This window comes from Pollicipes pollicipes, unplaced genomic scaffold (assembly GCF_011947565.3).
Source record: "Pollicipes pollicipes isolate AB1234 unplaced genomic scaffold, Ppol_2.1 Scaffold_5724;HRSCAF=6776_pilon_pilon_pilon, whole genome shotgun sequence".
Classification (NCBI taxonomy): Eukaryota; Metazoa; Arthropoda; class Thecostraca; order Pollicipedomorpha; family Pollicipedidae; genus Pollicipes; species Pollicipes pollicipes.
In genome coordinates this window covers 6,149,919-6,207,176 of record NW_023596746.1, presented here as the reverse complement: position 1 = coordinate 6,207,176, position 57,258 = coordinate 6,149,919, and the positions used below count along the sequence as shown (strand labels likewise).

Here is a 57,258-nt window from a genome sequence, read left to right as displayed (position 1 = left end):
GACGGCACGTCACGCACCAATAAGGGGTATGTGTAGCGCCCGGGCAGCGCAATGTTGGCCTGCGGATCCGCCTCTCGCTCCTCCTGCTCCTTCGCAGCTCGCTGGAGCCGCAGCTGCTCGGCGCGGCTCCGCCTCTCGCTCCTCCTGCTCCTGCGCAGCTCGCTGGGCCGCAGCTGCTCGGCGCGGCTCCGCCTCTTGCTCCTGCTGCTCCTGCGCAGCTCGCTGGGCCGCAGCTGCTCGGCGTTGCCCTGCGGTTCTCGTGCCGCCTTTGCTCCGGTTATGCGGCGCCCTGAAGTCTCCCTGCATGCTGCAGCTGCATCGCTTGGCGCGCCTCAGGCTCTGGGCGTCCACCCTTCCCCAGGCGAGTGGCTTCGGCAGCTCTCACCGCTTCGCGTCCGTGTCGCGCGCGGTGCTAGGTCGCATCGCCCTTCAACTCTCGTTTTGCTTTCTCGCCTCCATCAGGCTCTCTTACTCCGCCATGTAACGGGACGGCGGTGCTGAGCGGCTGTCGCCGCCTGCCGACTCGCCCTTGCTACATTAAAGCGATGCATACTGGTACGCAACTTAAAACGCGCATTCTTCACACGTGATAGCTGCTCGCACAGGGACCGGCGACACCACAGCAGTGGCAGCTGTCCTCCACCACCAAAGAAAGGACTGTACGTCACGTAAAACTGCAGTGGTAGCGGGGCAGCATCCGCTTATACTGATCGGTACGCGGTAAAGGGCTGATGCACTCTTTATATACGCTGATATTTGCCCTGTTGCTAGGCGTCGCGTGCGGCACATTATCTATTCCCAAGCAAGATGCATGCTTTGTGTTGACTGCCCCTTCCAATGTAATAAAGTAATAGAAAACGTGTTTATGGTGTAAGTGCAAGCGGCATTATGAGCTAGGAGCCTTTGTACTGGCGATGATCAAAGTTTAGTATGTCAGAGGGCACCGGTCACATGGTGTTATCAAACAAATATTTGCTATGCTGTAAGAATCGGACATCTCGAGCTGTGGCCGTTCTTGTCTTTTAATTAGCTGTTAAGTGTCTTTTATCAACTTCATGCCAATGATCCCTGCTCATTTCATCGGAACAATCTTAAGTCAAAGACGAAGCCTTCACATTGGTGCAAAGACATTGGTGCATTATTCGGTAGACGTTGCACTCACAAACGGCGCACAGCTGGTCGGATCCGTTCCCAAATCATATTTACGTGCAATCGATCGCGACTACAGAGTAGCTGCCCCGGTGATATTGGACTAATCACTTTCTGAGCAATGCATTCGAAGTGAGATTTACATAGGCAGTTGCGCTTAGCAATTGCGCTTGCTCTCGGGACAATATCTGCCTGCGAGTCTTCACGGGCTTTCATTGCCGGCTCCAGCCATCCAAATCTGTCGGCCCCAGCTAAGATTGCTGACACAGGATCACACGATATGTGAGAGAATTAGTCAATTCATGTATTGCGCTCAGCAGCCCGTAGTTAGCTGCACACGATCAAGGATATAGGTGTCAGCACAGTTAAACGCTCTTGTCTCAGTCTGACTGTTTTGTTCCCGCATTGTCTGGCAATTTTATTATTACGGGCAGGCTGGTGAATGTCCTTCGAACATCTAAACAATCGCTGGACGGATATTTGATGCGCAAGTTACGTAATGGAGTTGACTATTCCAATGATTGCACTCGATGGTGCGTAGACAGCTACACACAAGCGGATATGAGCCCCAGTGCGGCTGCGCGCTATTGTCTCAGCGGAATTGTTTTTGTCCTGTTGAGCTGAACCAGGTTGGCACGCTTCGGTGCCAGTAGCATGACGAAGGCGTCAGCGTTTCTAAACCAGCGCTCACAAATGCTTGCGATGAGTCAGGATGGGAGAACGTTTAATAAGTTCGGCGCTCTAGTGGAGAGGCACCGATCCCCAGCATTGGTCCCCAGTCGGGGCACGTGAGGCAAATGGTTCTGCCTCGTGCACCGCGCTCGAACAGACCCATTCGACTAGAATGTGGGCGAGAACGAGTCAAACGGTAATCACGTGATTCCCGAAGCCCAGCTTGCATAACGGCAGCAAGCGCCGCGACTGGCTCAACGATTTAGATGTAGTTCCTGCGTGGCTTTTAAAGTTACATACTCGCACACAACGTTGTGTAATGCCTAATTTATTAATATCTTTCTAGAGGTAGCTGAGGTAGCTGAGGCAGCTGAGGTAGCTGAGGTAGAGGTAGCTGTAGTCGCTAATAATCAACCTCACGAAAGAAGGGTAATACATCATATTTGGTTCGATTAATTAAGCATACCATTCTTAATGACGGCTGTTGGCTAACTGGCCACTGTATTGATTCGCAGGTAATTACCGTCGAGGAAATCCCCTGTCATAAACCGAGTAATTGGGGCGACTGGAAATGGTGGTGAAAACGCACTCTCACCGATATTATATGAACTTCTTCGAAACAGATGCATTCGTCCTTAAATAGGCAACAAACGTCGCTTTACTGGGATTCCGTAACTAGCATTCGTACACTCCCACTATCTCATGCATGTTTGCCACTGGTCATACCAAAGGGAGGCCTACAGTGTGGCCGCTGCACACAGTCTCCGCAGGTAATGTGCGACTACCATACCCCTCAGTTTTTAGCGGAGCCCTGCAGTCATACACCAATCATACCTCGGAATTCGTCCCCAATAAAAGTAGTCACCTGGTGCAAGGTTCACCGCGACACCACCACGTAGCCCCCACCCTCTCTCGTAACTGAGTAGTGCCGGAATCCCACATCGGCTCATATTTGCGAGCCTCGCCTTCTGGAGTCGCTGCAATGATCTCAACAACAGTACCCCCCGCGACCGAATTCACTGCCGCTGCTCAGAGTCAGTTACTAATGAACAGCTTAGCAAAAGCCTTTCTGTGGCCCCATGTCAATCCACCTGCAGAAAAATCAAACAACCTTTCCGACAGCCCAACATCCCTTTCCGACTTCCACCTTCTGGGAGTCGCAAGAAGGCAGCTGAAAAGCAAGTCTCACGTTCTGTGAGTCGCGAATCCATCAACGGTACCCTACACGTGCTACTACTACTCTCACTAGCGGCCAGCGACGTGCAAAATGCGTCCCATCCCATCTTGGAGTCACGGAGAGATCGACCAACAGTCGACTCCCTAATTTCTGTGGGACCTTCCAACCCACGGCAGACAACTGCCTGTGTACCGCGTAGGACTCCTCCATCGCTCCCCGCGAGGAGTCGCTGCGTAAAGCATTTATGACGTATTTAGCCCGTCGTGACAACAATTTTTCGTCTACAGTCGTGAAAACTCACAGCCGCCCCAACCTTGAGGTAATTAATTTGACACATAAACATGGACTGCGGCGCATCGTGCCCCATGACGCGGAATTCAAGCCGCACACTATTAATTGATCTGCTCTTTTCCAACAGAGTGTTTATTGAAGCGCATAGAGAAATACCAGGCAGGAGTCGGCACGCCATACAACACACATTAGCGACGGATCTGTATACCAGATATGCTAATTGCTGCGACACGACGTAAGCACGAGAAGAGAGCACGATATATAACAGATCAGGCTTAATCTGCGAGCACGTAATCTCAAAAGCCTACAGAACGCGTCCTCTAAACTGTCCAAACAGAAGGGAAAAAAGGACCGGGAAATCTCAGAGAATCGCCGAAGGGTAGGCGGTTCTTCCGCCAGGCTTACATTTTGCCGAGATGGAGGTGCCGAGCGCCCGGTCATTGGCGCGCCAGGCCGACATGGCCTCCCATCAAGCGCGTCCGCTTGAATGTCCCTCCGACAGACGACTTTCGCTGCTACCGTACCGTCTGAACGTGCCCCTGTACTGCTTGAACTTTTTCATACTCTGACGGGGTCAGTGTTTTTAAAGGACCACCCCCTATTGATCGTCCTAGCGCGCATGTCTGGGACGAACACCCGGGCCAAACGTAACGAAAAAAAACCCATATAATACTCGTTCATTGAAAAAACCGCATGTGATGCGCGGTAGATAGGCACCCGTTATTTGAAGCTAACCTTTCCGATCCCGTCCCCGGGTTTACAAAAATACACACATCGTAAGAGTAACCTACTTCCACTAAAAAACAGCATCTCACCAGCAGCGGATGGATACACCGTGCGTCACAAAATTCCGGCTAAAAGGGCGGATAATTTCCATGCTACCAAAAAATTACCGGCCGCATGGCCAGTGTAATGTCAGGATCTGAGGGCATTATCATGGTGTTATGGATGCATGGGTAACCTGGAAATAACCCGCAAGAAAAAGTCTGCACATCTTTGCAGTTGTGTAGCTCAGAAACTAGAGGGTTTAAGATCTTAAGAAGGGCAGGGATGTGAACTGCATTGAATGGTCTTCAAGATGGTTATTTTAGCTCAGAACCCCATACAAATGCGGATCACGCCCGTGATATTTCAGGACACGATTTAAAAGACTGGCATGGTTTGCAACTACACCAGAGCATAGCGTTACGCTGCCTATCTCCCTTCTTTCCCTTTGTAACGCTTCGCTTGCGCTCGAGTGTGATCGAATTCGTTCACCAATCCGTCCGTGCTTATGGGCGGCCACTGAGGTCCTTATCGAAAGGTAGGAAAACCGCACTGACTTGCTTCTTGCCGTGTCCAGCGAAGCACAAGCTTCGCAAAAAGAAATAGAACCAGCACAAACAAAACTGGGCAATGAAATGTTGGGTTTTCGAGGTGTCAAAAAACCAATGACGTCATATTTATACTGATCAATAACTCACAACTTAGCGCTACTGGAAATAGTCCAATGGCTCAAGCCTTGAAACAAACAAGCTGCTATTGGCACTCAGTTGCCGTGAATGAGCTTGGGTGGCCAAGCGTAGTTGGTGCCGATAAGTGCCTATGAACTTAATTTTACGATGCAATCATGGTCATGAGTGAATTTTGTTAAGGCCTGGCGCTGCTTTTTTCTCTTAAGCGCAGAATAATCAAGGCATCATGTTCCGTTGCATGCCCATGTTTAAGGGGTGTAACCGCCAGGTTGAATGTATAGACAAGCGACATTGTTCTCTGTCTTGTGTACCAGATGAGATAATTCGGTATGCGCGAAGCCTAGAAGAGCTACTTCTAGATGCAAACCACATCAGAGATTTGCCAAAGGTGAGCTTGCTGCTGTGCTCCCTAGCCGTCTTGCAGGGATGCCAGAACTGCTGAGTTTGGGTGGATGTTGATTTAAACAGGTTTCATTGTGTTAGTGGTTGATATATAAGCTCAGTGAAATTGGATTTATTGGCCTTATATATGTATATAATGTATATATGCCCCACCCTATAACATCACCTAAGCTTCAAACCTTGTATCATCAATCATTGCTGGGTACTCCCTACCATTGCTGAAGTGTAGTCCATGAATACATGGTGGAAAGTACATGCAATGCAAAACATGAAGATGCCCTGCATATCTCTTGCTGCAGCAATTTCAGTGCACATGCATTGTAAATCTGAATGCAGAGTTTGGCACATGGATACTGTCAATTTTAACTCACAGGGAGCCCATATTTTAAGAAATTGTGATTTTGCAAAGATAATTTCAATCAAGGCTATCCTGAATAATTTTGTCACATAAAATAATGTTAAATTTTGGTGCAACTTGGCCTAGTCTAAGTTTAGCCCACAAATGCAGGAGGTTCAGTGCAACAAAGAAACGGCTGTGTGTAGGCATCAGCAGAGCTGCGCAGGCATCAACAGAATGGAGGAACATTTTGCAGACTGGTAGTCAAGTATCAGGCTTCTGGGAATGAATGTGAAGGGCATTGCTGGTGGGATAACCAGGTACCATGGCCACTGCCTGCCCCACTGATGCCAGTCCACAAAAATGTCTCCACTGGGCCAGACCCTGCAGCACATACTTACTATCAGCTTGGTGCATGTGTGTTCTCATTGTGGCTAGATTGTGCTGAAAATTCAGAGAATTTTGTGCTGAAGCACTTTGGAGATATTTTTAACCTTACCATTAAAATGTTATAATTACTTGGAACAAGAACAACATTGCACTGAAGTTGGCAGCTGAGACTCACTGAGATTCACTGAGATGTTTTGGCTCAAATGGCTGCTGTGATGTTACTGAACACAATATACATATTTGGTTAACTTGCCATTTGTCTGGCTTTGAGATCCTGTATACTCCTGTGGTATGATAATCATACTGTTCCAGTCATTTCTGAGACTACCACTTCCAAATCTTGGTTTGACCATTCCTACCAGCTTTGGTTGAACAGCTCATGTGTACACTCCCAGGAGTGCCCTGTGTCCAAGCGTGCAGGTGACCAATGCCACCATCTATTTCAGAACTTCTTCCAGTTATCTAAGCTGAGAAAACTGGGACTAAGTGACAATGAGATACAAAAACTTCCTGCGGACATCATGCATCTTCAGTGCTTGGCTGAACTTGATGTGTCCAGGAATGGTATGTATGATGTTTAAACTACTTTTGTCTCTATTTTAACTGTGCCTGTATGACTGTGTTGCTGTTCATCCAAGTTCCATAACTGTCATAGTGATGATAACATACCATAAAGCAGATTGTTCACATCCATTGTGGCTGGCTATATATAGGTGTGTCTTTGTATTGTCTTTTTGCACTGTTGACCCTCTACAGGTCTACTGGAAAGCTACCAGAATCTGAAATTTCCTCTGCATTCAGCAGTATGTAGGTATGAGCTGCAGGTGATGATGGTTGAGTGTGGCATCCAGTCAGCTTGTGCCTGATATCAGGAGGGCATGTGTGGCTGCTTAAATCCAGTATGCATAAAGGGAAAACAAATTGTGCACCAGCTAGCATTTCAAATATGGCAATAGCTCAAGGCAGAGCCATTATTGATTTCAGATGCAATTGAGGAAGATGTTGAGATGAGCAGTGGTTCATTAATGCTCATGTTTTTTTTTATTGTGCCATTTGATGCTTTATCTTGCAATTGAACACCAGGATATCATAAGGTACATTGCAATTCATGTAACCTCATGTCTTTGTATAGCATGCAAACTGACTTCTCATTCTTGAAGGTGTGACCATTTCAGATAGGTCAGTTTCTGTTTGCAGGCCCAAGATGATCTAGCTCACTAATATTTGTAGTTACCAAACACATCATCCAAACAAGGAATCCGAGTTAGATTTCGGCGGAAATCTTGGCTGTGGATAACAAGTCCTCATTGTGATGTTGATGTTTATACATTGGTGGTGTTTATATCCCAGATGTATGGCATCATACCACTGTCAGACTGGCTCTGCTTGTTGTCAATCTCAGCTGGTTGCAGTCTTAAGTGGTTGGCACCTGGGTCATGTGAAGGTCGCGCCAGTAGCAGTCACGGGAACTGAGGCAGCCGGGGGTAGTACGCTCGCAGCTTCAAGACTAACGACGCGCGCAAATGGGAACACATGTAGTATGTGCAACTATTGCCGGCTCAGATGGTGGCGATTGTCGTGCGGTAATCGGACGTCATCGCCCCAGTGTTATATTAATTCGCGTGACTCTATTCATCTTGATCCATGCATGAAGCATGCCCTGGGGTTGCCAAGGTGGTGTGGCCTGCACTTGTACCACACTCGTGATTAAGATGTATGGTTTTGCCTACCTTCACGTATCGTTGCGTCCCCGGACGGTCTATGCTCAGTGTAAGGTTCTGTCAGGTGTCTGCGAATGATGCGCGAGATTTACCGTTGATTTTTTGTGTCGCTTCTCGAGCGGTCCGAAAGGTAGCGGAGTACGATCGAGTGCCTCCGTTCTCACATCGCCAGCCTCAGACGGGTGGGCAAGCTCGCAGTTCTGACAGATTAGGCTTCCAGCCGGCAGAGTTGTGCCATGGGGGCGGGGAACACATGGACGGTTAGAGCGATGTACTGTGGATGTGTTACGTCTTCACCACACTGCTTGGATTGGACATAAGGGGTAGACCTAAACGTGCTCCGTGGTGTGGGAATATCTGGCGAAGTGAGATTGTTTGACCAGGCGAGCGTCACGTTTTTGGTGACGTCACGTCACGATTTGGTTGACTCATATGATTACCCAATTCCAGACGTGCCAGACATTCCTGAAGAAATCAAGAACTGCAAGTCTTTGCAAATAGTGGATTTCAGTAGCAATCCCATCACCAGGTACGTTTTCACATCCGCTCACCTTCGACCGACGCGGGTAAAATGCTCCACCATAACGTATAAGAAAATGGTTCAGATGCATGCGTTGCTGCCGCCCTGTGTCGTCACGACTGGGTCCGTCCGGCGTTGTGATAGCCCCCCAAGCCGTCTAGCGATGGGCTGACCGCCATCCGCGACGTTGCATTCACGGGCTGGCCCTTCCACGCGGGGCCTGGCGTTCACCTCGCGTCGCCAGGTCGATGAGACGTGATGAAACACCGGCAGCTGCTGCGATGGTGCGCTGGCAACTGTACCCTTTCCTGGTACCCGGTCGTTCTGTTGACGGCTCTGCCTGCTGATGGTTTGATGTTGCCTTGATGCTGGAATGTTGTGTTGCCGGGGGTCGGATTGCGGCGCTGGTTGGATGAGTGGACGGTCGACGTAACGTTACTGGGACGGTTCGGTGCCGTATGGACGGTGTGCTGTTCTGTCTGGGTGTCCTTCCCCCCCCCCCCCCCGTTTTGTCTGAACCTTCTGACGATGTGTGCGTGTGTTTGCAGGCTGCCGCAGGGCTTCGTCCAGCTGCGCAACCTGACTGTGCTCGGGCTGAACGACATGTCCATCACCTCTCTGCCGGCCGACTTCGGCAGGTAGGTCGGACCCCCGACTCCCGACTCCCGACCCGGCGACTCCCGGCTCCCGACCTCGGACTCCCTACACGCGACTCCCGATCAGGATTCGGGAGTCGTGTGTCGGCGTCGAGTCCCGCTCTGACCTCGAGCCCGGCCTATCGGACAGTCGCTCCGTCCTGGCGCGGTCTCGCTCGGGCTCCGCGCGCGGTGCCGCGACTGACATCCAGGACGAGGCAGCGCTGTGTTTGTACCTGCTCCGTGCCGCACGACGGGCTTGATTCGGCGTTGTGCGGCGCGCGGTTTGCAATTAGTTCTGGGTTCTTCGCCTCACGGAGTGAGTAGTCTTCACCAAATAGCTTACGCGTGTCGGCTTGGTGATTTAATTAGCCTCTTACGGTGGTGCGGGACCGACGAGCGGTTGTAAGATTATGGTGGTTACTACCGTCGACAGCGTCCTGACGTTTATGCCGATTGATCTAACAGCCATAGGTATGACTAGGGAATCGCTTGCATTCATATGTTGACAGGCATTTATCTGATCAGGATTGCCGCATGCTGTAACTTGGCAAATGTTTTCCGCGATTTAAAGTGTCGGGAAGCGCGCAAACTCAGATGCATTGTAGCGCATTTCTATTTTCCTTTAGGTGCTCTGCGGTGGAGACTGTAATGTGCAGAGAAATGATGCGTAGGTCTTGGTTATTTTTTTCCAACAATATCTGAAAAAAAATTCTGAATTGATTCTGACAAACGTTTTGACAGTTAGTGGTGAAAGTGATGTCAGGGGTAACACGAAGCATGTTGCGTTTGTGCTACACCAGCATTAACGAAGCATGTAAGAAGTCCGTGGTGCCACCATGATCGGCCCCCCCCCCAAAATGGCGTATACACACTTAACCTGCTTCATTCAGCGTTAAATGCTGGTGATCATAACAAGGATGCCACCACAGTCATTCGCACCGCGTCCAGTTGCCATCATCCTGCGAGATACATGGCATTGATATTTCGGGGACCCCAGCCAGTGGCAGACCAGCGTAAGAGGCCCGCCGCTGCGGCGTGGGTCAGTGCCGATTCACATTGTGGCGCCGGCTGGAGCCGCAGGGTCACTGTCGGCCCATGCTGAGCGCCGCCCCCGGCCGAGCCGGCCCCATTGTCACGCCACAGCTGGCTACCACCGGCGCCTTCCGGCCATGCCGGCCGCCACACGAACGTAAATTGTTATCGCGTCTGTCAAACATGCCCGCAGCGTGGCCCAAAACGGCCGGCGTTGGCGCGTGGGAGCGTGCCGCCCGCCGCCGGGCCCGGCCCGTGGTGGGAGGGGGACACTGGTGGCGGAGCGCTGCGACACCGGAGCCAGCCAGGTGGCCTAGTGGCGCCGGCGCCCGTCTACAGTTACCTTTGGCGCCGGCACCCGTTTACAGTTACCCTTGGCGCCGACGCCCGTCTACAGTTACCATTAATGGAGGACTGAACACGTCAGCGTGTGTTGTAGAGGCTCAAACACCGGTACAGACAGTGGCGTGCTGAGCATGTGGCGCTGGCAAGCAGCGTTGCTTGATGAGGCAAATCCATGTCTGAATTTGTTGCTGAGCCGCCTGCCCCCGTGGTCGCTGCCGTAGCCTGGTGAACCTGCAGTCGCTGGAGCTGCGGGAGAACCTGCTGAAGTCGCTGCCGCCGTCGCTGTCGCAGCTGCGCCGGCTGGAGCGGCTCGACATCGGCGACAACGAGATCGAGCAGCTGGTGAGTGACAGCAGGTCGGCTCCCGCCACGTGCCAGCCGCGCCGACGTGGCTGATCGCTGGGCCAAGCTCTGCTGATACCGTTGTGTCGCAACTGACTTTGGGCTATTTTTAGTCGTGTAATGGGCTCCAGTTGGCAGGAGATAGGCGACAAATGCCTTGTTAGCAGTCGGATGACACGTAAATAAGCGGCACCGGTGCTGTTTTGACCACCCGGGCGTCACACGTGCGTGTGTCGCGTTTTCAGCAGGCGACTATTGGAAGCCTGCCGTCGCTGAAGGAGCTGTGGCTGGACCACAACCAGCTGACCCATCTGCCACCGGTCAGTGGGGCGCACGGCGCACCGGAAGCGCACGCCAGCGATCTCCCTCGGCTCCGTTGCTGTTTGCGAAGACACCTCCCGCTTACCGTTGCCTAATACGGGAATGCTCCATTGCCACGTCAGCAGTGTAGGAACCCAAGGCATGCACTTCGGAGGTCCAAGCAATGCTGCCTTCCGCTAGCCCAAAATGTGTTTCTGTTGTTGTGTTCTGCAGTCCCCATCCCGTCCCCCCGTCCCGTGACATCCTGTAATGCCCTGCGATCGGACGGGAATCTTAACGGCGTGCGGATCGGTAAACTGGCGGTGCGTCCGGCGGCCAGGCCTGTGGCCTCTGTCCGGCGCTCGTGCACGGACCGTGCGCCGCGTGCGGTCTGACCCCCCCTCCCCCCCACACCGTCCCACCACAGGAGATCGGCCACCTGCGCAGCCTCAAGTGCCTGGATGTGTCGGAGAACCGGCTGGAGGACATCCCAGACGATATTGGCGGCCTCTTCAGCCTGGAGGACCTGCTGCTGTCGCAGAACTTCCTCGAAGCTTTGCCCGACGGCGTAGGCAAGCTCTCCGAGCTGATGATCCTCAAGGTCGACCTCAACCGGCTCTCACAGTGCAACGAGGCGGTCGGCAGGTGGGTGGGCGCGCGCTGGTCGACCCCCGCGCGGACTGCGCGCCGCCCGCTGCCGCGCGTCTCGGCAGGGGCGCGGGGGATGTGGCACGCGGCTGCGTTCGCAGAGGTGCAGGACGTGAAGCACAGACTTGATATTGCAGGTTGCAATGCCTAGTGCATCCGTTTTTGTCGTTTGGATTCACCAAAACGCGTGGCACTCCGTGCGCTTGTCCCACGAGAGGTAATTAAGTAATTACAGCATGAAATTCACGCCGTGCAGTAGGCTGATGTGCGGGGAGCTGCTGTCGGGCCCGAATCCCTCACAAGTGATCCGTGTCGCTGCGGCGTTCGCGTCGCTGAGACCGCACCGCGCTCCGTGTGCGCAGGTGCACAAACCTGGAGGAGCTTATCCTCACCGAGAACTTTATCACTGAGCTGCCCGAGGCGATCGGCAACCTGAAGCGGCTCACCAACCTCAACGTGGACCGCAACCGGCTGGAGAGCCTGCCGCAGCAGACCGGTGAGAGGCGCGCCGGGGCGGACGTCAGGCGGGGCAGGTAGGTCTGTCGGCGGAGGGGGCGGTCCCAGGCGTCCCCTGCTCGCCGGACGGGGACGTCAGGCGGGGCAGGTAGGTTTGTCGGCGGAGGGGGCGGTCCCAGGCGTCCCCTGCTCGCCGGACGGGGACGTCAGGCGGGGCAGGTAGGTTGTCGGCGGAGGGGGCGGTCCCAGGCGTCCCCTGCTCGCCGGACGGGGACGTCAGGCGGGGCAGGTAGGTTTGTCGGCGGAGGGGGCGGTCCCAGGCGTCCCCTGCTCGCCGGACGGAGACTTCAGGCCAGGCAGGTCTGTCGGCGGAGGGGGTGGTCTCAGGCGTCCCCTGCTCGCCGGACGGGGACGTCAGGCGAGGCAGGTCTGTCGGCAGAGGGGGCGGTCCCAGGCGTCCCCTGCTCGCCGGTCCCCTGCTCGCCGGACGGAGACGTCAGGCCAGGCAGGTCTGTTGGCAGAGGGGGCGGTCTCAGGCGTCCCCTGCCCGCCGGACGGAGACATCAGGCCAGGCAGGTCTGTCGGCAGAGAGGGCGGTCCCAGGCGTCCCTTGCTCGCCGGGCGGAGACATCAGGCCAGGCAGGTCTGTCGGCGGAGGGGGCGGTCTCAGGCGTCCCCTGCTCGCCGGACGGAGACGTCAGGCCAGGCAGGTCTGTCGGCAGAGGGGGCGGTCTCAGGCGTCCCCTGCCCGCCGGACGGAGACGTCAGGCGAGGCAGGTCTGTCAGTGGAGGCAGCGGTCTGCAGCGGTCCCCTGCGCGGCGGGTGGAGGCATCAGCGGAGGTGGTGGCCTCAAACGTCTCCTGCGTGCCGCCACTGCTCTCGTGCGTGTGCGTGGTTTGCCCCGAGCCAGAAGTTGTGTGTGTGGGTGTGGGTGTGTGGGTGGGTGGGTGCTCGGACGTGCCTCGGCTGAAGCCTAGCGCCCCGAGCTGCCGCTGCTGACCTGTCCCTGGACGGCCGCCGCTGACCTGCCCCCGGGCGGCCGCCGCTGACCTGCCTCCGGCCGCCGCTGACCTGCCCCCGGGCGCCGCCGCTGACCTGCCCCCGGGCGGCCGCCGCTGACCTGCCCCCGGGCGGCCGCCAGGTCACCTGCAGCAGCTGGGCGTGCTCTCGCTGCGGTGTAACCGGCTGCGCTACCTGCCGGCCACGCTCGGCAACTGCACGGCCCTGCACGTGCTGGACGTGTCCGGCAACAGGTGGGCGCTGCCGCGGCCTCGCCCCGCCCGTCCCGCTCTGTGTCCCGTCACCTGCTCCAGCCAATCAGTGCATGCGTGGCGTCGCTGCGTCACATTGCGTACTATTCTCGATGGCTATAGGCGTTCCTGACGTCACCGCAATTCGGAAAAGAAAGCTTCGCTTGTTTGTCTTGCTTTGTTCAATTGCTTTCTGAGTGTTTTCGGTATCGCAGCCTTTGTTTGCGTCAAAGAACGTGGTTCGCTATGTGTTCTCGGTGTCGGTCTATTCTGCTGAGCCATCGTTACTGCGTGACCGACCCGCGTGAGACGCCATAATACGAACGCTGTTTCATGGAAGCCATAGCAACGCATAGCGTGTGTCACCGTGACATAGAGGCCCCGCTGAGTTTTTAAGGCTCAATTTCTGTTTTCTTGTCTGATGCTTTAGTCGGCTGAAGAAGAGGCGACGTTAAGAAAAACCATTGCTCTAGTCGCGCGATGAGAGTGGCAGCATGTTACGTTGAACATATGGCTTCATCTCGTTTCCATGCGTCCAGCCGGCGGCCAGACGTAGCGTACCGTGGTGTGGTTGTGTGGGTGAGCTCGGTGCCACTCGCCATTGACCGGGCCCTCGCCACCCGCAGACTGCAGTACCTGCCCATCACGCTGCAGAACCTGAACCTGAAGGCCGTCTGGCTATCAGAGAACCAGGGGAAGCCGATGCTGCAGTTCCAGACGGATCTGGACGAGAACACGGGCGAGGAGGTGCTCACCTGCTTCCTGCTGCCGCAGCTGGACGAGACCGGCGAGCACGGTAAGGTATCACCTGACCCTGGTTCCGACTCGGATTCCGACCTTGACCCTAACCTTAATCCCGGCACTGACCTCGTCCCCGACCCCGGCATTGATCCCGACCCGACCCCGACGCTGTCCCCGACCTGACCCGACCTTGACCCTAATCTTGACCTAGGCCTCGATCCCGACCCTGACGGGAATCCCGATCCGACCCTGACCTTGACCCCGGCTCCGACCCGACCCTGTCTCCGACCCGACCCTGGCTTCAACCTGCCCCTGACTCCGATCCGCTCATGACCTGACCCCGACTCCTATCTCGATCCTGACTTAAACCTTGACCTTAACTCCGACCCGATCCTGACCCTAACCCGGGTCAGGTCAGGGTCAGGTTCGCGTTTCCTGGCACCCAGAGACAAGAGCTGGTCGCCCTCTCCCTGTATTCGGCTGTGGCCCGGGGTAGCGCCCCGGTGGACAGGATGGCGGAGTGGCTGATGGAGGCTGTATTCTCGAGCCCATGCGCTCGCTGGCTGCGTTTCTGGGCGCCCTGGTGAACGGGGATGTTGTAAGTGCATAGTGAATGGCAATGGTCGTCAGCTAACAGTAAGATGCAGAGGACGCCGGCGAACAGCTTGTGGAGCCCGTTTAGGGGGGGGGGGGCTCAGCGAACATTTATGATAATTCCTGTTTGCTGTCTTTTCGTGCCATGAGCTCCGAACCCTCATTTATACTCATGTCGTAACGCATTTGGTAACAAGTGCTGACCGAGGTCGCGGCGGGCCGCTTTGGCACATTAAGGGCCCCCTGGAGGAGCCGGTGCAGCGCGCTCTGGGCTGCCATGGCTCCGTCCTGACCACGGCGGTTGGACGGTGTCTCCCTTCAGAGTGAGACGTCGGCGCCGGTGCCCGGTGGCTGTGCCTGTCGCTCCTCTGTGCTCCCGTGTGCTCCCCTCTCGGTGCGCGGCTGGTGACGCCGCGCCTCGCGCCGCCAGACGGCACGAACGGCCGCCTGGACCGCTCCTCGGGCGACGAGCTGGCCGGCAGCGACGCTGACTGGGAGGCGGCCGAGCTGAGTCGGGCCTCGGTCGTCCAGTTCCAGGGCCACGAGTCGGCCGACGACGACCCGGAGCGCGAGGTGAGGCGGCGCCGCTGCGCGCGCGTCCGACGGCCCCACCCTAGCGGTGGCGTCCGAGGGGAGCGAGCGCTGACGTGTGGTCGCGTTGGGTCCCATCGGTGCGTAGTGGTGCCGCAGCAGGGCTCGGTATGTGTGCCCGGGACATGCCAAGGGGCTGATGCCGGCAGTCTACTGCACAGCCGCGAGCATATATAGACGGGTAAAGATATCCTCGCATAGAAGGCAGGGATTCCCCACATCGCTGGCTCGTTCAAAATGCCTCTGCACGATACGATAATGAGTTGCGCAACCACCTGACACACGCGCTGTGAATATTGTGCGTTGCTATTCAGGCCGTCGCGCGGTGTGGCGCTGGTATGCTGACGGTATTCGGGCGTCCGCTGTCGTAAATCGCTGCCTGTTTTTGCGTGCCGTGCGCTGCAGCGCGATGTTCGTGAGCACTCTCCCGCGTGGTGGCGGCGCACCGCCGCGCACTTCCGCCGGCGGTCGGGCGTATGGCGTACTGACGCGTCGCCCTCGTCGCTCCAGAGTCACTTCGTGCGCCACAACACGCCGCACCCGCGCGAGCTCAAGGCCAAGGCTCACAAGCTGTTCGGCAAGGGCAAGAACGTGGACGGCGTGGCGCTGCGGTCTGAGGAGGTGGGCGTGATGGGCGCGGCGCTCGCGGGGCCGCGGGGCGGGGCTCGCGCCGCAGCCACAGGGGGCTGCGGGGCGGGGCTCGCGCCGCCGCCGCCCGGCGTCCGCACGATGTGCGGCTCTCGCTGTCCGCTCTGTTGTGGTCACGGTTGGCGCCCGGTTTGACCATGTCGTGTGACGCGCGAACTTGGGCGATGTCGCATGTTGTGCTGCCCCCGGTGGCGGCTGACACGTCCCACTGACGCCCAGTTGGAATGTCGCGTGAGCGGCGCAGTGTGTGCTGACCGCCGTCGCGCGACGTCCCACGGAGGGGCCGGCGGGTGGCACCCGTCCTTCCGCCCGGTGAGACGCGCGCCGCCGTCGGCAGGAGCAGCCGCTGTCGTTCCGACCGAGCCGCGCCAGCCCGCCGCCCGACCGGCAGGGGCGCTTCAACCCCAACTTCAGGCGCGACCTGCCGCGCGCTGCCGAGCCGCGCCCCCTGTCGGCCGGCGACCCGCCCGCGCCCGCCGCCGTCGACCGCCACGACGACCCGTCGGCCGGTGAGGGAGCAGGCGGCCGGTTCGCACCGCGCGGGTGTCGTTTGCCGAAGCAGGTGTCATGCACCAGTGATGGCTGGGATTGACGATTCGGTGATTAGTTCCGCGCAGGGATGGTGTTGGCCGCCCCCGCTGAATCGTCTGTCATTCGGTTGGCGAGTACAGTAACAATGGCCGTTCACTGGTGATCCGCTGTAGGCCAGGTTTGGTATTCGTGTGAATTGGCGCCATGTCCCTGTGGTGCAGAGCTCCGACACCAGGCTGCGCTGCTCCCTGGGTGTGTGCACCTCTGACCCGCCGTCTCCTCCAGAGGACGCGCCGACGCCGCTGCCCACCCTGGAGCGGTTGGCGCCGGTCGAGGAACCGGAGCCACACTCGGAGCCGGAGCCGGAGCCGGAGCCGGAAGGCCGCCGCCAGGTGGGCTTCGTCACCGACGGCTCGGAGGCGGACGACGAGCTGTCGGTGGAGCGTCACAACCGGCTGCACCGGCGCGACACGCCGCACCACCTCAAGAACAAGCGCGTGGTGGCTGCCAAGGTGAGGCGACGACAGCGGTGTCGGTCGGGCGCGGCGCCGCAGCGGCCGGGCGTCGGGCCTCCAGATGTGGTCCGCTCCGGGGGTGGAGCTGGACGCCAGCTGGCCCGAGAGGCTGTCAAGTACTCGCATGCTGTCGGAGCTTTGCCATCGCTAGTGGCCACTTGTTTCTGTGCATGCGATGGGTTGGGTCCTAAAACGTGCTGGTGATCAGACCGGTGCGTGCTCGCGTGCGCAGCTTGCTGCTCTGTCGGTTTCTGGCGCCTTTGCCGCGCCGCCGCCGTGTGGCGTCCGCCCGCGCCCGCCGACCTCGCCGCTGCCGCCGCAGGTGGACCAGGAGAAGGTGGCCTCGATCATCGCCGAGGCACTGAAGCGGCGCGAGGATGAGGAGGGGGGCATGCTGCCGTCGCCGCCGTCAAGCCCGGCGCCGGACGCCGCGGACGGCCCGCCGCCGCAGCAGCAGCAGCCCGCCATCGTGGTGGAGCAGCGGCAGTTCGAGCTCGACGTTCAGGTGCGGCCGGCGGCTTGGAGTCGGGCTGGTTTGTCCGACGTGTTGTGCTGGTGCGCCCGGACGCGGCGCTGGGACGTCTGGGAGTGCTTGAGTCTTGAGGTGCTCCCGTGGTGGACCCGGCGGCGTGTGCTGCACGAGCGGGGAGACAACACTGATTTTGACTCATCCAGTGCTGACTCGATCAGGTGCTTCTGTTAACTGCTGACGAACCTTGCCCCCTCCCCCGCCTCCAGCGGCGTCCGTTGTGCCCCGCTGACGAACCCCTCTGGCAGCGGTGTCCGCTGACTGGGGGTCCCTCCGCAGCGCGGCGCCACCGGCCTCGGCCTGAGCATCGCCGGTGGCAAGGGCTCGACGCCGTTCCGGGGTGACGACGAGGACGTGTTCATCTCCAAAGTGCTGGACGGCGGGCCGGCCGACCTGGCCGGACTGAAGGTGGGTACCGAACGGCGCGGCACGGCCGCCGCCCCAGTCACGGCGATGTGAGCGATCCCGGCGTGCAAGGAACTGTTTGCGGAATGGTAATGTGATGCGATGACCTTGGATACAGTGGTGGTACGTATGGCTCTACTTGCTTCTAATGCAAGGAATATTGTGCTGGATTGGCGCCGTTCTCGCGTTGGTGGAAGCTTTGCGTGAATTTCATTAAGTGGTAAGTGAAATTGCTTTTGAATATGCGATGGCAGTTGTGTTGATCATGTTTTTGTGTGACTTATGATCTAGTTGTGCTGAGGGCAGTTGTGTCGATTTACCGGCGGTTTACACCTACGCCAATTGCTGCTAGCTGACGGCCACGCTCGTGCAGCCCGCTCACTGGCCGCCCGCGCGCCCGCCAGGTGGCGGACAAGCTGGTGTCGGTGAACGGCCTGCCGGTGCTCGGCGCCGACCACTACGAGGCCGTCGGCATCCTGAAGGCGGCCGGCGCCACGCTGCACCTGCAGGTGCTGCGCGAGGTGACGCGCCTCGTGCCGGCGGCCGAGCCCAGCCCCATCTACCAGACGGTGCCGCCGCCCGTGCCCGTGCAGAGGCACACCGCGCCGGAGCCGGCGCCGCCGCAGAGCGCGGCGTATGAGCCGTCTGCGGCGCAGAGGATGGCGCAGCAGCCTCCAGTGGCGCAGAGGATGGCGCAACAGCCTCCAATGGCCGCGCAGAGTAGTCAGGCGCCCGTGGCCGCGCAGAGAAGTCAGCCTCCAGCGGCGCAGAGTGCAGCATATCAGCCGCCGGCAGCTCAGAGCACACTGTACCAGCCACAGCCTGCGCAAAATGCGACGTACCAGCCGCCAGCAGCTCAAAATGCTGCACGTCAACCCTCCGCGGTTCAGAATGCAGCTCACCTTCCCCCAGTAACGGCCCATAACGCAGCATATCAGCCGTCATCCGGTTCGAGCACGGCTTACCAGCCTGCGGCCACCCAGAATGCTGCGCAGCAGCCCGCGGCGCCGGCCCATCCCCCCACTCAGCCGCCGGAGGCGGCTCAGAGAGCCGCCGCCTTCCAGCCGCCGGCCGGCCGAAGCTGGGCGCAGCCGCCGGCCGTCGCCTCCCCCTCCGGCCCAGCCGCGGGGCACCAGCCAGCCGGCCCGGCGGCGCCCGGCCAGCCGCCGCCGGCCGGCGTCGCGGACCACGTGGCTCGCCAGCGGCAGCAGACGCAGCATCAGCTGCACCGCGAGCTGGAGCAGCGCATGGACCAGCTGCGGCGCGACGTGGTCTCCAGTAGTCGGCTGCCGTCGTCTAGCCCGGCGGCGGTACGGCGGCCGGTGGCCAGTCCGCCGCCACCGCCGCCGCCGCTGTCGGCCCAGCAGCCGGAATCAGCGGAAGGCGCGCAGGTGGGCGAGAGATTGCAGGAAAGCATGGCGCGGTGCGAGGATGTTATGGGCCTCTAGTGGCAAACCATCATAGTGTCCATTGGTTTGGAGGATGGCGTCCTGAACTCGATGGTGTTGTATTTGAACCTCTTGGGCGGTCGTGGCATGATAACTCGAGCGTAGATCGGCGCCGTTCTATGGCGTTCTCATCTTCTGGCCAGTGACAAGGCTGACCGTACCCCGCGGGTGACCCGAGACGCCGCTCTGACTCCCCCCCCCCCTCCCCTCCCCCTCTTCGTTCAGGTGAACGGAGACGGCGAGCCGCTGGTGCCCAAGATCGAGACGATCCACACGACTCTGATCCGCGACAACGGCGGCCTCGGCTTCAGCATCGCCGGCGGCAAGGGCGCCGCGCCGTTCGTCGAGGGCAGCGACGTGAGTGACTGCCGCATCTGCGCTGTGGCGGCGAGCCCGGCAGCCCGGCATCACCCCGGCTGAGGGTCGAGTGGACGTCAAACGAAGCGAGGCTGTCCGCCCGAGACCCTCCGCCTGAGTTTCTCCGCTTGGGTTTCTCCGCTTGAGTCTCTCCGCCTGAGACCCTCTGTCGAGACCATCCGCCTGAGTCCCTCCGCTTGAGACCGTCTGCCTGAGACCCTCCGCTTGAGTCTTTCCGCCTGAGACTCTCTGTCGAGACCATCCGCCTGAGACCCCCGCCTGAGACTGCCCTAAGACCCTCCATTGAGACCCTGCCTGAGACCCCGCCTGAGACCCCTGCCGGAGACGCCCGCGTGAGACCCCCGCCTGAGACTGTCCGCCTGGGACCCCCGCCTGAGACCCCCGGCCTGAGACCCCCGAGTGAGACACTGCGGCTGAGACCCTCCGTCTGAGACCGTTCGCCTTGTCTGAGAGCGGAGTGCGGCCAAGCGTCGGCGGTCGGTGTCTCGGGCCGCCGGAGCCGGTCTCTGCCGCTGCGTGTTCGTCTGTTGCCCCGGACCGACGGTGCGTGACCGGGCTGTGCCCGCAGGCGGTGCACGTGTCCCGGATCACGGAGGGCGGAGCCTGCGAGCGCGACGGCAAGCTGATGGTCGGAGACCAGGTCATCTCGGTAAGGCTCGCTGCTGTCGTGTTCAGCTGGCGTCCAGATCAGCGCTCAGGGCGCATGCGCTTGCTGCAGCTCAGCACGCGGAGAAGGAGGCAGGCTAAAGTGCCAAGCCGCAAACTCTTACCCGCAATAATAGGGAGAAGCCTTGTCGATTTTGATGATGTTTTCAGTTCTGCATTTCAGCAGCTACCATAGCCGTACTAGCTTACGCAGAAATGGAAGGATGTTAGCTTTTATGGATAAATGCAAGTATTGGGCTTTTGCGAGAATAGATGAATTGATGGTGCTCCATCCAGTTGTCTATAACCCATATCTCCACGTGTGGACGTTTTTGCGCGCCTTATGAATGCGCTTGGATGAGTATCTGAGCAAAGGTCTAGTTCGGCACGTGCCAACTGCACAAAAAGGTATCAGAGCGGTGTTCAACTAATTTCCTACAGTGTTCTTGTGAACGCTGCACTTCAAACATGGGTGCATCTGGCAGGCCACCACTCAGTCTTAATACAAATGAAAACGGGTAATCTGGACGGGAGAATGAGTTTACTTGTGGCGTTTTGAATCCCGGTGCTAGCTCCCTTCATATCGCGTGGTCTGTGATCGTGGTCACTGCAGCTCGCTGCTACCTTTGTCCGGTATCTAATCTTGTGCAAGCAAATCTTAACTGATAGCCTGCTGTCGGCACGTCGACGCCGCAAACGTCAATATCATCTGGTCACTTGCCTTTTGATTGAGTTATAACAGTAGGGCGGATAACAGTTGAGTTATAACAGTAGTTTCACGCAGCCCTTCTGAAAAGGGTGTCATTTTCGGTATAGCTGAACGCCTCAGCAGTAAGCGGCGTTGACGTGGACGTGGCCAAGCTAGATGTCGGCGCGCTCGAGCACCGTGCCGTACCGTACGGCATCCGTTGTTGTCCTAATGGTCGAGACATGCGGTGCCCCCGGTCCGGAGTGGAGCCGAGTCTGAGCCCCTGAACCCCGCCCGCCAGTGTGATTGGCCAGACGGCCGTGACGTCCCTGCCGAGATAGCGTCTGATTGGTCAGGTGGCCGTGACGCCCCTGCCGAGATAGCGTCTGATTGGCGGAGCCCCGCCGGCAGATAAACGGCGTGGATGTGGAGGGGGCGCGCCATGACCAGGTCGTCTCCCAGCTGACTGGCCTCGAGCGGTTCGTGCGGCTGATTGTGCGGCGGCGTCGGCTGGTGCCCGCCTCCGAGGCGACCTCGCCCGGCCGACCCGGCCTGCACGGCCGCTCCGCCTACAGCCCGGCCAGCTACATGGCCAATCGGCCGGCCTACGGGGGCTACCGGCGCGCGGAGCCGGCCGGCGGCGCGTCCCGGCCGGCCGAGCGACCGCCGCCGGCGCCCGCGCCCGCGCAGGTACCGGCCCCGGCCGCCGCCGCGCCCGCCGCGCCCGCCGCGCCCGCCGCGCCCGCCGCGCCCGCAGCGCCGCCGGCCGTCGCCGCCGCCGGCGCTGACCCGTTCCAGGCGCCGCTGCTGCCGGTGCGCCCCGACCAGTTCCAGGCGCTGATCCCGGCACACTTCACGCAACCGGCGCCGGCGGCGGCCGGTCAGGGCCCGGCCGTGTCCGTGGACCGCGGCCAGACCCACGCACCCGTCTCCATGCCCGAGTTCCCGCCGGCGCCGCGCAAGCCCGGCATCTGGACGGAGAGCGTCACCAAGAGCACGTACACGGAGACGACGGTGACGCGGCGCACGGAGAACAAGCTGTCGCGGCCGCCGCCCGTGGCGCAGGTGGGTGACGCGCCGGGCTTCTCGACGGGCGTGCCTCACGCCTGCGGGGTGGGCTCCCGGCGCCTGACCGGGCGCCTGCCGTCCCATGTCGATGCGGTGGGGCGGGGCGTGCGGGGTTTACTGCAGTGCGGTGAACTGTGCGATTGGGGGGGGGGGGGAGGGCAGCTGCCACGGCGAAGGAAATCCGTGTGGTTCCTTTGGATTCAGGGGCAACGGGGATCGAGGGCTGGAAGGTACCAGTCAGTGGACATTCGAATTCGTGGTTACGCTCGGCCTGCCGCCTTGCAACGGCGCTCTTGGTTCAAATGCCGGCGTCGCGTTTCTTTAGTCTGGCCAGCAGGATCTCGACGGTGGCCAGGCACACGGCCCCCGCCGTCCAGTATCAGTGCGTGCCGTCCGTCGCTCGTGAGTCTTCAGCGCTGGGCTCACATCGCTGTCTGAGCTCGGTTCGCAGTTGGCGCGACTCTGGGAGGTCGGGGTACCGCTCCCAGAGCCTGAATGGGAACGTAAGTGCAGCGGCCCGCGTGCGCCCCGCTCTGTCGGGAGGCTCGGTGCGCGCGCGCGTGCGCATGTGCTAGTGGCTCGGCTAACATGGCCTTGTGTCGGTGTGATGGCGCCGGTCCGCGCCGGGCTTGTGTGATTTTGGCGGGTCTGCGGAGCACGCACGGGGCGGGTGGCGCGCTCCACCCAGCATGGTCTGCTGCAAGGCATGGACTCGTGCCATAACGTTATTGGCTGCGAAACGTTTAGTTTCGAGTTTGAACCCTGCTTCTCGGCTTTGGATGAATTCGAGGGTTAATCATTTGCCGGTGTCTGGTTTGGGTTGAGGTTTGACGAGCTTGGTGGTTTGTGGGGTGGTTACGGGTACGACAACTGGGTGCTGTCGAAATATAACGTCTTTGTAAATATGCACGACATATGCTCTCCGTTTAACAACTTGGTTTTTAGCGTTTGTTTCTTAATTTTATTTCAGTTGATGTAAATTTAAATTGATATTTGCGAGATTTTAGTGTTTGGATGTCTGTTATGGCCTATCACCTTGGCCAGTCAAATCGTTTAAAAGTTATTTGTAATGCCCTGTGTGTGTAGATCTGGCTCATCAGCTTGGGTAGCTCGTGTATTTCAGCATTTGCTACCACTTGACAGTGGGTCATTGTTGTGTGCTCACAGGCTCATTGTGCTTGTAAATATAATTGAAAAGTCTATGATTTGATGGCTTGAAAAGCGATTGATACAATTCAAGCCTGGTTATGTTGTCGACGTGCTCAGTTTGGACCCCATTCTCGTTTCCACAGGATAGCTCGCTCGTCCTATATTTCAGTATTTGATGGTCATGACGCAGCGGTAGTGGGTCGTCAGCAGAATGATTTAGAACTCAAGGATTTCACTGAATTCGTCCCAGGAACGGATGATAGTCGGGATAACAGGGCCATTGTCTGTCCTAGCACCCACTGTGTTTTTTTCGAGGGGGGGGAGGTTATTATATGCCCCTGTTGCTTTTATCTTTCCAACCCACTTATCGCTGAGTTGTCTTCATACGCTAAGTGTCGGGAACGTGCAGGTTCACATTTCACCCGGCACAGACTTTGTCGTCGACTGACGGAACGCTGTGTTGTACGCGTCTGCAGCTCGAGGCTCGATTCATGTACCGTCCACGCATTGTTCCATGCGGTGCACCCGATCACGACCAACAGTGTGCCGGGCCGCTGACGTCACTTGTGTGTGTCGCTGCGCCTGCCCTGGCGTCCGCGCCATCTCACCTGTCGACGGTCTGAGCGCGGCCAACCGACCGGCCGCGGCCGGGCCGCCAGTGATCAGCTGACGCGAGCCGCCGGCGCTGGCGCAGCCGTCTGTCGTGTGTCGCTCGCACCCGAGCCTGTCCGGCCGTCAGCGACAGCGACTCTGTGGCGGCGCTGCTGTGTCTGTCCAGCGCCGGTCCGCGTGGGGCCGTTGCCTTCTTTCCCGCGCCGTTCCACAGGTGCAGCTGTGTCTGCAGGATATTTTAAGGGAACACCACTGAGTGGGTGGAATTGCTTTAAATTCCCGCTGCTGGTCGATGAAGGCTGATCGTTGTGGGCTAATCAATTATGAAGCACTGAGACGTAACGTTGAGTCGTCAACCCACGTTCGCTTCGTCAGAGACAAACTGTTTCGGTGAAAACCTATAGGGAGATAGAGGTGGCTTGTAGAGGGATGCACATTCACGTAAATTTATAGAACTCATCGTTGTGTCTGTCCTTGTCAGTGGTTGCGTTGTCAACGCTGTGCTTATCCGGAGTCCGTGTCTGTACACGATGGCGACCTTGTGACCCTCGGGCGTCTGTGCGCTGTCGTTGGTCGCCGCTCTGCCATCGGCCGTTGCTGCGTGCAGTGCCGCTGTGTTTGGGTCCGCGCGTGCCGTTCGTCGCCCCGCTGTGCGCCCGCTGCTGCGTCTGCCCAGTCCCGCCGTGTGTGAGTGGGGTAGAGGGGATGAGAGAGAGAGAGAGAGAGGGGGGGGGGGGGGAGGGCTCCGCAGGGCCTGTCCGGGACGGCACTGACATCGGTGACCGGGCCGGCAGGACGTGGTGCTGAACAAGGCCGGCGGCCCGCTGGGCCTCAGCATCATCGGCGGCTCCGACCACAGCTGCCTGCCGTTCGGCCGCGACGAGCCCGGCACGTTCATCTCCAAGGTAGGCCTCGCTCACACCACGGTGTCTGATTGTGTTGTGTCGCTCGCAGGCGCGTCCGCTGAGCTCGTGCGGAGCTTGTGGGTGGACTGCACTCAAATGCGGTGGGGAGACGACGCTGTGTGAGAGCGATTGCTGCAGCACAGTGCCCATACATGCCTCGCGTCGGAGCTTGCGGCACTGGAGTCGCCTCAGCTGTCCTCCCCCCTCCCCCGGTCCGTGACGGGCCGGTACTGAGGCCGCCTGTGCCGGCCGCACCGGCAGATCATCCCGGGTGGCCAGGCGGCGCGGACCGGCCAGCTGCGCGTCGGCGACCGGCTGCTGGCCGTCAACGGCGCCGACCTGGCGGCGGCCACCCACGAGAGCGTGGTGGCCGCCCTACTGCAGCCCGGCGCCGAGATGACGCTGCGGGTCCGACACGACCCGCTGCCCGACGGCTGGGAGGTCAGACTCGCCCCAGCCGGGCGCCACCGGCCCGCCGGCGGCCTGTGTCGGCCGCTGGTGCGCCTGTCCGTCCGTCCCCAGCAGCCGTGCGGGAATGTTCGGAGTGTGCTGGAGCCCGCCTGCCCACAGCGTGTAGTGTGCTTGGCGGGGTCGGTTGGGGTTGTTAAGTTTCAACCGCGATTGTTCCGGATGTTTTTACTGGTTATTTGCTCTTTTTGATCATATTTGTTATGCTACTATACTTCAGGGATAGAGTGGCACCTTCCTGTTCAGGCGTGTTTGACGTGGTGTGGCCTGTTGTGTCCGGCGCGGTCTGTTCTGGTTTGGTGTAGTCCGGTTCCTCTGGCCTGGCCTCTGACGCCGCTCCCCTGCACCGGCAGGAGATGACCGTCGAGCGTCTGCCGGGCGAGAAGCTGGGCATGAACATCAAGGGCGGCCTCCAGGGGCTGCCCGGCAACCCGCTCGACAAACAGGACGAGGGCGTGTTCGTCAGCAAGGTGCACGCGGAGGGCGCCATCCGCCGCGACGGCCGCCTCCGCGCCGGACACCGGCTGGTGGAGGTGAACGGCGTCAACCTGCTGGGCGCGGCGCACCAGGTGAGGGCTGACGACGCCGGCCGCAGGCGGAGGCGGGTGGCTCGGCCGGCGCGAGGCGTGGGTTTGGAGATGGTGGGTGGGAAGTACCGGATGAGATCGCTGAGTGCAGGGCACGAGTGGCGTTTGAATCAGGCTGACCTGGAGCCTATAGCTGTCGCCTCGCACGTAATGGCGACGTATCAGACGTGTGTTGACCTGCTACGTGCACCGCATCCCACAGCCGCACCCTAACGTTAACTCTACGGCTGATGTCCCCCCCCCCCTCCCCTGCCGTCAGGACGCGGTGGACGCGCTGCGTCACGCGGTCGGCTCGCTGGCCATCACCGCCTGCCACGGCTACGAGCCGGCCGAGGTGGAGCGCCGGCTGGGCGACGGCGCCCTGCAGCGGGCCCGCTCGACGGCCAGCCTGGACGCGGCCGAGGCGGGTCGACCGGCCTCGGCCGCCGCCGGCAGTCGACCCATCACGCCCGGCAGCCGGCCGGCCACGCCGGGCAGCGAGCACCGGCCGCTGACGCCGGGCAGCCGGCCGGGCAGTCGACCCGTCACGCCGGGCGTCGAGCGCCGGCCCGTCACCCCGGGCAGCGACCAGCGGCCGGTGACGCCGGCCAGCGAGAACGGACGCCGCAGCGCCGCTGAGGATGTAAGCCCGTCGACGTCCGCTCTGCAGCAGGCCGGGACCGTGGGGTGCTGTCTCTCTGCGTATGGTGCGATGCCCCAGGATGGTTTTCCTTTTCCAGGCCGGGCGATCCGTGGGGACCAGCGGCGCAGTGGTAGTGTCGTCGGTCTGTGCTCGGAGACCGTCGTTGGGCGGTTGAGAATGGGCTGGGCGGCGCCCGGAGCGTCGCGCGCCCGGCTGACGCAGGGCAGTAGCGTCTGGTGGCCCGGACGGCCAGCTCCAGAGCGAGAGACGTGGCATTGCTTCCCGACCCGGTCAGCCTTCGTCGTGTCCGCTGTCGCCGTGTGACGCCGGCGCGAGCTGCGGCACGCGTCGGTGGATGACCCAGCGATGCCGGGCAGGTGATGGAGGTGGTACGCGCCGCCGAAATCCTGTCGCACGCGCCGCTGCCGCCCAACACCGTGCTGCCGGGCTCGCCGCCCGCCCGCCACGCGCCCAAGAAGACCACCATCGTGATGAGCAAGCACACGCTCTCGCCGCAGGCCGACGCGGTGAGTGGGCGGCCCGGCCCGGTACGGCCCGCCTCGCCGCCCCTGCTCAGCCGACGGCGGAAGTGGGGCTGGCGCTGGCGTGGTGATCTTTAATTTTGTGTGGTGTGCCTTTTGTTGGTAGGGGGTGTGCGGGCTGTGCTATTTCTTCGTGAGTGGTGAGATTCTGCAGCTAACGGGGTTCTTTATGGTTATGTGCATTAAAGCTTTCGGGGTTGGGGTCCGCCGATATCGCCAAACGGGGTGTCATGACCTTTGACGACAAAACCCATCTCATTCATCGGGCTTGTGGGCGATTTTCTTTCGTAAACTTTACCGATGCCACTTCCTACGGCGGCGGATGCGTGGGTTTCAGCCCCGGTTTCGCTAGCATCAACGGCATTTTAGAAAGTGTCGCTTTTCTAACCACAAACTGTCTCTTGACTCAGACGCCACGCAAGAACTCTTTCATGCACGTATTGTTTGAATCTCGCCTGGTGGTGGTTTGGTGGTGGTTTTCCACTTGTCCCTTCCTTCCTCCGACAATGTGTACCGGTGTGCGGCTGGCACCCACCTTCGTCGGCGCCGCGTGATTGGCGGTGGTCTCGCGCCCGGCCGGCCGTGCGCCCGCGCCATTGGCCGCCTCTGACGCGACCGTGTCTTGCTTTCAGGCGGTGAACCATATATGATAGTGGGCGCCCGCCGCCCGCCCCGCCCTCTCACCGGCGCGGCGGGCCGGCAGGCTCCGCCCACCTCCCGGGCGGGCTCCGCCCACCTCACGTACCGCTCACACACACGGACACTGTCGGGCGCCCGGCTGTCACTTGTGGGCGGGGCCTCCCCCTGTGACGTCACTCTTAACATGCCGTGGTTGCGTGAGATAGGCAGGCCTTCTCTGTGACATCATTCCCGACGTTCCGTGATCGGCTGGACTAGGCCATTTTTATCTCTTTGACGTCACTCCTGTTTGTCGGGTGAGGTAGGCAGGCCCTGTGTGATGTTACTCCTAACCTTCCGTGGTCGAGTAAAAGGGGTAAGCCGTCTCTATGACGTCACTGGTGTCATGCCTTGGTCGACTGAGATCGACAGGCCCCCATATGACGTCATTGCTGACCAGCCGTGGTCAGCTGAATGGGTTGTGAGCGTCGTCAGACCCCTGCCTGGCGTCACCCCCGCCAGGTGACAGGGCGGTCGGGGCGCGGCGTGGTTTTGTTCCTGTTGTTATTGCCGGCCGGCCATCAGGCGCTGCTGTCGTGGCCGGCCTGGCGCACCATCCATCACGCGTCGTGGGGACGCGCGCATCGTCAACACAGTCAGCGTTAAGACGCGGTCGGGTTCATATCGAGTTTTGTACTCCAATACAAGTGGAATGTCCCGCGTTCGTGTCGTGGTCTCCGGACAAAGTACGTCAGTTGAGTTCCACCGAACCCGTCACACACGGGTGCCAGCGGGCGCTGCTCCGTCCCTGGCTGAGTCGGACAGGTAACGTGGTGTGTGGCAGCATGGCTGTGACCGCCTCGCGCTCGGAGTGCTGGGAGCGCCGGTGCCCCCCACGGCTGCCGGCGGCGCCACCTCTGCATGCCGCGGACGACGCCGTGACTGTAGCCGCGCGCCCGTCCGTGTGCTGGGCACTGCCGCATGATGTTTGGATGGACGCCGCTCGGCGGTCTGGCGTTTGCCGGGGTGATGAGATGGGACTGTTCGGTCGGCCGGTGCTGCGTCAGAGCTGTTGCTTTACTTGCCCTGGCCTGTGCGATGGCTAGTGGGTGTCTCCTGTAGTGACCTGTGGCTGTGCCCTGCCTCCTGTGGGCTTCCGCATTAGAATCTCTGTTGATGCATGGTAAACAGGGTAGATCTTGAAGCAAAATGGTGTTAATTCGACCCAAGAACCGATGTAAATCAATAATGTCTAAGAGGACCAAAAATGAACCTTGCATAGCGGTGCTGAATCCCACCACGGTGTATGTTTGTGTTACCACTACTGCAAGCAAGCTCCAGTCGTGGCAAGTACATAGTGCCTTTCGGCCCACGGAATCACAGTCCCATCTGAGCATAACCTTGCTGTCATCAGTGTAATGGCATTCTCGCCAGCGGTAGCAGGTGTCAACGCGCAACGCTTCTTTGCTTCTGACGCACCACGCACTGGTTTTGCGAGTTTTGCTGTGGTTTGCACGAACATTTGAAGAGGGCTTTCTCCTTTTTGTTCATTGGCATCACTTAGCGACCGCACATGCCTGTTTTTTCTCGAGTTCACGCATCATTACCCCGTATTTTCGTCCTAGACCTCCCACTGATGGCGCCCTTCCCTTGTTGTTCTGTTTTGATGACTTGTGCCGATTTGTGCTGCGTGCCCACCGCTTGATACCGGCTGAGCTGTGCTGGTTTTACTCGCACACTGCGCGAAGTTTGATCGTGGACATGGTGTCCCAGAGATGCCAGTCAGCACCTCGGTGGCATTCTTCTCCCGGGCTTGTTCAGGCTGGCTCGGCCGTCCAGGCCACCTGTTATTCAGATAGGCCGCTGCACTGCGTGGCCGGATCATTTCTCGCACCGTTTGCCGCGGCTTGCCCGCGTGTACCGTGTTAGCTGGCGGCAGTATGCCTTCGTGCCGCCTCGCTGGGCCGCTCTCCGCGCCTGATCGGGCTGCCCCGCTGTCGGGCTGCTCCGCGCCGCTGCATGGCCGCGCCGCCGCTGGCCGCGTGTTACCGAGCTGACCGCTGCCGCCCCCCCCCCCCCCCCCCCCCCAGCCGGCCGGAGCGTCGCTCGAGGGTGCCGCCGACGGCTCGCCAGCCGACTCCCCGCCTCCGCCGGCGCCGACGCCGACGCGCCCCCCGCTCGGCCCCAAGCCCAAGGTGGCGCCGCGCCTCAGCCTGCAGGGCAGGGAGGCGGCGGCCGCCGCCGCCGCCGCTGCCGCTGCAGTCGCTGCCGTCGCTGCCGTCGCGCAGGTGGGAGGAGACTGAGTCCGCCGGGGGAGCTGGAGGCCTGTGGCGGTCGCGGAGTGTGGCGCGTGGCGCGCGCCAGAGTTCGGCCACCGCTGGTCCGGTGTGCGCGCAAGTCCGCTGACAAGCTGCTGGCCGCTCAGACGGCCCGTCTCCGTGACGGTGCGGCGCAGGGTCCGAAGCCCCGCGGTCCTGGCTGCGGTGACTGCATGACCTCTGTCTTTTGGTTCCGCTGACATCCTGTGCTATTTTTAGCAGTCGGAGCCTGACGCCGACGTGGACGAGTCACCACAGCGCATGACATTCTCTGCCAAGAAGCGCTTCTTCGAGGCCGATGTGGCCCCTGCTTCTGCCCCAACGGTCCCGACTCCTGCTCCTGCTCCTGCTTCTCCGGCCCTGGCTCCTGCCCCTGCTCCGACTCCGGCTCTGACTCCGGCTCCGGCTCCGGCTCCGACTCCGGCTCCGGCTCCGGCTCCGGCTCCGGCTCCGGCTCCGACTCCGCAGCTGGCGCCGGCTCCGCAGCCGCCAGGTGAGCACCGCGAGGTCACGCACTGGCCCCGCTCACTAGGCCGCATACGATTGCATGTGGCTGACATGGAGCGCCGCCTGCTGGGTGGCTGACCGATGAATCGATAACAGCTGAAAGCCAATGCCTGTCAGAAGCCAGTGTGTGATGTTTACTTGCTGAGCTACGCAACGCCGTGCAGTTCCGAGCTGGCTAGCGACAGCGGGCTCTTTGGCGACCATGTCAAAGGTCGCGATGTCTGGTGCTTTGTTGGCTTTCCTCTGTTCTGTTTTGCCGTTGTCCGGTGGTGTGGTGTGGCACCGAGCGGGCCCGGACGGCAGACGTGCTGACGGCGCCGGCCGGTGGTCACAGAGCCAGCAGTGGACGCCGGTGCCGTGGTTGGAGGAGAACATCGAGCGCAGTCGACTCTGGAGCCTCACCCGGCCGGGCATCGCGCCAGGTCCGTCTGGCCGCCGGCTCCGGCCGGGTCTGGGGTGCCATATGGTTGAGCCTTTGAGTTATCTGTTCAGCACTGCACAAGATGTGGGCTTTGTGTGGCTGTATTGTTGTCTTGCATGGTGCTCTGGTTTGAACCTCGATAGAAGGGCAGGCACGGCCTGGAACATTCTCGAATTTATGTATGTTGTTTTTCTTGCTTTGCGCTGAGGTTGGATCGAATGAAGAAGACCATTTGAGCTGCGTCAGCACCTCCTATGTGCTGAGATTTCTGTTTTGACCTGGTCTACGGACCGCTGTGTACCGTCTTGACCCGGGCATGGGGGGGGGGGGGGCGCTGGTGGTCGACCGGTACGCGACCAGTCTCCCTTCAGTGACTGACGTGTCTTGACTCTGAGTCACCGTCCCGGCAGTGACTCCAGCGAGCCGCCGGCCGCTGCCGGCCGGACGCGCATGATGACGGCCAAGGCCGAGCGCCGCCTGCGGGAGCGCACCACAGGCACGGCTTCTGAGGAGGAACAACAGATGTCGCCAGCTGAGTGGCGCGCTCTGCAGGCTGAAAAGCGCGCCGCGTGGCGGCAGGCAAGACTGAAGTCTCTGGAGCAGGTCAGGCTCGGATGTGCTAGGTCGGATGCAGGGTGGGGGATCTGGGGAGTGGTTCTCCAGTCTGCACGCTGAGTTTGGCAAGCCGGCGCCCGTGCAGTTGCACGCGTCGACTGATGAACAGCCAGTTGCTCCTGTGTAGAAGCCACACAGGTACTTACAGACCTCCGGTACACGCAGCAAACGCCCGGCGCCACCCGGTCCGACCCCGTCTAGTTCTGTTTTTCGCCGCCAGGACGCGCTGCAGGCGCAGATCGTGATTCGGAAGATGAGCGAGCTGATCGAGGCGCCGGAGACGACAGCCGACGACAGCAGCGGCACGCCACGACCAGACGGCAACGGCAACGAGCTGGAGAGCGGCGCCGACGTGAGCACAGTGTGGTCCGCTCTCGGGAGCCGCCGGCGAGTCTCCGGGGAATCTCTCAGCGCTCGTGAGGGGGTGATGAGGGCTTATGAATTCTGGCGGCGCATGCAGAAGTGGAACGCCCTTAAAGCACTCCGAGTTAGGCATGTTGTGTGTAATCGACATCCAAGCAACGTGTTGCCGTTAAGAGACGAGAAACGGACCAACACTGTGGCAGTTTCAGCAAGCGTCGCAATGTGTTATGCACTGATTTGTTGCGCACTGGGTTGGTGACGGAATGCTTCCTAGACTTGGCGAGGGCCTGGCCTGTCTGCCCGGGACCAGACCCTCACCGCTCGACGTTCCCGTCCTCAGGACGATGCTGACAAGTCGTCCAGTCTGACCGCGCAGATCGACAACAAGAAGAGAAAGAAGAAGAAGAGGAAGCGGCAAGAGCGGGCCGCGGGGAAGACGGAAGAGACGTAAGGCCGGCAGTGCGCGCCGGTCGTATTTTTATAAGATGACTGTCAATCTTTTTACGCTCCGCGGCGGTTGTGAGCTTTTAGAACACGTAGGCAGCTGGCCCTGTTGCCATATCATGCGACCGCTTGTCATTTGATCTAAGCACTGTTACATGTTGCTGCAGCTTTTATCCAGATGCTTACACTCATTGGTAGGATAGTATTAGCGCATCGTCACGTTCGCATGCTTTCGTCGGCACGATCAGCCGGGCCCTGGCCGTGTGACGCCGGTCACCTCCACTCCCCTCCCTCCCGCAGCGTCCCGGACGCCCCCTGCTGGTGCTCGCCCCTCCCCTGTCCGGGGCTGCGTGGTGGAAGTGTCCGTCCGCCCCCCCCCCCCCCTGCCAGTTTAAGGCCGTACCCTGGTCCGGTCCGGACGTCGTCTCTGTCTGTGACAGACCGATGGGGCCCAGGCGTTGTTTTCAGCCGATCAGTCGTCATAATTTTCTGGCTTGCAAAGCTTGGAATCACTAAGTTCTGCAGAATACACGATAATTTCGTACGTGGTGTTTTTGGTAGCGCTGAAGATCGGTCATGTGTGGTTTTGGGATCTGCAAAAATGGAATAATTGAGGTCTGGAAAGCATACAATCAGTCCATACGTGAAGTGTTCCTGCGGGGCTCGGTACGATTAGCTGTGAGCTCACCAGAGCAACACGCAACCATGGACTGCCTGTGGCCGATGAATGCTGTTTTCTCGTTGATTGCGAGCGATCTGAGGAATGCGTCATTGTAGGAGCTCTCCAGAGCGTGGGAATGAAAAATGAGAGAAGGGTGAAGAATGAGTTTAAATCCCAGATCCGCACTAGCCAATGATTCAAATGATTCAAATCCGCACCAGCGCTAAAACGTTTGGCATTTCTTTTTATGGATCTCAGCTTTTCGAGCTGTTGCCATTATACCCGAGGTGGTGCCTGAGACCTCCGTTAGAAGTTCAAGTCACTGGTTGGTCGCATCGATGGTGTCGCCAACAATATCGATTACCCGTAGGCTGCATTTTGAGTCATAAGACATGTTGCGAATCAGGCGCATTATGTCACCAGGAGAATCTCCTGATGTTCAGGTGTGGCCGAACATGTTTGCTTTTCTGTGTGACTGGCCAAGGTCGTAACCAAGACGTGCTCACGTGTATCAGTGGTGGCGATTGTGGTTCAGTCCCGCGTACTTTACCCGCCGCCTGGCAATTTCATAGGGGTCTATGAGCTGACGATGCCTGCTAGACAACGTTTCCCACGTGATTATTCGTTAAGTTCGTAGGTATATAACCAGGAGTCGTCCACTGGGCGCCGACTTTAGATGCCCCTGGTTCGAGGTTCACTGCGCTCAGTTGGCGACTGTGGCCTTGTGTATCAAGACTGTTGCTGTTTCTGAAGGCGGCACTGTCGCGTCGTCCGTTTCCATCTCTGACCTCAGTCCCGCCCTCAGATAAACGCACCCTCCCTGTTTATGGAGAGCATGAGCAATGACTTACAGCGCCCTTCGTCTTCTCTGCTAGACGGGGGCCAAGCGGTCATTCAAACGCGAAAAACATTAATTAAGCATACAGTTGCACGGGTCCTTCTTTCTTGTTCTTCGAAGGAAAAGTCCTTCGAAAACCAAGAAACTGGGCATGCCCATCACAGGGACGGCATGTCACGACAGCCTGCGGCGTTGCCAAAAGACCACGAACGCCACGTCTCCCAAGCGTGAGATTGGCGGCAGGGCATGGTCTGTGACATGGCCAGGAGGCGTTGCGAGTCTCTGAAGCGTGGCCTGGTGCTGACCTGAACGCCACAGCTCGAGAAGGCCATGGTCCCGCGGTGCCGCAATGAAGATAGACGCTCCGTCTATTGGCATGTCCAGCGCCTACTCAGATCCACCTGCAATCCCCCAGCTGATCGGTTTTGTGCTTGCTAGTTTTCGAAGTGTTTCCATGGCAGAGTAGGCTATGCTGTCTATAATAAATCAAGCTCGTGCGATTTGCTGCTTCCAACATCTCTCGCTCGATGTGCGGGGCGCCTTTCTTTGCCCCGGCGGGTGTATTTTACGGAGTGGCCGGACACTGTCTTAGAATGATGGTCTCAATCCCAATAAATGTCTCAGATCCACCCCTCGTACCGATCGTGTCTATGTGTCTGCAGTTTGAATTCACGGTAGCCGTGGGGTTTCCGCACGTCATGCCTCCCCCGCGGAAGAGAAGCTAATGCCGCTATCCAACACGTCAAGGCGTTTATTCGGATTACGACTACATTCATACGCTGTGGGCTGCGAGACGCTGCACCCGGTCGGCTGCGGACAGAGCAGCTCGATCCCCAGCGTGTCCCCCGCGACGGGGACGCGAACGCGGCCCACGCCGGCTCAGAGCTTAGCGTTCACATGGATGGCCACCATAGGGTCCTCGTCGCCGCCGCCGATGCTGATGTTGGCCTTGCCGTCGCAGCCGACGGTGATGGTCTTGCCGGTGCAGCCGCTGCCGTCCTTGTTGCCGGAGATGACGTCGCAGTAGGAGCCGGCCGGCAGCGAGGTCTGCAGCGACTGGTTCATGTCCGAGCCCTGGTTGTTGATGGCGATGAAGGCCTTGCCCTTGCGTGCGAACGCGATCTGCTGGTCGCTGTTGCTCCACCAGTCGGAGACGCCGGCGCCGACGGCCGCGTCCCGGAAGGCGACCATGTTGTAGATCTGACGCCAGCGGTGCTCGCACACCCAGCCGCCACCGCACGTGCCGTCGGCGTTGATGGTCGGGCCGACGATGTTGCCGTTGCCGTCGGAGGGCGGGCCCTGGTCGTGCGAGTCGAACGCGTAGCTGCTCATGATGCGCGGGAAGGCGTACGGCTGCGCCATGACGAACGCCTGCGCCATCTTATAGAGGCGCGACTCTTTGTAGGTGATGACGGTGCCGCCGGCGTCGCGCTGGTTGTCGTGGTTGTCGACGAACACCAGCGCCTGGTTGTCGGGCAGCATGCCCCAGCCGGTGCCCCAGTTGCTGGTGGCCGCCAGCTTGTCGCGGCGCCGGAAGATGCGGTTGATGTGGTCGCAGTGGTGGAACTCGGTGACGCGGCCCAGGCCGGTGTAGTCGGTGTTCTTGATCGGCTCGCCGCCGTGGTCGATCACCTCCATGACAATGAACGGCCGGCCGTCGTTCACCGACAGATCGAAGCGGTGCTTGGGGTCGGCGCTGACGCGCAGGCTGCTGAAGATCGCCTGCAGGTCGCCTGGCCACATGTGCTTGGCGGCGTCCATCCGGAAGCCCGCCACGCCCAGGGAGAGCAGGTGGTTGAGGTACTCGCGGATCTTACCGCGCACGTAGTCGGTGCCCTGGTTGAGGTCGCGCAGCCCGCTCAGTCGGCAGTTGCGCACCTGGTTGGCGTCCTGGTAGTTGTCGATGTTGCCGTCGGGGCTGTGGCAATTGTTGTCGTTGAAGTCGTTGTGCCCGTACGGCACGCCCGGGTACTGCTCGCCGTTGGTGTCGTAGTGCGAGCCGCCGGTGCCGCTGCCGCTGCCGCCGCCCGTCATGTGGTTGACCACCACGTCCACGTAGATGCGCACGCCGACGGCGTTGCAGCGCGCTACCATGTCGCGCATCTCGTCCTCGCTGCCGGAGCGCGACACCAGCTGGTAGGAGACGGGCTGGTAGCGCTCCCACCAAGGTCGGCCGCCGCCTATGATGCACTCATGCGGCGGCGAGATCTGCACGCCGGCGTAGCCCTTGGGACCGAGGAAGCGCTCGCACTCGTCGGCAATGTCGCTGAACTTCCATTCGAACAGGTGTACCATCGCCTGGCGGTCGGGGTCGTTGTGCGGGTCGTACTGCGCGCGCGCCGCCGCCAGCAGGCCCAGGAGCAACGCGAGAGGCGACATGGTGGCGCTGTGCTGCGCGGCCCCGCACTCGCGCCGCTTTTATGGGGCGCGGCGCGCCGCCCACCGCCGCGCCCCGCCCATCGCCGCGCCCGCCGGTTCCCACGCGCCGGGGCGGGACTGCTGATAGGCACCGGCCGGACGTTTGCGTCCCGCGAACGCGCGTGGCTGGGGGTGCGGCAGCTTCCCGGGCACTGGTAAACGGCGGATGCTGGCCGGCCACCGTGGCGGCCGGGTGCTGCCAACTCTGGAGGCGCTCGGTCGATTGGCACCGATCCCGGGGTGCTGCGCGCTCGCGCTGCGTCGTCGGCCGGCTCGCCGCGCCGCACGCTGCGCAGTACGAGCCTGGGACAAGGGGCGGCACGGACTAACGTGTTACAGGCACGGACTAACGTGTTACAGGCACGGACTAACGTGTCACAGGCACGGACTAACGTGTTACGGGCACGGACTAACGTGTTACAGGCACGGACTAACGTGTCACAGGCACGGACTAACGTGTCACAGGCACGGATAAACGTGTTACGGGCACGGACTAACGTGTTACGGGCACGGACTAAACGTGTTACGGACACGGACTAACGTGTCACAGGCACGGACTAACGTGTTACAGGCACGGACTAACGTGTCACAGGCACGGATAAACGTGTTACGGGCACGGACTAACGTGTCACAGGCACGGACTAACGTGTTACAGGCACGGACTAACGTGTCACAGGCACGGACTAACGTGTCACAGGCACGGATAAACGTGTTACGGGCACGGACTAACGTGTTACGGGCACGGACTAACGTGTCACAGGCGCGGATAAACGCGTTACGGGCACGGACTAACGTGTTACAGGCACGGACTAACGTGTCACAGGCACGGACTAACGTGTTACGGGCACGGACTAACGTGTTACAGGCACGGACTAACGTGTCACAGGCACGGGCTTACGTGTCACAGGCACGGATAAACGCGTTACAGGCACGGACTAACGTGTTACAGGCACGGGCTAACGTGTCACAGGCACGGATAAACGCGTTACAGGCGAGTAAAACACTGGAGCACCACTCTCGAGGTTGCCGGGCGCCCGAGGACGCCCGTTACAGGCTGTAGAAGTGCGGATTTCTGCGAGACCCATTGGACAATATTTAGTTGTTTCTAGTGTCCGCGCCTTTCATTTTGTGCCGGCTTTCGGTGTGATCTACTTGCAGAAGAGTTGACAAAGTTCACACAGTGCGATAAGATTGGCAGCAACCTTATTCCGAGTAATGTAATCGACCATTGTGTGGTTGATTTAGTTGTTTTCAGTTACTGTAGGTAGCCTAGATCCCGTGTTTAGTTAGTTTCATGTAGTTTTCAAGGCCCGTGAGGCATCGGTAAGAACTCCATTATGTGCGCGCCGTAAACAGACAGTTGATTCTTTTCGCTCAAATAATCGCCAAGTCGCTTGGTTATCGTCTTGGTAGCCCTGTCAGGCTGGAAGTGGTCATCACTTGCCGGTAATGGGTTGATGCAGCACTGGTGCTGTCAGCGACAGTTTGTCAATGTCAAAATACAGCATAAACAGTTAGGAGCGGCATTCACAACTGAAACCCTTTGTGAAGGGTTTTTGCTTTCATACCAGCAGGACAGTCTCGCGCGAAGTGGGACGAGCGAGGGTGTCACAGTTGTTGAACTTGTCTGCTGTTGCAATGAAGATGAAGAATTTATTTTCTATCTATCTGTCTATCTAGCTATGTATCGTCTGTAATCAATGATGCTGGTTATTCTCCAAGAAATAAGGCCATTAGTGCTGTCTTATCAATGTCAGTAATGTTCCTCGCAAATGCACTGAACAAGTTACGTAAGGTGAAGAATTTGTTTGCATTTTTGACATTCGAAGAATTTGAAGAATGTTGTAATGAAGATGGAGGGTGCAAGTTTTCACAATGGGGGCCAAGCAATCGAGAACAACTAAAAGAATCACTTCAACCGAGTTGTGTGCGCCACGTGCGCGCTAAATGCTTTGGGTGCTGTCAAACAACATCGCATATTCTCAATCTTGCTTTTACGTGCGTTTACCTGAAAGTGTTTCTGTCAATGTTAGTTAGGTATCTATTAACCATCGCCGTAATGCGCCGTTTTTTCATGGCGCATACCGATCGGTGATTTATTACCAAAACATTACCGGCCGACTTCACTTTTTCGAGCATCATCATTTTCAACAGCGCAAGGAAGTAGTACCCATCAAAGAGTCCTGACCTCTCAAGGTTATCCTTTAAGGTAAAATACAGGCTCAAACTCCAAGCCACCAGACAATTTCTGGGCGATTTCAGATATCCATATCTAAAAAAATACCGGCTAAATTCAACTTTTATGTTTAGTTTCCCGTCCACGCACGGGCGGGCGGGCGGTTGGATTCCCTCCTCTCGGCTGGGGGTCAATTTGACATCCTGAGGTCTCAGGAACTAAGAGAGCTAGAGACATAACATTCACAGGGTGTGTTGGCCTGTACATGAACCAACTTAGGTCAAAGGTTGAGGTTACTAGGTCATGACCTTCGGGTCAAATAAGGTCAAACAAGGTCAAATTCCAAGTCGGTGCACCTAGTGCACCAAAGTGCACCTAGAACCTACCCAACTGCTCCAAAGAAAAAAAAAACATTATCATTCAAAGTCAGTGGCCTTGTTCAACCTTTTAAGGACATGGTGACAAAAATAATACATGACTGCTTTAAGTTTTGCATTTGAATAAACGACAGAGATGACGATTCCAAGGATGTTCCTAAATAGCAAATGTTGATCTGGATCATTTTAGGTTAGTGACCTATTATGACATTGAAGATTTTCATAGAACATGAATGATGCGGTTCCTATCATCGATCAATTCGAAATAAGCGCCTCAAACTACCTCATACAGCTGACTGGAGTAACAAGCAGGTTGGTTTAGACATCAGTCTTACTTTCATGCCTCACCCTAGGCCCATGAAACTCGTTCGTGCAATTGTTGTGTTGCCTAAGAAAGTGCCACAGAGCTGAATGGCTTCGTCCAGCACTCCGTTGTTGCATCAGATTGAACGATTCCCTAGAAATTGACTTTGCTGAATCCATGGCTAACTTTGACCTGTCGTAGGTCAGTGACCTTTCAAGGTACATCTGAATTTTTTATACCAAATGATCCACTATTCAATGGTCTAGTTATTCAAAATTTGGCGCCGCTACGCCGTGCCGTTCGGGAACCATTACGGAAAACCTTTCGGGTGGCAAAGTGACCCCCACCCGAGCGCGTAATGTGCGTGCATTTGATCATGAAAGGTGACATTTGAAAACTCGAGATTTTTACGGACGTTGTCTGTTGCTGTGGTGAATGTTATGATGCTTGAAAATTGGAAACTGGCCGGTAATTATTTGATAATATGGAGTTATCCGTCCTGTAAGTCCGACTTAGACCTTGAAAGGTGACATTGAGAGGTCGAACGTTTTGGCAGAAGCTAGTTCATGCGTTAGTGAATATTCTGATGCTTGAAACATTGAAATCGTCCGGTAATTTTTTGGCGATGTGGAGTTCCTTGCTCTGTGAGCCTGAATTCCACTTAGAAAAGTGGTCTTGATTTTACAGGACTGTTTCGTCTTCGGTCGCTTTCATTGTTCAGTTAAACTATAGGCATTTGATCCTTCCCCACGAATGCAATCGTTTATGAATTACCTTGATGTATAGGTGCACCGTCGCCATCTTGTTCGGACTTTCTTTCCCATTGCCATCCCGCCGACTGAGCAGGGTGATCACTCAATCGTATCAGCACTAATAACTTGTAAAGCGCTACTACTGGGACGCCGCGTGGTGGCGCCACCGGCGTCCTGCGGAGTCACACTCCTGTGTGGGATGGCTGCGAGCTGTCGGACTTCACATTTAGATCGCGTGCACTTAAACGTTGTTCATTATTTGTGTTTTATCGTGTCATTGCCGTACCATAGTGGGCCATTCTGTACGCTTCCTCTAACAAGTTCGTTTCCCTACCTCTGAGTCCACTAAATCTGCCTCCTCTCAATTGTTAGCAGAACGGTTCTCCGATAAACAGCGAAAGGCCTTGCTGCATGCCATTCGGGAACATGTCTCGACCGACGAAGTCCGAGAACGCTACCTTCACAAATGCCATCAAGCTGTGAAGTCTGCATTCAAGTCGGATACTATGCGCGTAGGCTCTTGATGTAGATGAAAAGCAATTGATCGCATGGGACCCGTCACAATTCGTTGATGACGCATCGCCACCGCGATGGGCCATAGAAACCCGGGCTACGTTTCCACCCAGGTCTTGCGGGTCTTCCGCAATCGGAGAGTATTACTTCTTCCGCGTGTAACGAACAGGCGAGGCGGGATTGCGATGATGTTGCAGTGTTGCAGGAAAGGCATGTCCGAAGAAACAGCTCGCACGTCAAGCTAGCAACTGATACAACAGGACTGTCAGAGAATCACGCCTCGTGCTGCTAAAAGCTGCATGAACTCGCAAATAATAGTTGGCATTACGTTCAGACATTACGATCAGAAAGCATAACGGCCGGACCAGGCAGCCCGCTCAAATTCGAAAGTCTGAGGGTTTGCTCTTGATCACGTCAGGCCTAGTGTGGATGGACAAGTTCGCTATCGAAGTTCGGTCAGGGGGTTACCCAGCCGTGTCCTCGTCCAGCCCTCGCCTGACGCTGATCTGGGCTCCGGCTGGCTGTATCGGTGAGGAGGAAGCTACTGAAGTGCTAACACGCACGGGCTGGAGCCTATCTCACGGCACCCCGCCGTACGCGCCCGCCGCCGCCGCCAGCTGGGCCGGTCCCAGGCATGACACGGCGGCGTGCTCCCCACTGGTGGAGCGCGCGCCGGCCCACCTATCGCCGCCGGACTGTGAACTCAGCGGGCCGTGGACGTGCTTTCTCGCGGTTGTGGCCACGGCATCCTGTGACTAGATCCGCCTTCAATGCATAAAAACAACTCGCCGAACATTGCCGCCATGACCGCCGGTACAGCTCCCAAGTTGGCACGAGGCGGTACAAGGCCAAGGTGGCGCAAGACACCGCCAATACGTTCGCCAGAACCGAGCGCAATGTCTACGTGAACGCGTGTCGTGGTACTGTGCGGATCACTCCCCCCCCCCCCTCCCTCCACAGAAAAACATGGCACGCTTACACGTACATGGGTGTATTTACAATACCGATGCCTCGATGAAAGCAACATGGCGCCCCAAACTCAGTGTCCAGACCGGTACACTGGGAGCGCTCTACGCATAACGACGGCTGGGGTCATACAGGCGACCCTCAGCCAGGCCACGCAACCTCCACGTGGGCGGGAGACTTCAGCCCGCCCGACCAGCGACGGCCTCGCTGCTGACTGGGGGGGGGGGGGGGGGGGGGGGGCCGGCCGCTGGGCGTCTACACACGAACAGGAGCCGGACCGCCACCGCTAACTGGGGACACTGTCCCCACGCCCCCTGAACGCCACCGGTCCCACCGCTAACTGGGGAGACTGTCCGTACAGCTCCGGAGCGCCACCGGTCCCACCGCTAACTGGGGAGACTGTCCGCACAGCTCCGGAGCGCCACCGGCCCCACCGCTAACTGGGGAAGACCAGCATAACGCCGGAGCACCACCGGCCCCCAACTGGGGAAGGACCAGCACACCACGGGGCGGCACTGGCCCCACCGCTCGCTGCGGAAGGACCAGCAAAGCCCGGAACCCATTCACCGCCGGTCACCGGCGCGAGCTCATGCACACGTCACAAGTGCATCCGACAACCGCCGCTAGCTGACAAGCAGTCGCGCCAGGGGGCCCTCCCGACTACGCAGCGGCAGCAGTCGGCGACCGTTGGTGGGTGACGTCACCGTCCGGCGACGTGACGTCACTGGATCACAGCGCGCCGGTCGGCCGGTCCGGTGGCGCCCGGACGGCGGGCGCGGAGGGCAGGGCGCACTCAGAACCGCAGGTGCGGCTTGAACCGGATCATGAACCTGCAACCAGACGGAAGCGTTGCAGGAGAACAGACCACAATACCAGGCACACTACCGACAGCCAGGATCCTCATCAGCGTGCCAGCGTGCCAGCTGGTACATTCTCGAGCTGCAGATTATGGCAAAATCATTACGCGGAGTATGTGCCGCAAATGCAGGCTGCGTAAGGAATTAATCGCGTATTATCCACACCTCGCATGCGAATAACAAATGATACGGCATGACGGGACTCTGAAAAGTGAATCTGTCACTTCATGTTGGGGAAAGTCTGGCGTGGTCGAGAATAATCAAACAAATCATAACGGGTATCGCACGGTTGATACGCCGGCTATGTCGTTAATCATTTCGCACCACTGGTCATTATTCTGGACTATTGCAAAGATACGCGAATGACGATAACCACCAGAGCGAGCCAGAATAGCCAAATGCCACAGTAACGACGCACTGTAGTTGCGTACCAGCGCTCCAACTGACATTTGCTTCACGTAAAGCATACCGCGACGCATGTGCGAGTGCACTGAGAGCCGCGGAGCACTGATCACCCATCCCGGTATTCCGGCCGCCCCTCCCTTCACGCCGTGCTCCCGCTGGCCCGCGCTCTCCGCGGCTGGCCGGCTCACTTGTCGAGCTTCTCCCAGATGGTCATGAGCGTGGCCCGGTCCAGGTGGCGCTTTGTCTTGGAGAGGTTCAGCACGGTGACGGCCCACTTGGCCACGTTGTTGTCCAGCTTCATCTCGTCCCACTTCAGGTGGAAGGCCTGCACTGTCGACGACCCAACAACACTATCAGTTGGCTGTCATCCCCATTCAAAATGTATACATACACAGCAACAACCGCGCAACGAAATGACCTTGCGTAGCAGATGACGGCACGGACGGTTCCTCATCCTTTCTGGTCTTGCAACGTTACACGCACAGCTGTGAGACATGCAGAAACACGTAACTCCCAGCGCGAAAGACGGCCAGCAAACACAGAGCCGCCGGCTGGCCACCTCCCCAGCCCAGTCAGCACCGCCGCTCAGGGCGGAGGGCCGCGCCGCAGGGCCCACCTTTGGTGAAGATTTCGACGGGGTTGCCGTCCCAGGGCCAGCCCTTGAACTGCCAGGCGGGGCCCATGACGAACACAGCCACCACCCGGTCCCAGTCGGCGTTGGTCAGCTTCGACGGGTGGTCGATCACGCTGAAACGGAGCCGACCGGCGCTCACTCGACCGCGCCGCCGTGGAGACGGAGACCGGGACGGGTCGGTCACGGCCCTCTCACATGCTGAGGGGGGCACTGCCAGCCGCTTCAGTCACGGCCCTCTCGCACGCTGAGAGGGGCACTGCCAGCCGCTTCAGTCACGGCCCTCTCACATGCTGAGAGAGGCACTGCCAGCCGCTTCAGTCACGGCCCTCTCGCACGCTGAGAGGGGCACCGCCAGCCGCTTCAGTCACGGCCCTCTCACATGCTGAGAGAGGCACTGCCAGCCGCTCCAGTCACAGCCCTCTCACACGCTGAGAGGGGCACTGCCTGTCGCTTCAGTCACTACCCTTACACACGCTGAGGGGGGCACTGCTAGCCGCTTCAGTCACGGCCCTTTCACACGCTGAGAGGGGCACTGCCAGCCGCTTCAGTCACGGCCCTTACACACGCTGAGAGAGGCACTGCCAGCCGTTTCAGTCACAGCCCTCTCACACGCTGAGAGGGGGCACTGCCAGCCGCTTCAGTTGATGTCTTAGCAGGGTTGAAGTCAGATGCCATCAGACTTTTTATCACGGATGACTAAGGTTGCTACCGATATGGTAATAACACGGCGCACCGGTACTACCATACTGCAGCGCTTCGGCCCCATTGACGCGTGGGTGGTGCTACAACGGAAAGCGTCCCGCCTCCCTGATCGGCCACAGCTCGGCCACTCCTGCCCAGTCCTCCTCTGCTCAGGTCCCTGCCCCGTCCCCATCCCTGAGCGGCCTCACTGTCCCCGCCCAGTCCCGTCCCTGACCTGGCCAACTGTTCCTGCCCAGGTCCCCATCCAGTCCTCGTCCCTGACCGGTCCCGTTCATGTCCAGTCCCGTACTTGACCAGTCTCGTCCCTGACCGGTCCCATTGTCCGTTCCCAGTTCCCGTCCCTGCTCAGGCCCTGCCCAGCCCCCGTCCCTCACCGGTCCCATTGTCCCTGGCAAATCTCCGTCGCTAACCTGTCCAACTGTCCCTGTTCATGTCCCTGCCCGTTCCTGGCCAGTCCCTCTGCCCCTTCCAAACCCCCGTCCCTAACCGGCTCCACTGTCCTTGCCCAGTTTTCGTCCCTGACCGATCTCACTGTCCCTGCCCAGTCCCCGTCGCTGATCGGTCCCGCTATCCCAGTCCAGTTCCCGTCACTGGACTGTCCCAGCCCACTCCCTGTCCCTGCCCTGTCCCCCTCTGCCCGGTCTCCGTCCCGGGGGGCCGACTCACCGGTAAGGCACTGTCTGGCCCGCCGCCTTCTGCCGCTGGATCAGCAGGTCGTTCTCACGCTTGAAGCCCTGTTTTCGTTTCTCCTCCGACGACACGTACCTGGCGGAGGAGACGTGGCCGACGATGACACCCCGCTTTCAACATCGGGCGAATGGTATAAAGCCACGCATTAAAAATTTGAAAAACGAACCGCGCGTCGACAAGGCACGTGAAATATGAAGAAAATCGCCTCGGAGTTGTGGGAAGCAGATATGCAAGTGGCCATGAGATAATGCGGGCTACTCGTCAATGTGTGTCCCATTCAGACCCCTTACACCGGGAAGAGCGGCTGAGCATCACCCGATAAGCCGTCGGCGTACCCGCATCTGAAGCCGTACCATCCAAACACAGATAAATAGCACGCCAGCTGTTCGGTGTACACACATGGTAGTGGTTCTGCGCAACAGCGAACGTGGCGGATCACCTGCACTTGCACTAAGCCTTGCGACAATGGTTGCATTATACCACCCTAAAATCTGAACTGGCGACATATGCATCGATGGGTGTCAATGTGCATACAAAAAACCTAACTATATTGACCGTGTGATGCATTTAAAAACATGTTTGAAAAAGTCAGTAGTCCACTGGACAGGCCGCCACACCACTCGTTTCACCGGACAGCCGAGAATGCTACTGCGTCGCGGCATGGCGAAAGTGTCAACTACTATGTCATGATGAAAGACAGACGTCGACGCTTATAGCATAGTTGCGCCAAGTCATGCCAGCCGCGCGATGTCCACGACACGCTGCGGGCTGCGCACGGTCCCCGGAGGCCCGGGGCGGCCCGCACTCACTTGAGGTCCTGCAGCAGCTCCTTAACGTTGTACATGCTGATGATGGAGGAGGGGGCGGCCGGGATGATGATGATGGGAGTCCGTGAGACGCGCTTGCTGCTCTGGGGCGAGGCCGCCGCCCGCTGCGGGCCGCGGAGAGCGGGTCAGCACGGCGCCGGCGGAGGGAAAGGCGGCGGTCAGACGGCGCGCACCGGGGGAGGGGGAGACGGCGGTCAGACGGCGCGCACCGACCGCCGAGCAAACCGGCCTGGGCGCGAACGGAAAGCCGCGGCGGTCGGCCAGAAACTGAAGCGGACATTCGCGTGACAACAAACACAACAAAACGAGAAGACCTCCGGTAGAACACCCACCGCACGCGCTCCCGCAGGACCAATCACTGCAACACACCTTCCCAGTGTACACGTCCCAGCGGCGGTTATGCAACTCCCCTTCTCCGGGAGCACAGCTCCTGCCCACCCCGCGCGCCTGCCCGAGCCCCAGGCGCCGGGCGCGGGCCTGCCTCGCACCTGGATCTGCACGTTGGACTGCGACGCCTGCGGCGGCGCCTTGCGCGGCTGCGAGCCCTCCGTCACCGACTTAAGCGTCATGCCGTGGTAGGTGCCCATGGTGTCGATCTTGAAGCCCTCCGTCTCCTCCTTGCCCTGGAAGCGCTCCTGGTCGTAGCGACTGTACGGGGTGGGGTTGGGCCGGGCGGGGGCCACGGCCGGCCGCTGCGGCGGCGCCGCGCTGACGGCGGCCGCCGCCGGCGCCGGCGGGCCCGACGGCTTGTGACGACCCTCCTCGCGCGCCCGCAGCGACTGCAGCAGGCCGAAGATGTTCTTGGCGAAGTTCTGTAACCGAAGCGCGCCGGGTCAGTCGGGGCTGAGCCAGCTGGTCGGAGGCTGACAACGTCAGGGACCAGGCCGGTCTCAGTGTACACTGGACGGTCGTGTGTAAGGCTGTAGTTGTCAATGTGAGGTTGCCGAGATCATGGCGAGTTGTCCCGGCAGACGGTAAGGGGCTTCACCGCTGGCTGACTTCAAGGAACGCTTGACAGCTTGACAACCGCACCCACGCAGTCACACGTTTGGTGTCTATCAATTGGCAGGGAGCTTTGTGCTATTGGCTCACCAGGCAGGTTCGTAATACCCGGAAGCAGCACATCAAGATGAGTTGCAGCACGTGCCATTACCAAGAACCCCCACCCGAACCCCTAGGAGCTCACCCCTGACCCGAACCCCGACAGCTGACCCCTGACCCGAGCCCCGGACGCAGGCCCCTGAATCGAGCCCCGGGGAGCTGACCGCTGACCCGAATTCAGGGAGCCTGCCTCCTGACGCTCGAACCGGGCCCCGTTCGCTATCAGCCGACCTTGCCGGTGCTCTGCAGGATGGTGGTGCGGGTCCGCCACTGTCGCTCCCGGCCGATGATGTCCTTGGTCACGTCAATGTCGAACTCCAGCATACCTGCGCCGGAGGAGGCGGCCTCAGGCTGCCGCTCCTGGCTACTGCTCATCGCGCCGCCACTTGGCACGTGGCCACCAATGGCAACACCCTACAGTGGCGGCTCTCGCAACAACAGGCAAACCAGGGAGTTACGAAGCGTCGCCCTCATGACAGCTGTAGCCAACAGATCACTTTAATTTGGTGAACGATCTACGGTCGAAAACAAATACTCCTTTTTACGGGCACAAGAGGAAGAAAACTGAGTTGCGTCCATGAAGTCGAATCCGAAATACTGTGTCGAATCCATCGCTGTAAAAACTTCACACAAGCACACACACCTTTTAACTCTCCGCCAACGCCAATGTCGTCGTTTGCCTTGATTCTTGTCCGCTTGTTGGCCATTCGTTTCGCCTTGATTTCAGCAATTTTCTCGACAGACATCGTCTCTGAGAGGGATCTGGGCGGGAACAGCATGACAAAGGCCGGTCAAATACGTCCATGCAATCGAATACAAGGGCTGGTCAATATCCGTTCATATTTAAAAGGAATGTTGCGCGTTCGCCATAAACCAGCATTCGGCAACGGGAAAGTGTACCACTAGACCACACCTTGCACACGTGCCTCCGCTGGTTCACGAATACCCACGTGAGTCAATGACAGCAGCTGCAAGAACAAAAGCATCTCCGCACTGTCATTAACGTTCAACTAGAATCCAACACGAATCATTACGACCATCGTGCCTGATGTGACCAGCCCATCGCGTCTCACGAAAGGCCAGATCATCCCCGCCAGCGGCACCACCCTCTCCATCCGTTTTCAGTCCAGGCCAGCAGCCTCGTCAGGAGCACCCGCCCCCACCAGCCGCCGCAGCGGCCTCGCCTCACTTGAGCGTGTCGAGCCGTACAGATGTCTCCTTGGAGGCGTCGAGGCGCGCGGCCAGCTGCTGCTTCTTGGCCTTCAGCAGGTCGCCGTCGATCCTGGGCTTCTTGGCAGAGGCCTCGCCCTGGTCCTCGGCGGTGCGCTTCACCTGGGGCGAGCAGAGCAGGCGGTGGGCACCCCGCCCACACACAAAGTACCGCTGTGCCCGGCGGGGGGGGGGGGGGGGGGCGCTTTGGATGCGACGACGAGCCTTTGACAGAAACACGGCAGTGTCTGAGCTTTGGAAACTGAGCTCATGAGTAAACGTACACGTACGGTGCGCAAGCGTGTGATGCTCTGTCGGAGCATAACGCACAAGGCGGCGGCCCGTACCATCAGTTCCGTTCCACTCACCTGTGTGGGGATCTCCAGAGGAGCTGACTTGTCGATGCTCGCCGAGCTGGACGTGTCGCCATTAAGGTAAGACAGCAGCTCTTTTCTGTCTGGCCGGCGCACCACAGGGATATTCTCTGCCTGAACACAAACATAGCATACAGTGTGAACGTCAGAGAACACACATTGCCTTGAGGGTATAACACTGAGACGCCGCTTATTTACCGACAGACCAAGGCGAATCACGACCAGAAAACACCGTATTTGATGGTCTCATGCAAAATCTGGTAACATATTACGATGGCTACCATTCCAATCCGTCAAAGCGCACGGACCACTGTACAGGCTATCTGTGCGTTTTGAAGGGAAACCAGAGATGACACACACACAGGCTATCTGTGTGAGCGGGTACAGCGCCGCCGTCGGAGGCTGCGTCGAGCTCACGCTCCGCGCGAGTTCAGCCCGGGCGGCCGATCAGGGGCGGGCAGCCGTGACCGACCGACGCGCACACGTCAGCTCCAGGGGGGCGCGGGTCTGTCGAGCAGCGCGCGGCGCACGGCCACATCGGAGACGGACGCGAGGCGGGGCGGGGCGGAGTGCCACCCCGTGCCGATGACGGTGGTGCACCCGCTCAGGAGCGAGACAATGGCAACCATAGGGACCAGACGCTGGTGAGCGCGGCCGGTGCCTCTCACGGGCGGCCTGAAGATCAGCGGTATCACCCACATCCGACGCCGCGCACACTTCTGAAGCTTGCTTTGTGGACGTCCTCCGCGGCAACAGCGATTACTTGGACCCGAAAACATGCTTCTAACATTACACATGTGCCTCTTAAATCTGGCTAGCATCAGACATTTTGAGACCGGCCTGCCCGTAGCATAGTATGATAACACAACACAAGAGCATTCACAGTGGGTTCCTCCTTCCACATAGCTTTGTACCAGCGCTCTTCATGCAGGAAAAAGCAGTATCTCCATTTCAATTTAGGTCTCACGTCGACCTATCCCAGGTCACGCGGCACTCGGCGTAGCGTTATGGGCCAAGTTGCAAACCCAGCCAATGTCTTCCATAAAGCCGTGGAGCATAGGAAAAGGGCAGCTCTTATGCCCACACCAAATTTCATTTTCAAGTCATTCATAAAAAGGGCATCTCAGTGAAGTCAGTCATTATTCACTTCAAACATGTTCGCATCACGTAAAAACGAAGTATGTGTTCGTTCATTCATTCTCTGGATCTAGATCCCAATTTTGAATAGCAAACACATCCATACAACAAAACATTGCTGGAAAAAGAGGACCGAACAAACGCTGCGATTTTACGATTCCATTCCGACCTTTAAAGCCGCGCCTACCACACTTGCCCGAAATTCAAAAAAGTGATGCATGCGAGATGTGATCCCACACAGTGCAAAGTCAACATTTCAAACCAAGCGCACTTGGCAGCAAGCCCATCTGTCAGGAGCCATACTTACCGCTGCCTGCCGCACGTATACTGGATGTGTGACGTGCACATTTTAAGCAAGAACAGCAGGCACTCCATGGTGTAATACTCCTTGGTCTGGCCATCTTTGCCGGATCTGCAATTGAAAGTAGTGTCCCATTCAGTACAACGCTGGTGGCGCTCGGACACGGCAGTGCAGACACTTGAATTCACGCGCCATTCCACGGTGTGTCTTTTTGCTTGCATTAACGAAACATAACATAGCATAAGGCACCACATAGTACCATAGGTTGCCATCTGCAGGAAACAAGGAAGTCAGGCCTGTGACAAAAAATACTTAGATAAGGTGCAGAAACTGTATCATTCGGGCTTAATGTCGCACTCAGCTGCTGGGGCTACATGGCGTTGCCTGCCTCTCACCCTGGCAGGGAGAGCGGGCATCGCGGGGAATCGAGCCCCGTACCTCCGGCTTCCCACACGCGTTAACGCAGACGCGTTAACCACTACACTTCCCGCACCCCAAGGTGCAGAAGCTAAAACACACCACCTTGAATAATATGATATGCATATTCTGGTTGTTGAGGGGCATCCTGGCCAGAAAAGTAGAATAAAAAAATATATGTGTACACAGTATGTGTGGACACAGTTACATATGGCTTATGGTTGGCTACACATGACATCTGTACCTGGTGCAGGTCAATCCCCTGTGGTCGACTGGCTGACTGTCATTCACTGCCTCTGACCTACATGATATCAATGACACTCACATAGAGTGTGTGGTGACTTTTCGCCACGCGTGGTTAGCTGACATTAAGACCCCAGTTAGACGGCTCTGGCTGTCACTGGCCTCCAACAGTCGAGAGTGAAGAGAGCACACAGTTGCTGACTGCAGTGTTCAGTGCTGATTTTCTTGAGCTCAGCTTAAGGGATAAGTATCAAGATGAGAGGAAAAGAAGAAGCCACAAGGAAGAGTTTTTAACAGCTGTGATTGATCGGTGGCAGTTATTTTCATCACTATGTTGTTCTTAAACCTGGCAGCAGCCAGTGCCAGGCTGGGGCGGACCCCGAGTTTCGCCAGGGGGGGGGGGGGGGAAGGGGTGTGCAACATTGTGGGGCCGCCAGAGTTTAACCCCCCCCCCCCCCCCCCCCACTCCCCGCGGCAAACAAATTATGCATTCCGGCTATAAGATTTTAAGCTTCTCATTACGCCATTTTTACACAGGAAACCATCTTAACGTGCACAGCCAAATAAAAATAGACGTGCTGCATATGCACAAACATGGAGCTTACCAATTTTTCTTCAGATCATGATAAATCTTGACCTTTTGAGGCAAAGTTTTTCTCGGAAAACATGGAATTACAGCTAGCCGGCTGGCTGATGTGATCAGCTGATAGCTGATAAGTAATGCAGAGTTTTTGCTTTGTTTGTTACAAAGGGGTACAAATACCCTAGCATCTAAAATGTATCAAAAACGTGATGCACCAGTATCGGAAATGACACATACAACGAAGGCGGCACGTAAAGTTTTGTTCGACAACTGCGCGCAAAAATTCATCCATGCGTATTCGACTGCAACTCTAAGGCTAAGGCACCAAGGCCAATAGGGACAGAGCCTGAGCGATCATTGGATGCCGTGGCAGGCCAACAAAGATACTCTCGTTAACAGATAAAGGGTCCTCAGCGCAAGCGAGGGGAGCCCAAGACTACCATGGCGGGTCCCTGGGCGATCAGAAGTGTCCCGGCAGGCTGTCAAATAGGGCCTCGGCCAGAGCACAGGGCCCTCTGAGCACCCAAGACCAGTGTACGTGAGTTAATGCCGCTGTGCGGCCAAGAATGCGGGTTAGCAGAAAGGGCCGCGATAGGAGTGAAGGGTCCTCCGCAACGAGATCAAAGGAAAAGAGCCTTAGATCAATGCAAAGTGCCCCTGAACATCGAGCGGCTCGGTGCCTCACCTTATATGAACCCCTGCAACAGCCCAAGACCATATGAGCAAGTGGGAAGAACCCACGACTTATATGAAGGGCCCCTGAGCAACAAAGTGTACCCCGGTGTATAAGGCCCCGACAAAAGCGCATAAGGCCTTTCGGGCGAATGGGAAGAATCCGTGGAGGGCCTCTGATCAATCAAGAGTGCCCAAGCATGTCAGCGGGTAGTGCCCCAATAGCAGCGCAGGGCCCTACGAGAAAATGCAAAACAATCAGGGGCAACGTGGAAGGCTCCTTAGCGAACAGATTGACCTGCAAAGTGAAGATATAAGGACCTGACAGCAGCGTAACGCCTCTTGACAGCGTAATGAGCCTTAAAACATCCCCCAATCACCACCCTCTCGATCAGCGAATAATTAACATTGACTGTTCACAGGCTCTTCACTTTCCCTTGTGACTGCTCTTGTTCCTCTAGAGGCTCAAACACGTAAACACGCCCAGTTTTTTTTCATTGGAAAACTGCGTCCATTCGGCCAGTCATGGGCACCTTCAGAGCCTGTGGGTTCCCTTGGGACACGGGGGGGGGGGCATGATTCTGTGCTCCCACCCTCTGGATCCGCCACTAGCCCGAGAAGTTTAATAAATGGGGCCCAGCAAAAACACAGGGCCATCCATTCAAATAGCCAGTACCCAAATCCCAATGTGAAAGATACCCAAGTGCTTGAGTTTGTGCAAGCAGGTTAACAGAAAGGGCCCTCTAAAACAGCACAGGGCCCTCCATTCAAAAATATGAAGTACCCAAGACTCCATGTAGAGGGTCTGAAACTATTCAGTGTGCCCAAGCAGTTACACAGATAAGGCCCCCAACAAGAGCAAAAGGACCCCTCCATTCAAATAAGAAATGCTCTCAATACAGTGTAGAGGGCCCAAACGATTGAGGGTACGCAAGGAGCTTATCAGATAGGGCTCCCAACAAGAGCATAGGGCTCTCCATTCTAAAGCAGTACCCAGGACCCAGTGCGGATGACCCCTAAAGGTCCAGTGCACCCAAGCTGACTCAGATGGTTCCCAACATGAACATAGGGAGCTACATTCAAATACCAAACTCAATGAGCAGGGCCCTCAAACAATCCAGTGTGCGTGAACAGGTTAATTTGGAGGACTCAGAATGACTGAGTGTGCCCAAGCAGGTTCACAGACAGGCCTTCAACAAGAGAAAAGGGCCATAAGCAAGTGACAGAGAATTGGAAGGGCCCTAGACCAATGTGGAGGGCCTCTGGGTATATCATGAGTGTGAGACTACACTGGCAACATGTTTATTTGAAAGCCCTTTTAGTGGGCAGATGACACCAAATTCTACATGGCCAATGAAACCAAATGTCACAAGCTGCTTGATGAAATTTTGTATTGGGCTCCAAGTTCCACAAACTGGTGATGACTGCCACATCAGCTTATGGTTACCAACCAAGAAGCTGGTCATCACAGTGCCCTGAGTTCAGCACATTCACAAGGACAACTGCTATTATGATTGCATGATATGAGCCATATGACCAAGGTTTCCAGAACATGACACAAACAGCCTCACAAATGGGGATTATGGTCATGCTACCACATGGCTACCCATTCATTAAAATGTCACTGTGTAGACCTAAAATCACAATGTTTACCCCAGCTCTGGACATTGCATCTGTGGAGTTGAATAATGAAGGTTATAGCCAAAAAATTCCACTAGTTTCTGATAACAGAGGATGATGCTGAGGACTTGCTGAGGATAGTACAGTCTTATATGAACACTCGACTAGCGTTGCATTTATGATCTCAGTACACAATGTGATTATATATTATTGTCATTTGGGCTAGTGACTGCAGACCAGGACAGGTGTACTGCACTGAGGACATGATTCACCTATCATTTTAAATACAAATTAAATAATTTATTGGCTATCACCACACTTACACATTACAATAGCTTCAATAGCCACAACATAATGTTGTGAAGAGGCACAGGAAATGAGTTAGATGATACAGATTATGTACTCTGCACTGTGCATGCTAAGCAGATTGTGTTGTCAGAAATGAGTTATCATGCCACATTAGTTTGAAGCTGTGCTGACCAGAAATCAGTATAAGCAAGGTGCAGCAGCATATGGTACCCTCCATCATAATGCTGGTGTCAGCCATAACATATATTGCTATTACTCAAAAATAATGTTCAAGCTCATGTAAAATCAGCAACAAGCTGAACACATCCTCACTTCTAAGATCACTGCATCCATGCAACCAAAAACTATTAAAAATGCATTATGGCTACCATGGTGACAACAACAGTGACATCAAGGCCAAAAATTTCAATGATATAACTTGAGCAATAACATAAAAACAAGACATATATACACCATAGAGATGGGACGATGCACTTAATATGAAAGCAGGAATGTCACAAATTCCCACAAATAACTAAATGTTAAGATTAAGTGTAGTTAGGAGTCACCATTTAATAGAGGACAGTTAATATTCCAAAGCAACACTGGCATGGCACTAGTGTGACTGAAAGGAATGTTTCTACCCCACCTTCATGGGATATTAGTCATGATTTTAATTTATGAAAATAACTAAGGTCAATAATAAGGGTCAATAAGAGCACAACATACATCAGCTTTCCTCCAAGCGCCACGTTCGTCTGAACTCAACTTACCCCCAAACCAGATAGTTCGTATTCACTGATTTCGGAAACGAAAATTCCCCAAAGACGATATTACTATCTCGCTCAATAATCTCTTTTTTGTTGACATTATACTGCCTTAGAAGGCTCAATGGGTCTGCCATTATTGCACAATGTGAAACCACCCCACGCCACCAATCGCGCCGCACCAAGGTTGTGTATAAATAACAGCTGCGCTGTTTCTCCAAGAGAACTCTTCTTTTTTTGCTTTGGACCAGCAGCTGAGGCAAGGTATAACATTGTTATAACGCCATAAAGCATAACAATGTATCACGATCATGGGCGTCACTTCACATACGTTCGGGAGGGCGAGCCTGAGCCCCCACTGCTGACCTGAGCTTCTCAATGCTCCTCTATGACCCTTCAAGGCATATAAGCAAAAAGGGGGCACTGGGTCGAAAACCACCACAACCACGGTTGTGTGACAAGTATACCCACCAATGTTGAAGCAAACACGGGGTAACTTTAATCTGGGTAACCCATATAAGCAGGTGCATTCCCCAGACAGATGTTCTTTGGCCCAATCCAGATGTTATCATTCGAAAAAAACTTCTCAAATACGTTCAGAATGGCCTTACATATGAAGGAGTTGGCTTCACAAAAAGGTTGGATGCTTGCAGGATACCATTTGGTGCAAAGTTGACATCGTGCTTATAATGATGTGCCCAGGTAGCTTAAGCGTAGAAAATTCATACACTAAAGTTACCTGGACACATCACTATTAGCACGATGTCAACTTTGTACCAAATGGTATCCTGCAAGGATCCAACCTTTTTGTGAAACCAACTCCTTCAGGTGTAAGGCCATTCTGAAAATATTTGAGATTTTCCTTTCGAATGAGAACATCTGGATTGGGCTAAAGAACAACTACCTGCAGAATGCGACTGCTTATGCGAGTTGCCCAGATTAAAGTCACCCCGTGCTTACTTCAACATTGGTAAGTGCCTTTGTGACACAATTGTAGTTTTGGTGGTTTTCGACCGTCAATTGAATGGCAAAACACGGTAAACGACAGCAGCAATAGTCATCAGTGAAACAGCTCAGCCGGTTGCAGGTAATCGATCGTCCAATCGATTGTCCACGGTGATGCATCCCATCTTAAGCCTGAGGGTGGCCCTGAGGTTTTGAAGGTTGTTTGCTTATGCACGTAGACGCGGTCTTCAGGTTGCCACACTCTATGAAGTCCAGAGGTGACAGGTCGGGTGAGATCGAAGCCCCCCCCCCCCCCCACAGCAGTCTTAAGCTGGTGCGCATGCCAGCGGAATGGTTTTGGGCGCAATCCAGTGAATCTTGTGCCGCGCGCGGCGTCGCCTCGTTCCGCTGGAGCCACTTCTCGTCCCGGTCGGTCCTGCGAAGTCGCCTCAAAGCCGCCCAGAAGGATATCAGAGCGGTAGTAGCGTGCTGAGATCGTGTTGACAAGGTGCCTGTTTTTGTCCTCAAAGGGGTGTCTTCTGTAGTTATGAATTGACGCATGTCAGACCACTGACAAATGCCATAATTTTTTACCACCTTTTGCCGTTGAGTGGTGATTCGAATGCCACCGCAGTCTTGATTTTGCAAGGAACATACTTACCACTGTTAAGTGAAACGGGAGCTCACTTTTACCTGGTCCTGGTCCCGTCAGTGACCCGTGTATCCATTCTAACGGAAAAGAAGGAATGCTAAGTACGTCCCCTTTACGCGACTACAAATCAGAAGAAATGCACGCCGGTCTTCTCAGTTGTGATGCAAGGACTACTTTCTCAGTAGCCAAGGGGAGAGTGTCATTGCAACGCAGTATGCTTGGAGCGACCATGACTTTCTTAAGATGATATTCGCACTTTTTGGTTGGATACATTTCTGGAATGAGCGCACACGCCAAGCAGCGCTTGTTTGGAAAGCTTTGGCCCGATCGTAAAATTCCAGGTCAACGGCGCAGATTAGCAGTGAAAGTGCAGCGTGTGGCAGCCCGCAACGCTCGACATGGCCCGTCATGCCCTCTGACATAACCTGATATTTAGCGCGCCCCTGGCGCTGGTAGCTATTCCAGTCGGGGACAAACAACAAACGCCTGAAGAGACTCGAGCCCCCACTGTTCGATAGTGCACTGTAAATATGAATAAAGTTTGTAAATCTGAACGCATCTGTTCTAGCTATCTGAGCTATCCGGATGGATTTAAACATATTACAGGATGGGGCAATTTCAAGCACAATTCGGCGATGAAAGCCTTCCTTTCCCTTCCATCTGGTTGCACCCCAAAAAGATGTTGAGGAATAGAACAACACATTTAGTGCGGTTTGTTCCAGCGTGAAAACAGTATTGGGCTGATGTTGATCGAATTCATCGACATGAAACACCTAGGCCCAAGACATATCCCGCTCATATCAATTTGCCAAGACGAACCAAAGCGTTGGTCATCATATGTTGTAAGCAGCCCACTTTGAAGACCTGTTCGGTCACCAGTATTTACATACCCTGTCCTTCATGGTATCAACGTGTCTGTTGAGAATGCCGTACAAATTTAACTTTACTTTTATGCATAGGTACATTGTGGTGGTGTAGTTGTCGAAGGTGCAATAGCTAACGTCCTAGCACTCCCGTCGGTGGGAGTGTCTGCGGTAACACTTCCGTCGGTGGGAGTTTCTGCCGTATCACTCCCGTCGATGGGAGTTTCTGCCGTATCACTCCCGTCGGTGGGAGTTTCTGCCGTAGCACTCCCGTCGGTGGGAGTTTCTGCCGTATCACTCCCGTCGGTGGGAGTTTCTGCGCATCACTCCCGTCGGTGGGAGTTTCTGCCGTATCACTCCCGTCGGTGGAAGTTTCTGTCGTAGCACTCCCGTCGGTGGGAGTTTCTGCCGTAGCACTAACGTCGGTGGGAGTTTCTGCCGCATCACTAACGTCGGTGGGAGTTTCTGCCGCATCACGCCCTTTGGTGGGAGTTTCTGCCGTATCACTCCCGCCGGTGGGAGTTTCTGCCGTAGCACTCCCGTCGGTGGGAGTTTCTGCCGTAGCACTAACGCCGGTGGGAGTCTCTGCCGCATCACTAACGTTGGTGGGAGTTTCTGCCGTATCACTATCGTCGGTGGGAGTTTCTGCCGTGGCACTAACGCCGAGACACACTCGGAACGGCGAGGCTGTGCCCGAGTGGCTATCGAAACGCGTTATCGCCGCAAAAGGGCTGGCGTCCGACTCGTGGATACACCTGAACTGTAGATTTGTTCTGTGGAGGTACACCTTTGGATAAAAGCACAAACCAGACTCGATCGTGAAACGCCACTAACGTATTCACAATTTGCAAGATGACTTAAATAAAGAGCACTGGAGTACCTTTAACGG

The 57,258-nt window shown here is 57.5% G+C and overlaps 3 protein-coding genes and 1 long non-coding RNA gene across 4 annotated transcripts; 2 read left to right on the top strand and 2 right to left on the bottom strand.

The window, feature by feature from the left end:
• The first annotated feature begins 4,831 nt into the window (after positions 1–4,831).
• Positions 4,832–32,607, top strand: LOC119102374 (protein lap4). The gene is made up of 32 exons (XM_037225743.1): positions 4,832–5,131; positions 6,319–6,436; positions 8,044–8,122; positions 8,662–8,751; positions 10,350–10,470; positions 10,716–10,790; positions 11,198–11,415; positions 11,781–11,914; positions 13,017–13,128; positions 13,752–13,921; positions 14,891–15,033; positions 15,562–15,672; positions 16,037–16,208; positions 16,516–16,742; positions 17,068–17,250; positions 17,554–17,682; positions 18,084–18,749; positions 18,927–19,070; positions 19,353–19,484; positions 20,074–20,154; positions 21,250–21,471; positions 21,631–21,903; positions 24,462–24,572; positions 24,834–25,013; positions 25,394–25,609; positions 25,887–26,030; positions 26,627–26,776; positions 30,184–30,220; positions 30,569–30,656; positions 31,066–31,258; positions 31,491–31,622; positions 31,974–32,607. Exons 1-32 carry the CDS (start codon positions 4,970–4,972, stop codon positions 32,082–32,084), a joined length of 5,124 nt encoding a protein of 1,707 aa, XP_037081638.1. The 5' UTR covers positions 4,832–4,969; the 3' UTR covers positions 32,085–32,607.
• LOC119102568 (uncharacterized) lies at positions 26,208–29,552 on the top strand. Its single transcript, XR_005094711.1, has 3 exons — positions 26,208–26,249; positions 26,627–26,776; positions 29,500–29,552. It is a non-coding gene; the product is annotated as an uncharacterized LOC119102568 (long non-coding RNA).
• A 1,711-nt stretch (positions 32,608–34,318) lies between the features above and the next one.
• LOC119103788 (alpha-amylase 4N) lies at positions 34,319–36,036 on the bottom strand. The gene has a single exon (XM_037227443.1). It carries the CDS (start codon positions 35,953–35,955, stop codon positions 34,456–34,458), a length of 1,500 nt encoding a protein of 499 aa, XP_037083338.1. The 5' UTR covers positions 35,956–36,036; the 3' UTR covers positions 34,319–34,455.
• A 5,723-nt stretch (positions 36,037–41,759) lies between these two features.
• LOC119103709 (parafibromin-like) lies at positions 41,760–54,082 on the bottom strand. Its single transcript, XM_037227338.1, is given in 13 exon segments — positions 41,760–41,912; positions 42,533–42,674; positions 42,961–43,091; positions 44,347–44,445; positions 45,180–45,301; positions 45,686–46,009; positions 46,530–46,624; positions 46,942–47,060; positions 47,488–47,630; positions 47,876–47,995; positions 49,326–49,369; positions 49,372–49,430; positions 53,916–54,082. Coding segments are annotated over 13 exon segments (1,566 nt in total). The 5' UTR covers positions 54,047–54,082; the 3' UTR covers positions 41,760–41,875.
• Positions 54,083–57,258: the final 3,176 nt, after the last annotated feature.

Coding starts and splice junctions, on each gene's coding strand:
- LOC119102374 (XM_037225743.1), top strand. CDS start 4,970: ATGTTCCGTTGCATGCCCATGTTTAAGGGGTGTAACCGCCAGGTTGAA. Junction 6,437..8,043: donor ACTTGATGTGTCCAGGAATG/GTATGTATGATG, acceptor ACCCAATTCCAG/ACGTGCCAGACATTCCTGAA. Junction 21,904..24,461: donor GGCCGCCGCCCGTGGCGCAG/GTGGGTGACGCG, acceptor CCGGGCCGGCAG/GACGTGGTGCTGAACAAGGC.
- LOC119103788 (XM_037227443.1), bottom strand. CDS start 35,955: ATGTCGCCTCTCGCGTTGCTCCTGGGCCTGCTGGCGGCGGCGCGCGCG.